Here is a 60,948-nt window from a genome sequence, read left to right on the forward strand (position 1 = left end):
GTGCTCAGGCCCCAGCTACCCCCTCCCACCTCCCCCCAGAGCTCAGACGGCTCTCCTGCGGCTTTTCTTCTGAGGACTTCAAACTGCTTCCAGGGTTTGGGGTATTCCCTCGGACCCAGACTCTGTCTCCATTGCCCATGACCCTGGGAAACCCTCTAGAGGGAAAGGACCAGAGAGTGGTGGCTCCTCGGCAACTCATCGAGGGCCTTCTGAGGATGCTGTGTCTCAAATCCATCGCTGACTACATGATGGACTCTTGGGCCACGTACAGGGACAGCTGACTTTTCAGAACCCTTGCAGCTTGCTCTGCCTTTGAGAAGCAGCAGTCTTGGCCCTCTTGTTGGAAGAGTAAAGACCAGCAGAAATCTTCCTTGTGAAACTCTCCAGGGAGCTGAGGGAAGGCACCTCTGGTGGTCCCCCTCTGCCCCCAGCCTTGGGATCCCCAAGTCTCCCTCTCTCCTCATCTTTGCTGCTCCAACCTCTTGAGAGATGAATGGAGAGGAACAGACCCTGGTGGCCTAGTGGTTAGGATTCCAGGCTTTCACTGCCGTGGCCCAGGTTCAATCCCTGGTCAGGGAACTGAGATCCTGCAAGCCGCGCGGTGTGGCCGCAAGTGGGAATTCGGGCCCCATCTCTCCTGGAGGCTGAGGTCTGGCGGGATGGCCTACACTGGTGGAGTGCAGGCTAGTGTGGCCAAGGGCCCAGTGCATGGTCAGACAAACAACACGCGCTGTCCAGAACCTCTTATCCAGAAGCACCATTTATCCAGGCCCCGTGGAACCGAGTGCCCCCAAGTACCCGCCCCAGTCCTCAGGGGAGCACAGGCACTGCAGGGGCCCGTGGCCTGAGACCCTGTACGCTCCCCAGCCCAGCCCACTATGGGGCCACAGACCCATGCTTGTCCAGCTACCAGCACATCAAGGTGGGGCCCTGGGAGTCAGCTGGCCTCAGACCCTCCTCTATTCCTCACCCCAGGGGCTCCACCAGTCTGGGCTAGCTCAGCACCATGTTAAATAGCTTCCTTGCAATGCCCCTTAAATAAACTCATCCCAGAGCAACCCACCCACCTTACACCCTGGATACATTATTCCACTAGCTTATGCCTTCTAGAGAGTGGAAGGGCTCTCTCCTCCTGCCCTCTGCTCCAGGAAATACCATCTCCCTAAAAAACCAAGGGAAAAAGTCTTCCTCTCAGTTCTGGGGCAGAGATGAGGACAGACCTGGCTTGGAGTGGAAAAGCCAGGAATCCCCATCTGTCCCTCCCTTTCCTTTCTTCTCCTTGCCTTCTTAGCAGGCTGGGTCAGGTGTGACTTACCCAAGGTCACAGACCCAGGACCCAGAGTCCTGACCATCTAGGAAGTGGCCCTGGTTTTGACAGCCCACTCTAGCTCCAGGGCAGGGGACTGACTCCAAGCCTGCCTCTGCCCTTGGCCCCTTGCAGTTCTCCTGGCTCAGAGTGAGCTGGGGAGGTTACAGCTCTTGACTCCACTTGGTCCTGGACCCCTGGCGCTTCCTCTCAGCACCCTCCACCCCTGGTGTCCCCAGGGCTCTCTGGCTCTGGGGATACTCAGACAGCACCAGGGCATGGGAGCAATGGGGCCAGGGCCTGAGCAAGCCTGTCCCTGGCCCCATCAGCATCTGGGCCCAGGCCAGACCTCACACCCAGTACTGGCCGTTCTTGAGGGCAGGGTTGGATGTCCGGCAGAACTGCAGCAGCTCTGGGTCAGGCTGCCCCTCCGGCGGGGCCCCCTGGCCAGGCACCGCTGTGAGGGGGATGGCCTGGCCTGGCTCCATCTTGCGGAAGGTCTCCGCGTCGCCGGCCAGGCCATTTCGGGGCTTGGCAGTCAGCACCTGGACGTTGTGCTTGCCCGTCTTGTTGCGTTTGCGGAGGTAGAAGAGCAGAGGCACCATGAGTGCCAGAAGCAGGAGGACCAGGCACACGGGGACGATGATGCTGAACATGTTGGCCTCGAGAAAGCCCAGGAAGTGCCCCCTGGCCACGGTGGGCACGGGGCTGGAGGCCACCAGGCCTGGCTCACCAGTGGGGGTGCTGCTCCCTGGCTCCCATGCTTCTGTCCGAGCAGGCAGACTGAGCAGGGCCACTCTGTAGGGCCGGGCGGCATTGTAAGGCTCCGTGGCAAAGTCCAGTGAGGCCACAGCAGGAGGGACACCCCTTGCCCACAGCTCCAGAGTGAGACTGTCGCCTGCAGGTCCAGGAGAGCTACCCTCCGGCCTGCCCACCTCCAGCCCCAGCCTCCCATCCTCAAGGTCCTGCTGGGTGAACTGCTCCACAAGCTGGCCGCCCCTGGGCTCTGTCCTGGCCCGGGGCACGCGGACCACGCGGCCATGCCGGGGTCCCGCAAGGAGCCGGAAACGCGGCACACTGCCTGTGCGGTTGGCCAGCTCGCCCGCATCTAAGACAGTGGGGTCCAGGCGTAGGGTGGCACCCTGGGGCCACGGCCCACCTGTCCACACACGCAGCAGAGCCCTCACGGTGACATTCACCGTGGCGGATGCGTTGGCACCCCTGGCCAGTGCCAGGATGCTGAACTGGTCGTGAGAGGAGGAGAAGCTGGTGAAAGCAAAGACCACTTCGCCCTGGTCTACCTGGAACTGGCTGAAGGCTGTGGCAGGCTGCCCGCCCACCAGGAGATGCCCATACCGGGGCCCCTGGGTGAGGCGGTAGGCTGCGTCTGCCTCCTCCCGATCGGAAACCACCTGGAGCTGCTGCCGGCTCAGGGAGGAGCGCCCTAAAGCTTGGGGCACCTCTAGGGGTGCCCGCAGCTGCACCTCAATGGCCGAGGGCAAGACGTCCACGGCCAGGGACATGGGCAGGGGCGGGCTGGCCCCATCAGACACACTCAGCTGGAAGATGCCCACCACGCTGCTCCCATTGGCCACAAAGGCCAGCCGCCCTGCATCCACGTCGGCCTGGGTGAAGCAGGTCACAGGCCCCGGGCTGGCCCCTGCCAGGCTCAGGAAGCCATTGTGTGGGGCCCGCTGCACCCTGTACTCGATCTCTCCCGGAGCCGAGTCTGGGTCCACCACGCTCAGCTGGGCCCGGGAGACGGGGCTGCGGGAGCCCCGGGTGAGCCGGAGCGGGACGGAGGTCTGCGGCTGAGGCGGCCGCTCGTTCACATCCCGCACTGTGATGGCGAAAGCCTCTGAGGTCTGGGGTCCCAGCACGGAGGCCCCCGCGGGCCCCTGGAGGTGGGCACGGAATCGGAAGCCATCCTGCTGGGTGCCCCCGCCGCCGTGGGTGTACACCAGCTGCCCTGCGGCCAGCTCAGACTGCAGGAAGTGGGGCCGCCCGGTGTGGAGGGGCTCCTGGGACAGCAACAGCTGGCCCCACTGGGGGAACTGTGTGATCTGGAAGAGCACATCGTGCTCTGAGCGCCGGGGGGCCGGAACGCTGGCCAGGAAGTTGGAGGCATCGAGGGTGGCTGTGGTGATTTCGGCCCGCTGGCCTTCCGAGACCCAGAGACCTGGGGGTGGGACACAGGCTATGAAGGTCCCGTACACTGAGGGGAGAGCCATGGACCCTCAGACCAGCGTCCCCAAGGCCAGGTTTGTCCCTTCCCCCTCAGACCAGGTACCCCAGGTTGGGGCTCAGGGTCCCAGGAGGACCAGGATCGTGTCCCTCCTTCTGACCTCAATGCCTCCCCACCTGCCCACCCTCCCTGTAATTTACCAGGTCCTGGGAGTTGACATGAGCTGCTGACCTTGGCCTTGTGTCCCCTCCTATCTGGGCCTCTCCCAGTGTCCGCCCCCTGCCCCCCCAACGTTGCCATCCCACCGTGCTGTTCACCTTTGTTCTTCCAGAGGCGGCTGGGGCGCTGGGGACAGGTAGCTTCAAAAGACACAGTCACAGCAAGGGTGGCGGCCATGTCGGGGGCAGGCGGTGAGGACAGCCGGAGCTCCAGGGTGTCATGGGCCTCCCAGAAGGGCTCAGGGGGCATCTCGTGCTCATATAGAACATTCCCAGCATATACCTGCGGGGAGAGCCCATTACTGGGACGAGAGGCAGGTCCAGCCCATGGTGCCCAGGAGCATTGGGCACTTGGGTCTCCCTGACAGCCTCTCTGGAGGAGCCCAGCCTCCCTGGAGGATCTCTCCACTGTGCCTCGCTCTAAGTCTGTAGCCCATGCTCTCCCTCACCAACTCAGTGGGTCACCAGAAAACAGTCACGTGACAGTGAAGAGCCAGGCTCTAGAGTCAGATGCCTGTGTCAAATCCCAGCTCTGCCACCTTGGGCAAGTCACCTCAAACCTCTGAGCCCCCGGGAAAAGCAATGCTCTATCCATGCTTCTCTTGACAGCAGGTCTTTCCCCTTTTGCATGAAATCCCTTACCCTCTTCCTTACTGAAGACACTGCTTCTACCATCTCCTGTCTTTCTCCCATGGTATCAATTTCCCCCCAAATGGATTATTCCCATAGTTATGCAACTATGCTATCTGCCCACCTTAAAGAAGAAACTTCTCTTGACTTCACTTTTTACACCAACATTTGTTCCACCTCCCACATTTTTGCTCTTCTTTGCAGCAAAAATCCAAAAAGAATAGTCTATACTCTACCCCATGCTGTCTCAAGTGCACTCCACCCAGGCTTCTACTCCTGTTGTCACCAAGGGCACGATGGCCTCTGTGTTGCTGGACCCAGCGGCTGGTTCTCAGAGGCACTGGCCACAATTGAGCATTCCTTCCCCCAGCCCACCCGATGGCTTACAGGAAGTTCTGCTCCCTTGGTTTTCCTCCAGCCTCACTAGTCACTTCTTCACAGATGCTCTGACTGGTCCCTCCCCTTCTCCGCAATGTCTGTGGCTTGGCCTTGAGACTCTATCTACAGGCACTGCCCATGTGCTCTTGGTGGGTCTCATGTCCTCAAATGCCAGCCATGAGATGACCCCCTTATTTGTATCTCCAGCCCGGGCTGTGCTCTCCTGAACTCCAGGCTCGTAGCCACCTGCTTCCTGGGCAGCTCCTCGAGGATGTCTGAGGGACATCTCAAACTCACCATGTCCCAGACAATCCCTGACCCGCCCCGCCTCTCCCAGCCTTCCCACTCCAGAGGCCACAGCTCTGTTCTTCCAGTGGCTCAGGCCCCACACCCTGGAGTCACCCCTGATTCCTCTCCTCCTCTCACACACCATCATCTCTGGCCTGGATTACCACAAGAGCTTCTTAAATGTGTCCTGGCTTTGGCCCCTGCTCCACCCCCCTCTACAGTTTGTCCTTAATGCAAAAGTCAGAGTGAGTCTTTAAAAACGTTAAGTCAGGGCTTCCCTGGTGGCGCAGTGGTTGAGAGTCTGCCTGCCAGTGCAGGGGACGTGGGTTCGTGCCCCGGTCCGGGAGGATCCCACGTGCCGCAGAGCGGCTGGGCCCGTGGGCCATGGCCGCTGAGCCTGTGCTTCTGGAGCCTGTGCTCCGCAACGGGAGAGGCCACCAACAGTGTGAGGCCCGCATACCGGGGAAAAAAACAAAACAAAACAAAACAAAACAAAAAAATGTTAAGTCAGGTTCTGTCTCTCTTGCTCAGACAGTGCAATGGCTCACCACCATTTGGCTTCAAAGACCCCATGTGACCCTGTTACCCATGACCTCACCTCCTCCAACTCCTCCCATGGCAACTCCACTCCAGCCACACCCACTGTTCTCAAGGCCCGTCTGCCTGCGTGTTAAACACCAAGGAATAGTCTCCACTTGCATCAAGAAATTCGTTCCCTCCCCTTTCTAATCCCAATGTGTCCTCTTGGCTTATCTTCTGTTTTCCCCTTTTAGGAGACACAGGGAACTATTTTCCTTCTCTCAGAAAAACAAGACTTATGCAATAGTGAGATGGAAGCTGACTGGGGTCACAGTGTGCAGGAGATTCTAGGAGCAGTGGGGTTGTGGTGAAGTGGGGAGCTCTGCATGGTCGAGGAGGGGAGCAGAGCCCAGTCAAAGGGGTAGCTGCTCTTCAGCTGATGGGCCGGAAGAGGGAACACAGGCCTTTTAAGAAACGGAAATCAGGGTTTTGGGTTTTTTTGGTGTGTGTGAGATCCCCCAATTTTAAAATATTAAATGCATGTGTGGGCCAAATAAAACACATCTGTGGGCCAGCTGTGGCCTGCAAGGACTGCCAGCTGTAACCTCTGGCTCAGGCTGACGGGTGGGCAGCAAGGAAATGGAGACCCTCAGGAGTGGGGGTGAGAGCCTGGATGCCTGGGTACAGGAGCTACTTGTAGGTGGGAGGTGTCTGGCTGGGGATGAGGTAAGTCACAGGCAAGGTGGGGAGGGGTCCCTGACCTCTGGGAATCAGTAGTGTCCTTTGGTCAAAGAATGTTGGACTAGCAGTCCGAAGGCATAGCCCCGGTTTTGCTTCGGCTCTAAATAGAGTCACCTGACCTTCGTGAGCCTGTTTCCTTATCTGTAAAATGGAGACACCTGGTCCCTGCCCTACCCACATCAGAGTACTGTGGCACAGTTGCACTGTCAGATACCACCCAGGCCTGCCCTGCCCACTTCTCCAAGGGGGGAGGGTGTGTCTGCCACGAAGCCTCCTCCCAGCTTCCCTGGGTGGCGCTGCCAGCCTGGCCCCCTGGTGGCCATTCAATTCAGTCCTTCAGATTGCCGGGGTGTGAGGGAAGCACTGCAGGGTGGGGGAGGGGCCTGAAGGGCTCATCCTGTTCCCTCCCCCTTCCTGGGCATCCGATGACAAAGCCTCCCAGGGATTCAGGGTGCACAGCCGCTGCAGCCTGCTCCATATTTCATTGTGGGGAGGGGCAGGACGGGAGCCATGGCAGAAGCTGGGAGAACAGAGAACCCAGGCCTGGGGGATGTTGATGTCAGCGACCTGAGAAATCTTCCCACCCTCGTTAAAGTTACTTCCTTCCCCATGCCTGAAAGACTACCACTGCCCCACTCAGCCTTCAGGGAGAACCAAGGCTGCCCTGGAATGCTTGGTACCTCCTGCACTTAGAAGGGGCCTTAATTTAAGTGATGGCTACTGGCCCCACTGGCAGTTAGCACAGAGAGCTCTGTGATCCCAGCAGAGGCAGCCTAGCGGTCTGCCTCTTCCCATGGCTGAGAGTTCCAGTTTTCACTGGTGGCCTCTGCTGTGCTCTGGGATAGCTGTGTCCTGAAGCTGCCATGATGGATGGATGGCAGCTTCACTCCCAACTTGACTTACTCAGCTGCTTCTGTCCACTCGTCTGCTTTCAGGACCCACTCTGCTTCTTGCTGGCTCTTGACCTGAGCCCCAGGCTCACACCTCTGCCCACAAACCCAACAGCTGCCTTTATCTCAAACTCTATTCCCTCCAGACCAAACACTGCCCCTCACCAGCCACTGGGTTGTCTAGGGTCCCCTATGCAGTGTGCCTTTTCCAGACCCCTAGGGTCCAACTGCAGTTCCTTCTGGAAGCCAAGCCCCAGAACCTGATCACTGCCCTGGGACCCTATAGCCCTGACTTCCCGCATCCTTCTTCCTCCCACTGGAACACTAAGCCCCATCTGCCCTACCAGCCTGGTAGCTCCTGGAGGGCGGGGCATGCAGAACCTGGACCATGGCAGGCCCAGGGAGTGGCTGCCAGCAAGGCTGGAGCTGGTACCCGTGTCTACATGTGTGTCCAGGGGAAGAGTGGGCCACTCGAGGCTGGATGGAGTCTAAGCGGTGGCTGTAGAGAGTGGTCCTTACCTCTGCCTGAGTGAAATTCCGCAGGGCCTCCCCAGTGCTGCCCTGCTGCGTGTGGAATAGCCGGCCAAGCCGAGGCCCCCGTACCACACTGTAGAACAGGTGGTGGGGGTCGATGCCTGTGCTGGAACTGGCTCGCAGGCTCTGGCTGCTGAGTGGCTGGATGGACCCTGCGAGAGGCACAAGGGGACTGTCAGCCTCTGACCAGGAGGCCGGGCAAGGCCTGTGACTGCTGGGGAGGCAGCCTGCCCCTGGCATGGCACACCCACCTGGGCAGATGGTCAGCGTCTGGCTGCCCTCCAGTGAGAGGAGCAGCTGCTTCTGGGCCGTCACCCGGAAGAAGTGTCCAGTGGAAGTATGCTCGCCATCAGATAGAACGAAGCGGAAGCCTCCGTCCGGGGCTCCTAGGACAAGCGTGGAGTTGGGTCTCACTGGCCCATGCCGGCGCCCATCCTCGGGGCACCCCCACCTCTCGGCACCCACCTCTGTGTGAGAACAGCACGAGCCCGCCGTCGAGCTGGGCCTGGGTGAAGCTGTGGACCTTGGTGCCCGGCGCTGTCCGCAGCACCACCTGTCCATTGCTGGGCTCCTCAAGGGTGTAGACCAGGTCCTCGGGGCCCGAGTCTCTGTCTGTGCCCCTAAGGGCCTCTGGAGGGATGGGCACAGTGGCCCCCTCCCACATCTGGGGATACAAGAGTGTGAAGGTTCTGCCCCCACCAAGCTTACCCACTTCTTTCCTCCCTGGCCCTGGGGCCACCATCAGGGCTCCAACCACACTCCCATCTGGGCTCCCCTGCACAAAGGGCCCTCCACCCCATTCATCTTCCCCTGTTGGCCCAGGGCTCCCACGCCCAGGCCCCCTGCTCTAGTCCTGCTTGTTCATCAAGGCCAGCTCACGAACCCCAAGAAGACCCCGGCTCTCACCCCCTCCCCAGAGATCCCCAACGCTGACCCAAAGTGCTGCTTAATATGGCTCACTGGCAGGGCAGGGGTCTCCCTTCAGACCCTCCGTGGTGAATCTGGGCAGGGGCTGGCACACGATGGGAATCGTGATTTTTGTCTGCCCAGGATACTTAGAAATGGGCTCCCTTTCCTGGTGAGGGATGGGGTGGGAGGCTTGGTGAGCTGGAGAGGCCAGTGTCTTGCAGCACTGAAGCAGCACTGGGATGGGGGCCCAGGTGTTTCCAGTGCAATCACGAGCCCCCAGGCAGGTGGGTGAAGGCTTCCTGGGGGCAGGCAGCTCCTCCCCATGCTCAGAGTGAAGGGGAGCCCCTCTTCAGCCTCCCACCTGCGAGCAGGGCAGGATCCTGTTCCTGTTCCAAGGGTCCTGTTACAGGTCCTGCTGGGTCAGCAACTTATGAGCAGTACTGGGGAGGGGCTCCCATACCTGGAAAACTGAGCCCCCTGGGATTCCCTCCCCCAGCCCAAGGCTGACCTCAGCCAGAGCTCTGGAAAGAAGGCGGCAAGGCATAGATGCCGGGCTTTAGCACAGGGCTCCTGGCACAAACACGGTGGACAGCACCACCTGGTGGCTGAAGTGCTACACAGCACCATCCGACTGTGGTCCCAGGGCAGCCCTTAGCCTGAAACCTAACCTCTGCTGGCCTCCCCACCACGAGGCTGCTCCCCACAGGCACATCCTACACCACCAAAGATTCCCAGAGCCCCATGTCACAGACAGCCTAAGTCAGCCCTCTTTTGAAACCTTCCAGGGCTGCTGCTGACCCAGAGTCCATACTCTAGAAGTCAGCATTCAAGGCCCTGCCCATATGCTACGCTGCTGTGTGGCCCTGGTCAAGCCACACCCTTCCTGTTCCACCAGTAACTTCTACTGTGACCCTGCAGAAGTTTTGTCACCTTTCTGGGCCTCAACTTCCACCTCTGCTGGATGGGGGCACCATTACTCTGCAGTAGTGTAAGAGGCAGGGGATTTTGGCAAGCCAAGCGGTGGCCTTCACCTGCTGGTGGTGGGAGTGGAGAGGAGCTGGAGTCCACTCTTAAGGGTCTGAAAGAGCTTTTCGTCAGGAGTCCTGGTCCTGAGCCATGGAAAAAGCTTCCTGCTGAGGGTGAGTCCAGGGAACAGCAGGACCAAGCATGTCCATTCACAAGGCCATCTATTGCACTTATAAGTGTCCAGTAATAAAGCCCCACACCTGTGTTCTATTTTCAGTGCAGTCGCTCTTCTCTTTTCCCAATAACCCAGTGAGGCATGTGGCAGGATCCCCATTTTACAGAGGAGGAAACTGAGGCTCACAGAGGGGGAGATATGTGCTGGTCTCTCTCTGGGAGGGGAGGTGGGAGGTGGTCCTAGAATGCTCTCACCTTCAGGCCTGTGTTTGTGGTGAGGACGGGGGGTTGGTCGTTGACAGGCAGGACCGTGATGCTGAAGGTCACGGGATGGCTCTGGCGGTCCATCTCTGAGGCATTAGCCACTAGGACGAAACTGTCCGCCAGCGTCTCGCTCCCATCATGCACATAGAGAATCAGCTGCTGTTCCACCTGCAGGCAGGCCCAGGGCTAGAGGTCATGCCCCAGCAGGCCTGAGACCCATGGTGGGTCTCAGGCCCAGCACGTTTCATGCCCTGCCTTTGGGTGCAGGAGGAGATTGACTCCTCCAGAGCTTCAGTTTCTGCAGGTGGCAATGGGGACAATCATTTCTCCCAGAGCTAAGGAATGAAGGAGTGGAGGAAATGGGGACATTCACCTCTCTCTGCCAGTGAGGGAGGATGAGATGAGGTGCTCTGTAAATGTGGGCTCCCGTCTCCTATCTGTGCATACCCCCAGACCCTGCCCCCAGATCTGGGCTGCACCCTGGGCCTCCCTGACCATACCTCTCTCCAGGAGAAGGTGCTGAGGGTCCTGTCTTGACGTCCTTCCTTTCTCTGCAGGACCCCATGCTGGGGTGGCTCCAGCACCTGCAGGTCAAGGCCCGGCAGCGTGGGGAAGTAGGGCCCAGTGATGCGGAGCAGTGGAGGGGCCAGCGTGCGGGTGCCGCCCTCGGGGACGCTGAAGTTCAGCGCCTCCAGTGGGATGGCAGCGGGCAGCACCTCCAGCTCCACGTGGATGCCCTGGAGGGGAGCACCCAGGCCTGAGGATACATCCAGGGAGAAGACATCGCTCCAGGCCTCAGGGTGGGAGTGCAGGTACAGGACCCTGCCCGCGTCCACTGCCTCCTGGGAGAAGCTGTGCACAGCGTCCAGGCTGGGCAGCTCGGCTGCCGTGGCGCTGTGGGACAACATCACCAGGTGGCCAGAGCTTGGCGGGGTCTTCACTGAGAACACAATGTCTGCCGGTGGCACTGCCTCCTGGGCTGCCTGGTTATGAGAGGGGTCACAGAAGGAGGTTGTTGAAGCCTCTGAGGTACACACTCCCTCAGCGATGTACACAATCACACATCCTCAGATTCAGTGACACGGACATACAGTCTCACCACACACAAATGTGTGGACAGAGACATGTATATGTCATACACACACACACACACACACACACACACACACACACACACACACACACACACACACACACACACACACACACACACACACACTGACTGCCCCTGCCATGCTACTGCCACAAGAGGGCGCTCCATCCTTCTCTGCGACACAGACTCCTAGAGTACAGGCCCCAGGCAGCTTGCAGACCCTAGTCCAGTCCAGGGTCTGGAGGGAAGGTGCTTCCTCATCTGATGGTCCAGCCATAAAAGGCTATACACCACCGCCAAACTCACATTCCTGTTCTGTCCCTCTGCCTGGAATACTGTCCCCCTGTTCTCTGTTGTTAAATCCCAGACTCTTCAAAGCCTGGCTCAAATGCTGCCTTCTCCTGGCAGAAGACTTCCCAACACCAGACATGTTTAGTCACAGTCTGCCCTAAAGTCCAGACAGCCAGAACCACAAGAGGCTCCGAAGTTGGCAGTGTAAGAGAATAAGGCCCAGAGAGGGCAAGCAACTGGTGTGAGGTTGCACAGCAAGGCAATGGGTCTGCTGGATGGCCTGCTGTTGCTCTGTGAGGTTCCTGGGTGGTCAGCAGCCCTCTCCAGACCCTGAGGCCTGGTCTGAGGTCTGGGAAAAGAACTGAGGACATGGGGAACTTCCCTGGTGGTCTAGTGGTTAAGAATCCACCTTCCAATGCAGAGGATGTGGGTTTGATTCCTGGTTGGGGAAGTAAGATCCCACATGCCTCGGGGCAGCTAAGCCCGCGAGCCGCAGCAAAGGTCCTGCGTGCCTCAGCTAAGACCTGATGCAGCCAAAAAAAAAAAAAAAAAAATTAAAAAAAAAAAAAAAATGAACTGAGGACATGGGAGCTGGGCGGTGGGGGCAACCAAGTCTGTCTTCAAGACCTATAGTCCTCAAAGTTTGTACCTGTTAAAACCCTCCAGAGAGCCTACTCTTGTTCAAATACAGATTCTCAGGCTCCACATCAGAGTCTGTGGTCTGGGTGGGGCCCAGGAATTTGAATGGTTGGCCACAGCATGTACATCTGTGCACATGACATGTGGAGGAACACACAACACGCATAGGCAGCCGTATGTACAATAAACTCCCCAGAAACCCTCAGGCATACAACATGCACAGGTACAGATACATACCTAAGGCACATACACACACTGGCCCAGAAGCCACCACAGGCACATCCCAAACCATCCAAGCACGCATGGCATGAAGGCTGGAGGGAAGGATCCCTTTTACCTGGCCCATACCCCTGTTCACGCCCTCAGCCCTTTACCTCCAGCTGGTCTCTTCTGATCTCAGCCGCCTCCCCCTGGAAGACATAGATCTTCTTGTTCTGGACGAGGTGCAGTGGGGCCAGTGGCCCCTCTAGGGCAATGGTCACTTGTAGGGTAGCATCTGTGTGCACAGGCCCTGCCTCCACAGAGAAAGCCAGGGTATCACGGGGGCTGAGGCTGCCGTTGTGGCTGTAGAGAATGGCCCCATCCAGCAGGTCCTGCTGGGAGAAGGTTGTGACTGGCTGGCCGCCCCGGAGCAGCCGTCCCCAGCGTGGGCCGGCTGTGACATGGTAGTGGACCTCATCCTCACTGCGGATATCTAGGTTGGTGTCCAGGTGGAGCACAGCTGTGTCGATGGTGCCCTGGCCTCCTTGAGGGACCACAAGGCTGGAGCCATTGGCCACACGGAGGTAGGGCTCCGAGGCCTGCACTTCGAGCAGCGCTGTGGCCTGGTGCTGCCCATCGGACACCTGCAGCTGGATCCAGCCGCGGTCGGCCCCCGAGTGCACGAACAGGACCCGCCTCTTCCTGAGGTCCTCCTGGGTGAAGCGGTAGATGGGCCGGGTGGGCTCATCTACAGTCACAATGCTGCCAAAGAGGAGGTCCTTGCGGGTCAGCACCAGCTGAGCATCAGCAAAGCCGGAGTCAGCATCGCTGAAGGCCATGTCGTCGGTGGTCAGCAGGCGCTGCCCACCGCGGGCCACGTGGAAGATGTGGCTGATGGTCTGCACAGGGGCGTGGTCATTCACAGGCTGGATGGCCACCCGGAAGACACCCCGTACCTCCTCCCAGGCCACATCACCACTGCCCTCGCTCTGGCGGGTAGCCACAAAGGGAATGTCATCTTCCGTGGTCTCAGAGTCGTCATGCTGGTAGACCAGCCGGCGGTGCAGCAGGTCCTCATTGGTGAAGGATGTCACCACGGTGACACTGTCCTGTGCCCCCTGCCACACCAACCTGCCGTGGCGGGGCCGCTCCATGACCTCATAGAGGTAGCTGGCACTGTTGAGACTCTTGACAAAGAGGTGATCAGCAGAGAGGACGCCCTCGCCGCCCTCAGGCACCGAGAGGAGGACGTTGGTGAGGACAGGGGCGTCCGGATCACCACCGATGTGGATGGGGAAGGTGTAGAGTGGGGAGAAGTGTGGTGGGGCTGTGACCCGGAAACGGAAGGAGTCCTCGACTGCCTCTGAGGCACGTGCTGTGGCCCCATAAGTCAACCGGCCAGCCTGCAGGTCGTGCTGGGTGAAGCTCTGGCCGTCCGACAGCCGCGTGCCCCGTAGCTGAAGATTACCCTTCCTGGGGGCCTCAACCACCTCATAGTGGAAGGTGGTGGGGTTTGGGCCTGCCTCCTCCAGGGTGGCTTCCAGGTGGGCTGTGGTGATGGCCTCCTGCTGGGCGTTCTGCGGGTGCAGAGGCTCCAGCCGCAGCAGCCACACCGTGGCTCTCTGGACTGTCACTGGGAAGGACAGATTGCTCAGGGTCTCCTGGCCCACCTGCACCTCCAGGGCCACGTTCTCCATGGTGTCCTCGGCGTGGTGCTGTGGGTCGGTGCTCAGGTACCTCACGCGGCCCTGCTCCACGTCCCGCTGGTGGAAGGCCCGTGTGGCCCTCCACTCGGTGCCCTCCGCCCCGCCCGCTCCCTGCTTCTGCAGCTCCCCAAACTGTAGGGCCCCGGTGAGTCGGAACAGCACACTCACATCCTGCCCCACAGCATTTGTCTCAACCGACAGGTTGGAGGGCAAGACAGGTACAGTGGAGCCCTGGGCCAGGCGCAGCCCCGTGTTGTGGCGGACCTGAATGGCCGGCCGGACGGCCACCACCTTCAGTGTGACCGGGGGGCTGGCTTGCAGCCCGTCGCTGACCCGGAACGTCAGGTCCGGGGCGGGCCCGCCACGGTGGACATACACTAGGCTGCCCGCATCCAGTTCCTGGCAGGAGAACTCAGTCACTGGCTCCCCAGGCTGGTCTTGGCGCTCCACGGGGAGGCCGGCGGGGACACCAAGGAGCTGGAAGGTGAGGCCCTCGCAGGCGGAGTCTGGGTCATCGGCCTGGAAGACCTCCGGCCCCAGCAGCTTCTGAGTGTGTTCCAGGATCACCATGAGGCTGCCTTGCGGGAAGATGACGCGGGGTGGGTCGTTGATGGGGTTTATCTGAATGGGCAGGATATAAGTTTGGCCCCTCCGAAGGCAGGAGGGCACGGGCCCCCGGGCTGTCACCGACACCTCGAGCACCAGCTGGTCGGAGGTGTCCTCGGAGCCATCGTGGACGAAGCGGGCCTTGCGGTTCACCACGTCCAGGAGGGTGAACATTTTCCGTGCCCGGGCACCCGGGATGTCCAGCTCTAGCTCGCCGTGGCGGGCCCCGCGGCTCACGCTGAACAGCACCTGGGATTTGCGCAGCTCGGCCTTGCTCAGATCCAGCGTGGGCTGCACGTGCCGCCACTCCAGCCAGGCTGTGCCGCCCTCCACCACCACCAGCGGGCGGACAGTCAGCAGCTGGGTGAAATTGGCAAAGATCGGAGGCAGCCCCGGTTCAGGGGTGCAGGGCTCAGGCAGCTCCATGGCCGGCCAAGCCTCGGGTGCCAGGGTGGAGAAAGCTTCGTACGGGCCATAGGCGTCCTCCTCGTACTCGTCTTCCTCCAGCCTGCAGCCGGCCGCCATGCTGCGAGTCAGCAAGGCCTCCCGGAGCCCCCATCTCTGACCATTGATGCTGAGATCCTCCAGGCAGCCCAGCAGGGAGACGTTGACAGCCAGGCCCAGGCGGTGTTCCTGGAGATGGCGAGAGCCCTCTGCATCCAGTCCCCCAAGGAGGAGACTGCCTCGTGGCTCTAGGTAGCTAAGGACCCCACGGTTGGAAGTACGTGTGGGGTACTGGTCCACGGAGATTTCCAGCCTGTGAGCGTCCATGTGGACACTGACCTCGTGGGGCTGCCCATCGGCCACAGGCACACTGTTGTGGAGCAATATGGTGCCCTGGCCCTTCTCCACCACAGCCCGCAGGTGGCCCTCAAATATGTCCACGTAGATGAAGTCCCCATGCCGGCCCCCTGCCTGGAAGGCCAGCGGCGCCTGCCAGCTCCGTGTGGTGAGTGTAAACTCCAGGGTGCCTTCATCCCGAGTGCCCCAGGCAGGGAAGGCAGCCAGTGAGTGGGGCCCAGAGAAGCCCATGGCCACGTCATCACCGGCAGAGAACTCCTCAGCACAGCCCTCAGGCACGTCTGGGGTCAGTGGCCGAAGGAGGCTGCGGCCATTGAGGGTGGCTGTGTGGAGGCAACCCCGCAGGGGTCGGCTGGCTCTGCTCAGGTAGGGCAGGCCAAGGCTCCCGGTGCCCCCCAGGAAGAGCCCATAGGGGACCTCCAGGGGGGCCTGTTGGACTTGGGCGGAGGCATTCAGGAGCCCATCGACTGACAACGAGGCCCAGCTGTCTGACACGGTCAGCCCCACAGTGTGGGGAACGGAGTCGCTCAGCAGTGTCTCTTCCAGGGTCTGCATCCTCACCTCCTCCTGGCCCAGGATAAATCTGACCTGAGGAGAGATGGGGGAATGGGGGATGGGGGAGGTACACTGAATCCATCACTTCTGCAGTAAAAGCATAACCGGTCCCCCACACTTGGGGTCCCCAGAGCAGAGGGCCTAGGACAAAAGCTTCTCACGCCACTCCTCTCCCTTTCCTGCCATCTCTTTACGCATCCCCCAAACACTCACCAAAGTGATCTCCGTGCCAGGCCTGGATGGGCTCAGGGGACCCCGATGTGAATCCGATGTGGTCCCTGCCCACACAGACCTGTCATACAGCAAGATGCTTTCCTAGAGATTCAGCCTAAATTCTTTTATGTCTCCCCTCTTTCCTTGGGTGAGAGGTGCTAGAAAAATCACCTCGGAATACAGAAGATTCTTCCCCTGGCATAATGGGCACCTGAGAATCCCCTGATGAGTCCCCCTAAGTAGAGCAAAACACCGTGGGGTCACTGAGGCTGCCAGGCTCACTGTTCAGAAATGGGGAGCCCAATCAGATGCTCTGTGTTTTGACCTGTCCAAGGGGAGGTCCTTGGGAAGAGAAGAGAGACATGGTTCTGTCCCTAGGACATTGACACCAGAGCTGGCTCTGGTGTGGTGTTCCCACAACCAGATGGTAAAATGGGTGGTGGCAGAGTATGGAAACTGACAGAGCAGAGCACTAAGAACGTATGGCCTTGGGAGTCCACGTATGGCACACCTTTCTAGGGGTGTGGCATCAATATACCTGGCAGGGAGGAAGAGCATCAGTGCTAGGTTGTACCAGGCCATGTTCAACAGTGACACCTTGTGGCAGTGAGAAGCAATGGCAGCATCAGATGGACTGAAAGCAGCTGAGGGATTGAGAGGACCAGAGGCCTCTCTCCCCTGGGGTGTGGAAGCAGATGGCTCCCCCAAATTTGGACTAAGACCTCATGTTCTCAAACTCTTCATGGTTAGGGGGAAGCCTCAAGAGAGAGCCAGAAGACTCTTTGCTAATAAAGTTTGTGGTGACTTGAAGGATGAAACGGAAAACTGAGAAAGCTGTGGCAGTATTGGTTGTTCCATCATCGACAGACAGTGGTGAATCAGGGTGATTGGTGCAATGCCAGAGGAGTGCATGGGGGTGCTGGAACCCAGGAGAGGGGACCCAGTCCAGGTGAGGAAGGGATGCCCATGCTGAGACTTCAAGGAGAGGCTGGAGTTAGGCAGGTGCAGGGAATGAGTGAGGCTTGCACCAGGCAGAGGAAGTGTAGCGAGCAAAAGCCCGGCAGCAAGAGACCACAAGACGGCAGGGAACTGAAAGCAGCCAGGGTGGTCAGGACACAAAGGACCGGCTAGGGCTCGTGGTGAGAAGTGTGGCTAGAGAGCAGGAGGCCAGAGCTGGTTCGTGAGGAAGTCACACCTTCTGGGATGCTTCTGTCCATCTCACAGTGGGGAACGTGAGACCTCAAGGCGAAAGTGACTCCCACAAGGTCACACAGCCGGTTGGGGGCCACTCAAAGCTAGAGAAGGAGTCCAGCAGGGAGATGTCACTGACCTGCAGGCGTCCAGAGTGGAGCTGTAGGAGGAGGTAGTCAGCTGGGCCTGCCGCCAGGAGAAGCAGAGCTTCGGGCTGGGACGTAGAAAACTCCAGCTGTAGGTCTATGTCAGTCAGAGCCATGGCCATAGGCACCTCCAGGTGGTTCTCTCCGAAGAAGGAGGCTATGTGATAGAGAGAGCTGTGGTGAAGCTTAGCCCCTTGCCTGGAGGACAGGTGCCTCAGGGTGGAAGTGGGGGCTGCAGGGAGGGTGTGGTATATGCTGATGCTCCCTCACGGTTCTCCTATGTGGTGCTCTCCCGCGGCCTCAGCTGGTCCCAGCACCTGCTTGGTCCTGGCACCAGAAGGCACGGCCTCACCTTGTGTCCAGCCCAGACCCTGGCTCTGAAGGAGGCCAGACCCAGCATTTCAAGCATCTCAGGTCTCTTCCTCAGAGGTTTCTGGGGCCCGAGGCCTCTGGCAGCTCTGGCTCTCTTCCCCTGGGCCCCAGAGGAATCTCCATCCTGTGTCTGGCTCAAAGGGAAATGGTCACAACCCCCAGGAATGAAGCTCTAGGAGAACCACCTCTACCAAAACTGATCCCTGCTCAAATTCCTTCTCCTAAGTGCCCATATGGTGTAGCCCCTGGGTTGGCTGGGACCACAGCTGGGCTCTGGTGGTGGTAAGTCAGGCAACCCACCCATCCCTGCATCTCTCTTGGGCCATGCTCCCAGCTGTCTTTGGGGGTCTGGGGGTGTGCAGCTTGTTGGCCTGAGTCCATCGAAGAGCAAAGGCTCTGAGGCTAGATGGAGACCACGTGCAGTGCCGGACCCAAAATGGGCCAAACTTCCTCCATCACCCTGTATTGCTTCCTGCTGCTTAGCTGTTAAAGGCCCCTGGTGAGCGGTCAGATCCGGCCCCTTTATTTCCACCATGGCCAGGAAGCCAGGGAAGACAAGAGCTGAGTTCTTCAAGCTTCGGTCTGAGGCTGAAGACAAGGCCTGGGAGGGGATGACGGCCTGATGGGCAGGCCAGAGGGCCTCCCAAGACAGGAGGTCATATTTGGGGTTTCCCAGGGTCAGTGGTCCCTGTGTAGGGACACCTCCTCTTTTTAAGTTGTCACCCCCTCCAGGCAGTTTCCCCAAATTAGCCTCTCTTGGCCTCTAACCTGCTGCCACAATTTCTGGTCCATTCCTTTCGTGGAGATTAGTGCCAAATATAATGTTGACTCTCCCCACTTGACATCCAGGGCTGGGGAGACAGGAATGGGTTACGAAGATGATTCACCCCCCTTGGGCTTCTCTTAAATCCGGTGAGAGTGAGTAAAGGCTGATGGCCTTGATAAGGATGATCTGGCACCAGCCATATACATACTGGTCCCCGGGCAGCCTGAGCCAGCTGACATGCACCTGAAGAAGTAGCATCAGCCACTGGAGGAGTCCCAGACTTGTATGTCCTAAGGGTAGCCAACACAGCCTGGAGGGATGGAGGGATGTCCAAGAAAGATAATGCTCTTCCCCCCCCGGGTTGAGCTGAAATCCCTTCTACTTATCCCCTCTTGCCAGCACTTGCTGGCAACACCAGAGCCTTGTTTGGGAAGCTAAAGGAATCAAAGGAGAACTGCAAAACCATCCAGGCGGACACAGCCCAGCGGGCCCGGGGCACCTCGGTGCCCATGAGGGACAGACCAGGGAACTGGCAGCTGGCAGGCACCTACAGGGGTGCCTTATCTGCAAGATCATCGATTCTTAAGAACAAAACGCAGCACACTAAACTGAGGGCAGCCACAGCCAAAGAGTGGGGGCAGGTGGCTCCATAGGATGGAGCCACCACTGTGGCAAGCAAGAACTCAGAACAGCTGGCAAGAGCTGATTGTTACATTTTCAGGAATTTTGCAAGCCAGGTGATGTTGCCCAGTGAGAATATTTATACCACAGAAAGAGCCAAACACTACAAATCAGGGCTCCCTGTCTCCAGGAGAGCCTTTTGCTAAACATTTACCTGCTTACCACGCAGGAGTTGGGGCCCACTGTATCCCCTGTATGGGAGTGAGCACAAGCCCTCACCCACACCCCCTTTTGCTAAAGGTGGATGTCAACCCGCCAGGGCACAGTCAAGCTGCGGAGCAGGCAGGAACTTAAGTAGCTGGCTGTCTCTAACCACTGAACCACCTGCCTCCAGCACCCTCCCAGCAGGGGAGAGTAGCAGCCTGTTAGGCCTGGTTCTCCAGGCCAGAGTGGGAGGGTGACAGGAAGCAGAGGTTCTCTCCAGAGAGCTGGGGTCTGAATGGGCCCATTGAGGGGCTGAGCCCTGCTGTTTCCTGCGGGGCCAGGCGGGAAAGGGCTCACACAAGCTGCCTTGTGCTGCTGGGAGCACACAGGCCAGGCAGCCCCCTTGCCCCAGTGGAGGGCTCTGAGGCCTTGCTGGCCAGGATTTTGGAAACTCTGACAGTGCCACTCCCCCCACCTCCTGGTCTCCTGCTGCCTCTCTTACTGTCTCTGATGGGCTGCAGTTGTAAGAACCCAGAGTCCCTGTTCTGGGCTGGGGGCGGGGGACAGTTGGAGAGGGGCTTCGAATGGAGAGGGGATGCAGGATAAAGAAGTCATGAGCTTGGAGTCAATCCCAGAGGGCTTCCTGGGGGAGGTGAGGGTTGTGTAGAGGAGCAGAGAGGGAGGGAAATGGGCAGTCTCAGAGGGAAGCAAGGCCAAGAGACTGGCAGGGATATACAGGTTCTGGAAATGTTGAAGACAGAGGAGTAGAGAGAAAAGAAGCATGGGCTACACCAGGCTCAGCAGCCTGAGAGGGGTGCCAGGGCAGTGGAGGGAGGAGAGGAGGCATCATTACTGCCTGGAGAACCGTCCCTGACTCTCTTGGGCCAAGAAGACCCACGATTCATCAAAACACCAGTTCAGGCTTGCAGCAGCTATGTGGGCTGCCCTCTGGGTCAGAAGAAGGGGCCCAACTCAGGCCTCAGTGTCACCATTCTGTAAAATGGGCACTCCTTCCCACTCTTTCCTCCTCCTGTCTGTGGGGATTAGTCCTGGAGGTCCCTTTCAGGTCTGGGTCTGCTCTCAAATGTGAGTGTGCAGAGGGTTAATGGTGTGGGCTGCTTGGGTGGCTCCAGGCCTTTGGCGGGGGGGAGCAGGATGCCCCAAAGGGTCTGGGGGACAAGTAGGAGGGGCAGGACGAGTGCCACAGGTATGGGTTTCTCTGCCTGGAAGAGGATACACAGGTGAATGTCCAGGGGGGTGTAGATGTGTACTTGCATGTGTGTGCAAGTGTGTGGGTGGCTGCTGGGAGTGTATTTTGGGTTTGCGTAAGGCTGTGTGTTTGTGTATGTGTATGTGTGTGGGCTGGGAGCCGCCAGGACAGAGCAGTGATTGTGCCCAGGCCTTTCCTGCCCCTCGGTGCCCGCCCGCCATGACTTTGGCTGTGCCTGGCTCCATGAAAGGGACAGTGTGTTCCTGGAGGGTTGCTACCCCTCCCGCCCAGCACCCATCCACCCGAGAGGTTTGCTGAAGGTGGAGAATCCCACAGCTTCCCACCCTTCCTGCCCACGAACAGGGCGCTGCTGTCTGGACCCAGGGTGGGTGCTCCATCCCTCTTCCTGAGAGGAGGGCTGGGGGCACAGAAGGAGTCTGTGTCCGTCCCCACTGTGGCCCTTTCTTACACAGGGGGATGAAGCCTAGGCCAAGGTCCCCCAACAAGCCACCCTCTGGCACAGAATGGGTTATGCTGGCATCTCCTGGCTCTCCCTGGACCACACCTAGGATGTTTGTGAATGGGGACCTGGTCCCTGTCCCTGGGGGACCCCAAACATGAGGCTTCCTTCCATCATGGCGCTCAACCCTCTGCCTATCAGCAGGATTTTGGCCTCTCAGGCTCCCCATTCCCTCCCAGGCTGGCCAGGGGCAGGGTCTCAAGCATGAGTGCCTTTCCAGTCTTGGGGTTGCTGCAGACCCTGCTCCTTCTGGGTCCTCAGAACCCCTGGGGCTGGCCAGTCTTTCTCTCTCCCCATCTCTGTCCCACATCTCTCTTGTCTCTGCCTCTGCTTTTCCTCTCCTTTCCCTCTCTTGGTCTTTGGCCCCCCTCTTCCCTCTGTCCCATCCCGGCTGTAACTGGAAGTACCACCCTTGCCCCAGAACAGTCCAGAGAGCCATACTTGCCTCCCCAGCCCTGGGACCCTCACTCCTTGGTGATGGGTTCCACAACATCAGAGTTCTCTGTGGCCCTTGCCTGCAGTAGGGTACTTGGCTTCCACTTACCAGACAGACAAACTGAGGATCCAGGGGAGAAGCAATCTGACAGAGAGAAGCAGAAAGCCTGCAGCTCCTGGCCTTGCCACCTGTTGGAGCCCTGCCTGCCTGGGCACCCCACCCACCCCAGGCAGTCAATCTCTGTGTGCTCCCTCCCACCACATTCCTGGTTGCCTGGGAGCAGCCAGGCGGCCCCAGAGCTGGCCTGCGTCATGGGCAGCAGCAGCATTCCTGGGTGTCTGCTGCTGCCTGACTTTATAAGGGAGAAAGTTTGGGAGCCCAGAGCTGCCCGCAGGATGGCCGGTAGAAAGTGCCCGGCCCGACAGTCAAGGGTGGGTGGGGGAGACCTGGACACGAGGATGTAGGGAAGGTACATCCAGTGGTACCGAGGTGGAGCAGGAGGTGAGAGACGGATGGGGAGAGACTTGGGAACCATTATTCATTCATTCATCCATTCACGCACAAATATAATAATGTAGTGACGGGGATGGAAGAGGAGAACTAACCTGGGAGATACAGAAAGCCTGAGAAAGACAGTAAAAGTGAGAATGAGAAATAAAGACCCCCTCCTCCACAAAGACTGAACTCAGGGATCCAGAGGGAGGTCTGAGGAAGGAGATGGGGGAGGAAAAACCAAGAGAGACAGAAAAGGCAGGATGTTGGCAGTGAGCCTGCTGCTGTGTACAGGATGGAGGAGAGTGAGGAGGGGGCACCCCACCAGCCAGCTGCGGAGGGAGGGGGCAAAGCTGGGCTTTTCCACCGTAGCCTCTTGGGGTTTGGCACCAGGGGTGACAGATCCTGGTTCCAGATCCCGGCCCTGAGTAGGCAGCGGTGAGGCTGGGAGAGCCCCCCCTGAGGGAGTCTGACGGGGGGGCTGTGGGGTGGGATGTTCCGGGAGGGCCAAGGCAGGGATGAAGGGCTCTCTGTTTCCCCTCGTGTGTGTGTGTGTGTGTGTGTGTGTGTGTGTGTGTGTGTGTGTGTGTGTGTGTGTGTGTGTGTGTGTGTGTGTGTGTGTGTGTGTGTGTGTGTGGCCCACCTGCGGGCTGAATGCCGGCCCTGTGTGAGAGCAGGGATGGGCCTGGGGCTCTGTCCCCGTCACCCAGGCCCTCTGGACCTCAGGCCTGATCCCCTCTTCTCATTCCTCCAAGGGACTTGCTTTTTCTTTACCAGCACTCTGCCACCAAGCCAGGGGACCTCTGAGGAGGGTGGGGTGGAAAGTTCCCTCTGATTTACAACCAGAGCTTCAGCTCCCAGGACAGCCGGTGAGGCTGATGCTCCCTACACAGCTCCCGCCCATTTCAGGGTTGGGAAAGCAAATATTCTGAGATGAGAGCTCAGCCCCACAGAACACTGCAGACTCCTGAATGGCCACAGTGGGCTGCATGTGGGCCTGAGTGTGAATGAGTGCAGGGCAGCACCCCGCGTCACAGCGGGTCGAGGTGAGCATGGGCAGGTGAGGATCCGGTGTGGTGGGCCCAGTCTGGCTCTGGGTACTGGACCATGACTCCCTGGCCACGCCTGCCTCCCTGGGCTCTGGGGCAAGGGAGAAGCGGTCACTGCATCTATTCAGGTGTCTGCCCCTCGCTCAGCATGTTCCATAGCCCCCCAAGGCTCAACCCTCCCAAACTGAGCTATGACCTTCTACCAAGCCTGTTACCACTGAAGGTAATGGGGGAAAGTTACGGGGATGACTTCAGGTCAGACCAAAGGGGCAACATAACCTGCCCTTGGTGGTGACACAGGGGTCATACAGCCAAGGCTAGATGGCTCACTACCTGCCAGGGCTGGCTGCCTGAGAGAGGCTCACACACCTGCAGACCCACTGTGCTCACGACGCTGGCTCTCCTACCCACTGATTCCAGACCAGGGAGTAACCCGGAGGCCTACCAACCACCGGCTCCTCTCCTGCCCTGTGAGCCACAGCCATAGGAACAACGGTAGGTTAGTTCAAAATCACATGGGACTTAAAGAAGCAGTCTTCCTCTTGGGAGACAAAAGCTGTCTCAGTAGAGAGCAGGAACGTCAGGCCCTGTCTGACCACCTCCCCGTCTCAACACTACGAAGACCTCGCTGGGGTCAAGATGGCCCCATCCCTTCTCGCTCCAAGAACTCTTGAGCCCTGAGACTCACTCTTGGGGTACTTGACCTCTTTGGTTGCCTTTCTGGTTCCTTGCAAGGCCAAGGAGGCCAGGGAAGGACAACAGTTTCCTTAGCTATTAGCTGAGCCCTGACTCTGGTCACTGGTCTCAGCTACTGGCCCTCTAACCAAGCATCCGGAGGCCACCCATGCTGAGTGGCATACACTGGGGAACATTTCCAATTCAGGGATCCCCTCTGGAAGGTGAGTACCCCTGGAGAGGAAGCAGGGAACGGGTGGGGTGGGAGATGCTGAGCTTGGTCCACAGACATCGACAGGGGCAGGGTTGGTGCCCTGGGATCCCAGCCACATGTTCCAACCCTGGGGCCACGTGGGACACACAGGAAGTGGGAGGGAAAATGAGAGGTTTTGCTGGAAGAAGCAGCCCAGAGTCCACCCAGGCTGGAGGGCAGGGGCGTGGAGGAAGCAGGGCCCTCAATGGAGTCTTTGTGGAGGCCCTGCTATTCCCCAGGGTGGGGCTGTTGTGGCATGGAGCAATTCCGAGCGGCTTTTCCTTGCCTTATAATTTTCCTCCTTATAGGGCAGCTGAGTGGATTTCTATGCCCTTTTCCGCATCCCGTTCCTTCCAGCTTTCTTGGCCCCAGAAGCAAGGGGGGATCCTCATCTCAGTAGGCCCAGGCTGAGGTAGGGGTCCTGGCAGGGAAGAAGCAGAGTGAAAGACCCTCGCCTGGCATGGGTCTGCAGTCCCCCACTGCAACAGGGGCCTTGGGAAGCTGCTCCCATTTTACTGGTGAGGAAACTGAGGGTCAAAGATGGCAGTCATCTGTGTTAGGGCCTAAAGATGAGCAGCTGCAAGCTGGGATTCGAGCCCCTGTGCGTGTGGCTCCAGAGCTGAGTGCTGTGGGTTCAGGGAGGGGTGTGTGCACACAGAAGCAGGGAGGGTGGGTGGGGGGTTGGTTGCTGCCTGTGAATCGGAAGTGGAGCATCTGTGGCTGGCCCCAGCGGGAGGAGGGTGTGAGAGCTGGCCTCCTGCCTGGGAAGACACACTTTTTTCCCTTCCTTTCCGGTCCTCAGTCCTCAGTCCTCAGGGGCTCCCTCTCTCAGGGTCGGGGGTGGAGGTGGGAGGGAGTGAGGAAGGGAGGGGAAAGCATCTGCTTTCGATGGGTGGTTTGGCAGCTGGCCTTTCCCAGTGTGGCTGGATAGGGTCTGGTCTGGGGCTGGCCAGATCAGGGAGGGACCTTCTTCAAGGCTGGCTGCAGATGGCACATTCCAGAAACCACTAACAGTGCTACCCATGCCCACGGGGATCTTTGAGGTGAGAGATGAGGGTGGAGAGGCAGGGGGTGTGGGCTCTGCCCAGGGTGAGAAGCCTGCTCTCTGATGGGCCAGCCCCTCTCTTGGGCAGAAGCCAGAGGTGGGACGCCTGTTGCTCATCTCCAAGTCTCCCCATCACTCTGGGATGAGAAACCGCTAAGGGCAGGGCTGCTGGGGAGATGTCTCAGGGCTTCCCCCAGCCTGGCAGGCTGGCCTTGGAGACAGTGAGTGTGCGAGCTGGGATGGGGGATAGTGGAAGCAATGACTGTGGGTTTGGACAGAAGCCTGGACGAATTTGGCACAGATTGTGCTCAACAGGCTGTGTGCCTTGGAGAAGCCACAGCCATCTGTGCCTCAGTTCCCCCATCTGAAATATAGGAAAGAGGGGTGGGATGACCCCACAGACAGAAGTCCCACATCCAGGAGACTGGGGGAAGTAGAGGCTTGGGTCAGGGATCATCCCCCCAACACACACACACACACACACACACACACACACACACACACACACACACACACCTGGCCCCTGGCCAGCCCAGCCCAGCAGGAAAGGGCTGGTGGGGAGGTGTGATCACTACAGTGGGTTCAGCACAGCCACCTCTGGGCTGAGGGGCCACGGGCCTGGCTAGACTGGAGGCTCTTGAGGACAGGAACCAGGGCCTGTAACTCGGGGCCAGTGCATCTGCCATCCAGGAGGCCCGTACACATGTACCAACAGATGAAACATGAGCACCTAAGGGAATACAAGGATCAAATGGTGGTGACATTTGCCCCATAGGAGGGATTTTCTAACAGCATTGCTGTCTGACAGCAGCCAGGCAGAGAAGCAAGCTCCTGGCACTGGTGCTGTGCCAGCAGAAGTGTGTGGCCTAGGAAACCACAGTGTCCTTGCTGGTGGCCTCTGTGCTAACCAGGTTCTGCCAGAGATCCCCAGACTGAGACCCCCCCGGCCCCTGCTCCACTGCTGGGCAGGCCTGACTCCTCTTGGAATAGTTCCTTGCCTAGTACCCTCATCTGACAACTCCGCAGACCCCTTCAGTCCGTCAGCACCCACTGAGCTGTGCCCCACCTCTGCCACCCTCTCTCCAGCCCACCTCTTCTCCCCTGATCTCAGGCACTGCCTCTTTGCTATCGTACCCATATCTCTGTCTCAAGCACCAAGTCTCCAGGGCTCTGGGCCTGCCTGCCAATGCCCTCTAGACGTCTACACCGGGAACATCTATAGGAACCCCCAAACCCAAGCCCACCCGCTCAAGCCAGACTCAGTATCATGTCTCCTCCAACCGGCTCACCACCCAGTGAAGGCCCCACACGCACTCACCTCTGGGCAGAAATCTGAAAGTTGCTCTAACCCCCTCCCTCTTCCTGACCATGAATGAATGTTCCCTCCATTCAGCTCCATTACTTGTCCTTCAAGTCTGTCTCTCCCTCTTGCTTCTCTGTGCCGTCCCACAAGACACATGGTCACCATCCCTTGCTGCCTCCCTTTGCTAACTGCAGCCACAGTTAACCTAAACTGAGGTGCTCCATCCTCCTTCCTTGCCTGGATGCCTTCGATGGCTCCCCAGTGCCCCACCATCAAGCCCCAGCCCTCTGGTGTGGCACTGAAGGTGCTGGGTGACCTTGCCCCTGCCCTGCCAGGCTTTCCTGTTCACTCCTTTGAACACCCCACGTGCCAGCCTCACCAGACCTTGGGCTGTTTTCTATCCACACCTAACAGGTCCCCATTCTGGCCTTCGCTCAGGCTGGGCCTTTCGCCCAGCAAGCTCTTCTCTCCTTTTTGCCTGTGAAATGCCCTCATGCCCCTTCAGGGAAGCAGTCCTCCCCCATCCTTCCCCATAGCTCCTTCTCCGCATCTGGGGTGCAAAGAGACTCAACCGTGGCTTGGGGAGTTGTGTGACTGTCACCTCTCTCTGTTAACACTGTGAGCCTCAAAGGGACAAGACTGGTGACGGGAGCTGGCAAGATAGGAGGGAGGGGCCCAACGGGGCAGGAGGGGTGCCACATTCCCTGGCTGACCCAGCAGGGAGGGGCTGCACCTGGGAGCTTGCCCCAGCTCTGCGCCTCACTGTTCTTACCTCCAGGCTTCTTTCAGTCCTCCTCTGCCCTCCAGGGCCTGCAGTGGGGGTGGGGGGTGGGGAGGTAGGGGGTGGGGTGAGGCTGGACACCATGGCTGGGGCGGAGTGGGGCACTGTCCTAGCCAGGGAGCGCTTTTCTGGGCCTGTGGTGACAGTCTGGTGCTTGTTTTTAAAGAAAATAGAATCAGAACACCTATTTATAGCTGGAGGCCATAGCCACAGACAGGAGATGGATGGGGTTTGAGGCTGCGCAGGCTCCCGCTCAGGCAGGGGCTGAGGGTGGAGCCATTCCCAGGCCCCCTGCCCCCCTTTCTCAGCCCCCAAGGAAGTGCCTGTGGGATCCTGACATTCCCTGGGACAGGATGTAGCCTGCGCTTTGGGGCAGGGGAAGGAGGGGACTTGGGTGAGGAGGATGGAAATTTTCTCTCAGAATCGGTCCCTGGGGCCCAGAGTCCTTTGTGGGAATGGGTGGAGGTGAGGGTGTGTTACATGTCTGCAAGGCATAGGAGGCAGAGAAGGACCTCTGGGGGTGCGGGTACCGCCCGCCAGCGGACTGGGTAAAGGAGAGAACAGGGCAGCCAGAGAGAGACGCAGGGATGGGGAGAGAGAGATGGAGAGACAGCCTTGGGGAGGACACAGAGACAGGCAGGGGTCCGGGGAGAGAGATCTGCAGCCCAGCGGATGCCCTGAATAGAGAGGAGATAGATGAAGCAAGGGGAGATCTGAAGTGGGGTTTCCGTCCCACAGAAAGTCTTCACAGTGCTCTGGGCAGACTGGTCAGTCTGAGTTGGATCCAGGTGAGAAAGGGCAAGAATTAGGCATCTCTGTGGCCTGTACCCAAGAAGGCCAGGCCTTGCCTACTCCTCCTACCCCCAGGACCTGGAGACCCTCTGTTCCCAGCAATCTAATGCTGGGAGGCCCAGGTCCATTTGGAGGCAAAGCAAAGCTGTGGGGGCAGAGCCGATGCACACGGGCTTCATCGCCAAGATCGTGGAAAGACTGTCCTGGACAGAGCGGGCAGGGCAGTTCCAGGACTGCTGGGGACAGGTCTGGGCTCTGACTTGCTAGGAGGTGAATTCCCCGGGCCTGGAGGAGTTACAGGCTGAGGCTATGGCCTGGGCTCACACCTGCTGCCAGCCTCTATTCAGACCCCTCCATTCCCTTGGTTGTGCCGTTAGGGGCTGTGGGGTGGCTACAGCCTGGGGCACGTGTCATGGAGCTACAGCCACAACCGGTGACTCAGACAGTTAAAAAAAGGAGCAGCTTTGAGCAGTGACTCAACTGGCTCTGGAGGGGCTGGGTGGGTCTGGCTGGTACAAGATGGGGTGACTGGGTTTATTTTTGGTAGGGTGGGGCCGGGGCTGGGGGTGGGGGTGGAAGAGGGGAACTGGGGGTGGAGAGGAGCCGCTGCTCTCATCCTAGGAGAGCCCCAGGGCTCCGTGCCAACTTAGGAAAACAGTTTCTTGATGCCAGAGAGCTCTGGCAGGCTGGGCCGCCTCTCAGCCCTGTTCTGAGCCTAGCCTGCCTTGCTGTGTGGACCCAGATAAGCAGCCAGCTCTCTCTGGATAGAAGCAGAGATCTTTGTCCTTCTTCCAAGAGGCTTGAGTCAGAATTTTAGAGCTGACCTTGGAGAACGAAGATCCTACCCAGAGGCCCAGAGACGGACAGAGGTCTGCCCAAGGCCACACAGCAGGGCCAGATATCCCTAGGGCTGCCATTACACATTTGGCTCAGGTCCCTACAATATCTCTTCTATCCCAGGGCTGTCAACAGTTGGAGGGATGGGCTCCCACTTGAGTACCTGCCCCTGGAGAGGCTCAGCTGGGCTCCAGATGAGTGTCCAGAAACACATGGGCACCAGTTGTCCAGAGATGGAGACTCAGCCGGGGGCAGGAGCCTGGATTCTATTAGCACACATCTGGGGAGCTGACCAGTCTTTGCCCAATAGTCTATTCAGAAGGTTACCTCTCTGGGGGTGAAAGCAGAGGATGCCCCCACACTGGGATCTTGACTTGGGGGCCCAGGCTTTTTATCCAGAGTGTCCTTCCAGTTGGCACTCTCCGAGGCTGCTCACCCCACTCTGTAGCCATTTCCCGAGACTCACTTCTCCTCACCTCCACCAACTCTGATCTTACGCATGGACTCAGGCATCACCAACACCCCTGATGGGTCCAAGCAGCCCAGGATAGAGAGAATCCCTCAGTCCTTCGTTCTAGTTCCTGCTCCTCATGATGCAGCCACTACTGCTTAATGAGTGGTGGTAAAAGCCCCATGGGAGCTTCATGGGAGCCGTCTCACATCACTGGGCCCTGGCCTCCAGCCCCTACCTCCAGAGGGGCCCCTGAAGGGTGGGCAGAGAGCAGAGAAAAGACAGGCTTCTAGGCTCCCCATCCTATAAAAGGTCCCGAGGCCTGCTCCTTCTCTTGATCCCCACCCATCTGCTCTTGGGACAGGGTCTGAGTTTCATTTGGTCATTTGTTCAACAGATTGATTGTGCTACGTTCTGGCATAACCATCTCCATCCAAGGGACCGTTAGGCTTTGGGGTGGGGCTGCAAGGGGCTGTTCTGCTTCTCCTCACACAGGAGAGGTGTGTGGACCTCAGCCCAGTGAGTCAGTCAGATGCAGGACCCACCCCCACCCCCCTTTCTGAAGGGTCCTGGGCTGGCAGGCAGAGGCTGGCTTGACAGGTCCCCTGGGAGCCTGCCTCCCCCTTTCCGTGTCACTTCGTCCCACACAGACCCTCTCCAATCCTCTGCTTTGGAAACTTTCTCAAAGATTCCTAAGCAGGAACCACCCCCCACCTGTCCCCCACCACCATTGCTGGGCCTGCCCCACTCCAGAAGAAGATGGGAATAACAGAATAACAGCAACCTCAGGACCAGGCACCTACTGAGTATTTACTCCAGGCAAAGGGCTTTAATCCCCAACACACATAGGAGGTAGGAATTATTTATCCCATTTCAGAGAGGAGATAACTGAGGCTCAGAAAGGCCAGGTCACCGGTATCAAGTTGTAGGGCTGGAATTAAATTCTAAGCTCTCTAACACCATGTTCTTTTCCACCATGAGCCTGGCCTCCTGTCTCCCCCAGACCTGTAGAGGTTCCAGGATCTGAGGACTCAGAGGAGGGAGAGGTGGGGCCTGAGTCAGGACTGAGGGGCGGGAGGGAAGCTTACTCTTAGCTGCTCCAAGACGCCCAAAAAGGGTGATTCGTTCCTGCCCTCACCACGGTGAGAAGTGTGTGTGTGTGTGTGTGTGTCTGGGCCAGAGGCCTGCCTGGCTGGCCTCCAGCTGTCGGAGAGCTAGACTTGCCCCAGTCACTGTGCACAAGGGAAGGGGCAGGGAGGGCTGGTGTCGTGGGAATCAGCATCCTGGGCCCATTGATATTTATAGCTGTCCCTCCTGAAATGTGTGTGTGGGGCTGCTCTTAGGTGGGAACGGAAGTTGGTCGCCTCTCCTCCACCCCCTCTCCATCTTCCCAGAGAGAAGGATGGCCCAGGCTAGAGGCCCTGGCGTGGTGGTGGAGCTGGAAGCTGTGTGTCCTCAGCTGGGGGCTTCCCCCAGGCTTCTGGCTCTGTGGGTGGACACTCTCTTTGCTAGGCCCTGAGCCAGGCTTCTGAGAACACTATGTGTGTGTGTGTGTGTGTGTGTGTGTGTGTTTGCAAGCATGTGTCTGCACACACATGTACGTACACCTACTGGGTGTCATGCTGAAGGAGGTCACAGAACAGGGGCAGAGGCCAGATGAAGGTAGGGGGAGAAAGGCCTGTAATCTCACAGAGATGGAAGGCAGGGCCCCAGAAGGGGGGCATACCAGGCTATAGGCCTGAATAATCAATGGTTGGAAAAGCCTCCCAGGGGTGGTGATGCTGGAGCTGGACCTTGAAGGATGGAGAGAAAAAAAGAAGAGCAGTTGAAAGCAACAGCTTGGGCAAAGGTGGAAGGGTGCCAGGGATTATGGATTATTATCTGATGGTCTAGTTCATCAGCCAGCCTGTGGGACACAGCATCACCTTGAATGTGGAGGCTGATCTACTTGGGGGAGAGAGGGCCCAGCCACAGCCATGGTGTCTTTGGGCCTGCAGTCAGGTGGCACCATGAGGCTGCTGTCTACCTGGATACTCAGGAGTGTCCCATTTGGTTCCGAGAGGGACAGGAATGGGATGCTGGGGTAGGAGAGGCCGGTCCCCAGGCCTGGCTGGGAGGAAGCTGGGACTACATTCTGCTCCCTGCCTTCAGGCCCCCAGACTTTGCTCTACCTGGGGAAGGACATCTTCCAGGAGCCATTGATATCAATTTTGATCTGAATTCTTTGAAAGCCAGGAAGTCCTTTCTTGTATGTGACCTGACTCTCCCCTGCTCTCAGTATGTTTTAACTCAAAGCAATTAATTGGTTTTCAAGCCTTTTTTTTAAGCCACAGAACACTTTATCAAAACTGTATCTCACATAAAACACCGATCTGTAAACAAATGTTCATGAGACTGCTATGCATGAATCAGGGTGGTGCAAGCATCCCGTATTCCCAGATATGGGAATGTAAAGCCCCAGAGCACCTTGGACACAGTCTGAAAACCCCTGGTTGGCTCAGTGATCTCTATGCCCCTTGTGGGCCCAGTCCTGGTTGCAGCAAGACAGTGGAGACCTCAGAGAAAAGTAGATGGGAGGTCTGCCCTCGGGGAGCTGCTGGTCCTGTGGGAGAGGCCACACCCAAACCAGGGTACAAGGATAAACAGCAGAGAGGTCTACTCCCTACCCTAAGGATTTGCTGTGTGACTCTGAGAAAATAGCTGCCCTTCTCTGGGCCCTGGTTTCCCTATGAACCATGGGGGGCTGGCCTGGGCTGGGGAGTCTCTGCAGTGAGGTCTGGGAGGGGAGGCTGCCTTACTGACCCACCATGACACTTAAACCGCACGAGAGACACACACTGAAACGGTTTAGCATGAGCAGTGGTGGGAGGCCTGGCTAATGCACGTCAGAGCTGGCAGGGCTGGCTCTTCTGCAGGCGGGGAGCGGCAAGGGCATGGGCAGGACCTGAGTGGGAGGAAGGAATGGTCAACAGGAGAGGCACTGTCCAGAACATGAGTGAGCCAGGCCACCAAGCCACCTTGACGGCAGCCCCAGAGCCACTACCCTACATTTGAGACAGATGGGGCTTCATTTGCCACCCCAGCTGTCGGTGGAGGAGTGGTGGGCTTCCTTGAAGAAGATCTGCTTATGCTGTGAGGAAGTGGGGAGGGTTTGGAAAGGTAGGGGGCACTTGCTGAAGGGGTCTGCAGAGATGGAAACAGAGATCTGGGGTCCTCAGGGACCTGTCTCTCTCCTGAAGACCTGTCTCCCTCCTCTGCTGGGGGCCTGAGTCCACTGGTCGGTGGCTGCCCACCTGGCCTGATCTGGGAAAGGCGGCTGTTGTTGGGGTGAGTGAGAACACCATGGCCTGTGTACCCAGAGAGGGACCTGAGGCCAGTCCTTCTTGTTCTCAGAGCCTCAGTTTCCTCATCTGTAAAATGGGGAATGTTTCTTGACTTATAGGGCTGCTGTGTGAAGCTGTAGGACAACATGGTTAGTGCCCCCCACGGGGTATCTCTGGAGGTAGGAGCTCTTTTATAAGAGAACTCCATCCTCTCCCCTATTTGGAGTCACAGACCCTCCCGAGAAGCAGAGAGCCAGGAGCCCCTACCCCAGGGAGAATCCAAGTACAAAATTGTTCATACAAATTCGGTTCATTCAAAAATTACTCATACGCACTCAGTAATAATGGTAATACAATACTTTTGAAACACACCCTAAGCCTGCACCTGGAGGAGGAGTCTTAACTCTGGAAGGCTCTACAGAACTGGACCCATGCTGGGTCAGGGGCATGTTGGAGGCCAAAAGGGAGCTGGATGGGGCCAGGAGTCTGCGGCAAGGCAGTAAAGGAGCGGAGGGACCTGGAAGGGAGCAGGCTCAAGTCCCAGAACCCAAAGGCCCCCTTGTTTATTTGCTCTTGGCACTGAATAGGAGCCCCAGCGCAGCTCAGTACTCCCTGCCCCCATCTTGTCCTCACCTCCTTCCCTGAAGGCCCCACCCAGCCCAGGTCTGTGAGCACCGCTAGTCGTGTGCACGGTTGCGCGGGCTCACATCTGTGTGCGCCAGTGAGTGTGTAGTCAGGGCTATTTCCAACTCCCCCTCCCCTGCCCGCCCCCTCCTGGGCAGCACGCCCAGTTCCTCACACCCCACTCCCCTCCGGCCCTTCATCAGCCGCCTGGCCCACCTGGCGCAGCCCCCTCCTCGGGCCCCCCAGGCAGGCAGCACTGAAAGGCTCTTGTTGTCCTGACTGGGCAGGCGGGTGAATGTTGGGAGCGGGGGCTCAGTTATACTTGGTCTGGAACAGCTTTTTCAGAGTCCGGGGGCACCGGGCCTAGGGCCCTGGCCCCTGCCCTGCTCTAGAGGGCTGGGGCAGTGTATGTACACACACAGACACACACAAGGCTGAGAGGCTGTCTCCAGCACCACTCGTTCCCCCAGACCATCCTCAGAGGCAACAGAACCTACCCTGGTTCAATTCCTTGCACCTGAGGCTCCCCTGTCCCCACCCCAGCCATGCTCTCTAAGACACCCCCATAAGTTCAGAGCCCTCACCCAGATTACATAGGAACCCTCTCTGCCAGCTACTCCCACCTGAGTCCCATGTGAGCCCCTCGCCTTCTGCCTTTCAAAGTCAGCTATGCCAGGCAGGGAAGAGGTATGGGAGCCACTGACACTGCATGCTCTGTGCTCACTCTGACCTCCCAGATTTGCTTGTGCTGTACCCCCTGGCTGGAAGCACATCAGCTCAAACCCAATCTCCCCAATGCCTGTGGCTCTGCTGGACCTCCCACAGGGCTTAGAAGGGGCTGGACATCACACTTATCATCCACACTGGCACAGGGGCCAAGTCTAGCTGCCCACGCAGGCGGGGAGCTCCCACAAAGTGGGACTAGGGGCGCTTGTTGGGCAGCTGGGCTTCTCTGTGGGTTACAGCACTTTGCTTCCTCCCTGGGTCCTCAGTTTCCCTGTCTGTGCAATTGGAAGGTTGGCCCAGATGGTCTCCAAAGGTGCTTGATTCTCAGGTCCCATGACCTGGATGCCCTGGAATGTTGATGAGTGCAGCGAAAGCATCCCAGTGTGCCTCACTCTGGTACCTGAGACCTGGGGGGCCTTTGGGGCTAGGGGTGTCCAAGAGGGGTGGGAGTGATACCTTCCTCGGTAGGGGCTGTCTCTATTGCAGAGACCAGGACGGGGGAAAGAGGGGACATGGCCTGGGGACAGAGGTGGGCTCTTGGAGGGGAGCTCTGCCCGTGAGGGGGACAGGATACTAGCTCGCCCACCCCCTCACTGCTTCCAAATCCCTCCTAAGGGCTGGGGTCAGCTTGATGTTATAAAACCCCACTGGCACCATGTCGCTCTCCTCTCTAAAGGCTTCGCTGGCTCCCCACTGCCAATAGGGTATAGGCTGTGGACTGCATTTTTTCATCTCAGGTTTCTGTGCCCCAGCCCAGTGGCTCTTCTGGCTTGTGCTCAAAATATATATACCTTCCAGCCAGGCTGCTGGAACTCCTTATCTCAACCTCCCTCTACTCATACCCCCTCAGAGCCTTTGCTCATTGAGCCCTCGCCTGGAGTTCTGACCCCCTTCCCATCCTCCAAGGCTTGGCTCAAGGATCACCCTCTGCCCCGCCCCAGCTTGCCTCTGAATTTCTCTTCACTATTCTCCTCATCCGGATCTTTGCAGACACGATAGGAATTGCTGTTTGAGTTTTAATTTGCTTTTCTGCCTCCTGAATGAGTCCAAGTCCAGCCTATGCATTTCTGTGCACTCCTGGCTGCCCAGCACAATGTCTGCACACTGTTGATGCTGAGAAGGTATTTGAGAATGGCTCTCAGTTGAAGCCCAAGGAGGTGGGTACCGGAGTCCCTCCCTTGGCTGAAGGCTGGGCAAGCAGACCTCTCTAGTCAGCTCAGATGCCCCCTTCCTATCTCTCTAGAAGCCCAGCCCACAACCCAGGCCCTGAGACCTTGAAGGATGGGGTCCCTGGGGACAGGAACAGGGGGCCTGGGGATCCAGCTCTGACTCACCCCACTGGGGGGGCCTCCCCTGACTCATTTCCCTTTTGGGTGCCTCGTGATTACTGTCCATTCTAACTGGCTTCCCCATCTAATGGGGAGAGGGGTGTGGCCTAGGTCCCTGGAAGGGAGACTCAGGCCCTTCATCTGCTCAAACTTGTTCTTGGGAATGGTCCTGAAAGATGTAGGCTGAAGCACTGATTCATACATACATGGGTAGTAATGACTGATGGGCCCTGAGGCCACAGTTCTTATGGCATAACTAGACTGTTCCTTAACTAAGGGAAGAATGCCATAATGGTGGGATTTCTGGCATTGCCATAGTGACGGATACATCCCAGCACCTCTCAGACGGCAGTCTCTGCTGGAGTCAAGCACCAATGCCTGGGACAGGGAGGTGTGGCAGGGGGGTGCCCAGAGCTGTCTGAGGGGCACAGGATGTCTGAGGAGCACCAGCCCTGCCTCTAGGAGGCTGAAGAGTGGGTGGTCCTGTCTGTCACTAACTAGGCCTTCTCAGTGAGGAGAGAGGAGAGAGAAGACAGGAGGGGGAGGAGGAGGCCAGGAGGAAGGTGGTGGTGAAGAGGCCAGACAGAAAATGCACCCGGGGACAAGGGGAACAGCAGAAGAGCTGGGGCGCAGCTGGAGGAGACCCCAGAAGGCTGGGGTGCTTGTGGGGCCCCACACGGCGGGGGGCAGGGTGGCTTCCTTCCCATTTCACGCCTTGCAGCACTCCCCCTTCCTTGCCTGGGTGTCTGAGGTGGGGGACTCTCTTCTCACCGTCACTACGTGTCCTTTGGGCACCAATTCAGTCATAGAAAGCCTGCTGGGCACAGGGAGCCCAGGCGGCACTGGGGTGTCTCCACTGGGTCTAGTGAACAATCCTGCACAGAGCCACACCCTAGGGAAGTGACCCTGGGGCCAACCTCAGATAACCAGAGCCCACATGACCCCCTAGATCGAGAGTCATGGCTGGGGGTCCTGCATCCCCTGGGGGTGGAGTGGTACTGCCAGAAACCCCAGCCTGAGGTGGCAGAAGTGCAGTCCCCTCGTTTCCTAGCCTGGGGGTCACTTCTGGGTCCTCCTGTCCCCTTCCTCTAACTAAGAAACCCTCCACAGCTCTTGCCAGTCTAGGTCGGCGTCTCAGGCCCCTCACTCACCTGTGGATGCTGGTCCCACCAACATAGCGAAGGTCAGAGCCAGGATGAGGGCGGGGGCTGAGAGCAGCAGCCGCGGGCCCGAGCGCATCGCGGCGGGCTGGGCAGCGGGACTGGTGAGGAGCGGACTTCGGAGCCTGGAGCGTGGACGCCAGAGTCTCGAGTTGAGAGAACTGGCGCGGGCTGGGGCTCCGGGCGTCCCGCCGCCTACTTAACACGGGGGCGGGGCAGGCGCCGACCGGCGCTGTCCTGTCTGCCCCCCACCCCTAGTCTTCTTAAAGGGCCCGTGCTGGGCTGCTCCTCCCCGTCAGGGCTCAGGGGACCCTTACAGCTCGATCAGTCCCAGGCTCCACCTTAGAGATTTGGGACAAAATCCCAGAGGAGCCCAGACCCCCTGGGCTCTGGCGCAAGGGCTCCCGGAGAGCTCCGCTGGGAGATGTGAGCTGAGCTAGTCCCCTCACTTCTCTGCCCTCTGCTGTCTCCAGGGTTGTGGCAGGGGCGTCCTCACGCCAGGCCTAGGAGGAAGGACAGATGCCCTCTACCCCACAGACTGCTTTTGGGCTGCTTTGCCTCTGAAATCTCTGCAGGACGCCATTTGGACAGAGAAGCACCAGCCTGAGGTTCTACACCGCTCTGTGCCCACTGGCATTGCAACCTTGACAGGGCCTCAGTTTCCCAGTCTGTGAAGGAGAGATGTTCTAGAGTCTCCCACAAGGCAGGAGGGATTCTCAACTCCCTGGTATCATTTAGTTGCCTCTAACTAATCCTGCAAGGTGGGTGACAACACTCCTGCCCACACTTTATGGATGGGGAAGCTGGCTCAGAGCTGGAAGTGGTTCTTGCAAGGTCCCCAGATGGAGAGTAGGTCCCTGGCCACATGGGACCAGAACCCCAGGCTGCCTGACTCCTGAATCTGGCTGTTTCAACTTCCTGGGCTGCCTCCTGGAAATCTGACCCTGGATTTAGCATCTACCTAACAGCTTCAGGCTGGGGTCCTGCTCCTCTTGGTTCCCTCCCAGGCAACAATATCAGCCTTGTCCCAAGCAGGAGAAAGGGCAATATCGCAGAGCATCCAGCACCTAGAGGCTCTGCCTGCGTTCTGGCTAGCCCCAGCATCAGCGGTGCCTGGCTTCGGTTTCTCTGTCCAGTGAATGGGTGGAAGAGTACCCCTGGAGTGTTTCCCCCTCCTTTCCTCCATCAGAATCTCTGTCACACCTTTCCTCCATCAGAATCTCTGTCACACCTGCCTGCTTCAGCCCATCCCCAACCCCATCCCACCACTTGCTGTCTCCCCAGCCTCTCCCCTTGCCTGATGACACAGTCCTACCATGGGTACAGCCCTTCAGAGTTTGCAACAAAATTGTGCCCCGTTTTGCAAATGAAGAAACTGAGGCTGAGGAAGATTAAGGGACTTGAGCAAGTCTACACAGCTGCAAAGAGGTGGAGCCAGGTCTTTGACCCCAAGCCCAGTGCTCTTACTACCACAGCACAGTGGTAACCGGGGATCTGGGTTCAAATCCCAGCTCTCCTGCTTAGCTATCCAACCTTGAGCAAGTCACTTCACTTCTCTGTAGTTCAGTTTCCTCATCTGTAAAATTGGCTTTGTGAGGATTAAATGCTTTTAAAAAAAATAAATTTATTTATTTATTTTTGGCCGCATTGGGTCTTCGTTGCTGTGCGTGGGCTTTCTCTAGTTGCGGCTAGCGGGGGCTACTCTTTCGTTGTGGTGCACAGGCTTCTCACCGCGGTGGCTTTTCTTTGTTGCATGGGCTCTAGGCGTGAGGGCTTCTGTAGTTGTGGCACATGGGCTCAGTAGTTGTGGATTGCAGGCTGTAGAGTGCAGGCTCAGTAGTTGTGGCGCACAGGCTTAGTTGCTCCGTGGCATGTGGGATCTTCCTGGACCAGGGCTCGAACCCATGTCTCCTGCATTGGCAGGCGGATTCTTAACCACTGCGCCAACAGTGAAGTCCCAGGATTAAATCCCTTAATGTACCTCAAGTGCCTAGCCCGAGGTATACAGCAGGTGCTCAACATATGCTTGTCTTTTTTCCTCCTTGCCCTGTAGTCCTGCTGCACATCCTCCATGTGTCTCAAAGTTTGCATTTAGCTTCCAGAGGCAGCTGCACACAGTAGGTACTCAATAAATGCATGCTGGGGTTGAGTAAGAAGCCAGTTGCTGCTGTTCTGTGGGGATTTTGGGAAACGCAACAACTCCCATCCAGTTCACCCTAGGAAGCCTGGGTCGGGGCAGTGCTCAGCCGGCCTCCGTGGCAATAAAGCCATTGATTCCACACTTGTCCCTTGTTTTTTCTTCTCCCCAAGTCAGCAAGGCACCTGGTCCTTGTTAAGGGCTAATTACTGGTGAAGTGTGGGCCCAGAGTTGCGGAGGCTGTTGAGAAGACAACATTTGGAGGAAAAGAGATTTTTTTTCAGGAATGAAAAAAGAAAGGAGAAGACTTTTGCTTCTCTATGAATCAAACATGTGGGTGGAGCTTTCTACCCACCCCATCTGCCCATCTTTCTTCCTCCCCATCTTCTCCCATGTCCTCCCCTGATCCCCACCCACACAGATTTACCCACCGCTACCAGGAGTCATTGGTCTGTCTGTGGAGCCTCCAGACGGAATTCCCGCCCACAGCTGAGATTCAAGTCAGGATTAGCTTGCAGCCTCCCCCTGCCTGGTTGCTAGCTGGGGAGAGAAACACAGGCCTGGAAAAATAATGGCAACCAGCACGGCAGTAATAGCCCACACTGGCTTCTCTGCTGGGGCTTCTCAGTTTACAAAACATTCACCTGGTCTTTTGACAACCCTGGGGAGTGTGTGTGTTGGGGGACAGTGTTCCCTTTTCACTGATGAGAAAACTGAGGCTCTGGTGGAAAAGGGATGCTGGGGCACCGGTGCACATAGGCCTGGCCTTTGTTCAGCCTATAGCCTAGAACTTGACCCCCGACTGGTGCTGAGCAGCCTCATGCCAGGAAAACTGGCAGAAAGTTGAGGCCTCCTGTTGCCTTGGAACTGATCCCTGACTTCCTCTTACTGTCTCAGGGCAAAGGCTGTTAGACCAGGAGGTGCCTGCTCCTCAACTGTCCTCTCCCCAGCCTGCTTGGCATGCTCCCCCTGAAGCCCCCACCATATCCCCATCCTGAATAGAGCCCACTAGGGCCTCCCTAGCATCCTCAGGCCTTCTTCCTCTGCCTTCTGACTTTCTCTGGCTTGGGTTGGCCGGGTGTCCCTGGTGACCACCCCTGACTGCCCTTGCCTCTGTGGCCATATCTCACCTTCCTCCAGGAAGCCCTCACAGCCTTCCTTCTCACCACTGACCTTCCTTTCCATAGACTCCCTCGAGTAGTGATCTCTGTATTCTCCCAGAGCACACGTAGTTGAGTCAATGCCTCCTGGCCCCCTGGACAGACTTCTTCCCAGCAAATCACCAGACAGGGTACCTGGGATAGGGGAGAGGAAGACTCAGAACACACTTGAAGAAGGATGCCCACGCCCCAGGGATGAAGAAGGATTCAAATTTTTCTGAAGCTACAGTGACCTGTTGTGTGTGCTGCCTCAGTTTCCCCAAGTGATCGGCCTCTGGGAGAACAGACAACAGAGAGCATCACCCGCTTCTCTGCTGGCAGAGTTCAGCCAGGCGTGCTGGCCAGGCCCTTCTGGTCATTCTTATCCTCATGGCTCTTGGACAAAGAACGCCTGCTCTGGCAGCGGCCGTGGCTCAGTCCTGCCCTTGGCCAGGGCCTGGCATCTGAATGCCTCTGTGTTTTGCACCCTGACTGCCTGGGCCCCACCCAGGGAGCTTGTGGCCAAAGCCAGCTTGCTGGTAAATGGCCGGTGCTTGTGTCCTAGATGGGACAGTGCCTCAGCTCGCGCTGTCTAGGTCCTAGCCTTAGGGAAGTGGCCTTCTGCCATGAAGCACATAGAACTCAGGCCACTACTGTGCAAGGGGACAAGGGCCCCGATTCCGTGGCCCTGTAGTCACATGGCCAGGAGCCCCATGGTGGTGGCCCAGGCCAGTGCCTATGCTAACAGTGGTCTTGCTCCCAGTCCTGGCTTGTGGCATCCATGGGGCTCCTCTAAGTGCAGGCAGCCAGGATCAGGAGGGGTGGGGGCAGCTATTCCCAAAAGTTACACAATTCAGGACCTGAAATGTTATGTTGCTGCCCTTGGGAGCCGGCTGTGGGCTGTGGACGGGTGGCCAGTGGCAGGGCTTTCCCTGGCCAGGGGAAAGCTGTCTTGGGGAGACGGGGGCTGGGGGTGGTAGAGGACCCTCTCAGAGCCTCTGTTCCCGGGAGCAGGAAGTCGTCTTCCACACCACGTCCACAAAGGCTTGTGGCTTCAGTGGCTATGGCCAGCTGGCCGCAGCTGACTCCTCCTGGGGTTGTGCTATTTCTAAATATTGTTTCATGCTGTTACCCCTGCTCTGCTCCACCAGTGGATATTCAGCTGGCTGCAGAGAGAGCCTCTGGGAGGGGGAATGAATAGTCCTCGTTTGGATGGAACATTTGTGAACATACTTGCTCAGGGTCTAGCGTGGGACAGGTACTTTGGGGGCTGGGGTGGGGCTCCCAAAAGAAGGGTTAGAAATACCTGCTCAGAACTGGGAATGAGGCTTCAGTGGGTGTTAGGAGACATGGGTCTGAGCTGGCGACTGGGCAGGGCAGTGAAAAGAATGTGGGGTTGGGAGCCAGAAGTCTGGTTCTGCCAAGCCTTTTCTGTGTGGCCTCAGGCAAGTTTCTTCACCTCTAGGCACCTTTTCCCTCATTTGTAGACAGTAGAACCGACATGGTGCTTGGACGATGCCTTCCAACAGAGGGCCTGGGGCTTTATAAACTATGAAGGGCAGAGCCTGGTGGTTATGATGAGGGCACCTGTTGATGCCAGGGTTGTGTTCTCTGCACATCTTCCAGGAATCCTTTGAAGGGGAGGCAAGATTGACAACCAAGAGGCAGCTGGAGCAAGCTGGCAGGGCTGTCTTCAGCCACTTCACCCAAGAACATACAGCTTGAATTTCAGCTCCTATTGGCCCCATTGGCTAGGTGTCCTTGTATAGTGAAAAACATGTGGTAGCCAGCCTCCAAGATGGCCCTCAATGGTCCTCACATTTGGGCATTCACAACCTTGTGGAGTCACTACCCACACATTGAATAGGGCTGACTCAAATGGCCAATAGGGCATTGCAGAAATGATGGAGTATGATTTCCAAGGTCAGGTCACAAGAGACATGGCAGCCTCTGCCTTGTTCTCTTCTGATTGCTTGCTCTGGGGGAAGCCAGCCACCATGGCCTGAGGATAGTTAAGTAGCCTGAGGAAGGCCCCTGTGGAGAGGAACTGAGGCCTTTTGTCAATGGTCAGCACCAGCCCACCATTCACATGAGTGAGCCATCTAGGAAGTGGATATGCCACTCCCAGTCACACTTTCAGATGACTGCAGCTCCTACTGACATCTTGACTGCTTCTTCTGGAGAGACCTGGAGCCAGATCCATCCAACTAAGCCACTTCTAAACTCCTGGCCCCTAAACTCTTGAAACTGTGTGTGATAATAAATGTGTATTGCTATTTTAAGCTCTTAGGCTTTGAGGATAATTTGTTACACAGCAAGAGATAACTGAAACAGACCTCCACAAATGTAAATTGCAGTCCAGTCAGCCAGACTGGGTCTGTGTCTGGGTTCAGAAAGTAAGACTCTGTTCCCATGAGGAGGAATGAAGTTTTCTTGATCAATCAATAGATCAACTCATTTACTCATTCCACAAACCTTTCTTAAGCACTTACCATATGTCAGGGCACTATGCTGGGGGCTGGAGACACAAGGGTAAGTGACAGAGCCCTGCCTTTGGGAGCTCACAGGCTCCCCAAATGACTTGGTGATTGTTGGATGTGGGGAGTAAGGACAAGGGAGGGGTCCAGGATAAGCCCAGATTTCTGGCTTGGATACTTGGGTAGGTGGTGACATCATTCATTGAGATAAATGGGGGACAGGGAGAATATCATGAGAAAAGCTCTGGGCTTATTGACTTTTAGATGTTTGTGAGAATCTCAGGTGACACTGTGCAGGCTGTCGGATATGGGAGTCTAAACTCCTAAGAAGATCTGAGCCAGAGACATATATATTCGGGAATTGTTGGGGTACAGATAATGGGATTGAAGCAACAAGAGGGGATGAGACTTCCTAGTGAGAGGAGGGTGGTGAAATGGGAGAGGAAGGCCCAGGACTGAACTTTTTTTTAAAAAAAATTAATAATTATTTATTATTTATGGTTATAGGAAACAAATTTTAAACAAATTTGCATACATGTTTTGTTGCTGTGATATATGAGAGAGTGATCAATAAAAGACTGCAGGACTGAACTTTGAGACACCAAAATTTTTTTTTCTTAAAGAAATTTTATTTTAACATAATTTCAGACTTAGGGAAAAGTAGCAAGGCCATTACAAATATTTTTCACATACTCTTCACCTAGATTTCCCAAATGGTAATGTTTTATCACCTTTAAATTCTTTTCTACATATATACATATTTTTTGCCTGTAAGAATTTTTTGAGAGTAAGTTGCAGATATAATGCTCCTTTATCCTTAAATACTTAAATATGTATTCCCTGAGAACAAGGACCTTCTCTTTCAGAACCCAGATCAGGAAACTAACATTGGTACAATACTTTTAACTAGTTACAAGCTTTTTTCTGGCTTTGCCAATTTCCCCAGTAATATCCTTGATAGCAAAAGAAACTCCTGGCTCCTACATTGCATTTGAATAGAAACTACATTGAGTTTCTATTAATCTGAAAAAGCGGGCTTCCCTGGTGGCGCAGTGGTTGAGAATCCGCCTGCCGATGCAGGAGACACGGGTTCGTGCCCTGGTCCGGGAAGATCCCACATGCCACGGAGCGGGTGGGCCCATGAGCCATGGCCGCTGAGCCTGCGCGTCCGGAGCCTGTGCTTTGCAACGGGAGAGGCCACAACAGTGAGAGGCCCGCATATCACACACACAAAAAAAGACATTGCCATTTTTGGCAAGTACAGACCTATTTTATTTTGGAACATGAATCTTGATTTGAGTTTATCTGGTTTCTTTGCAATTAGATTCAGGTTATGTACCCTCGGTGGGAATACCCCAGAAGTGATCCTGTGTCCTTCTCAGTGCATCCTCTCAGGAGGTACACAGCATCTATCTGTCCCATTGTTGATGATTTTTTTTCTTTTTATTCTCTCTTTATTTTAAACCAGTGTGGCTCTCTTTAGTTTAATGTACAAAGAACTCTTTAAAAAAAAATCAATCAGGGCTTCCCTGGTGGCGCGGTGGTTGAGAATCCGCCTGCCGATGCAGGGGACACGGGTTCATGTCTTGGTCCAGGAAGATCCCACATGCTGTGGAGCGGCTGGTCCCGTGAGCCATGGCTGCTGAGCCTGCGCGTCCAGAGCCTGTGCTCTGCAACGGGAGAGGCCACAACAGTGAGAGGCCCGTGTACCACAAATAAATAAATAAATAAAATTAATTAATTTTTGCCTGTGTTGGGTCTTTGTTGCTGTGTGTGGGCTTTTTCTAGTTGCATCAAGTGGAGGCTACTCTTCATTGTGGTGCACGGGCTTCTCATTGTGGTGGTTTCTCTTGTTGTGGAACATGGGTTCTAGGCACGTGAGCTTCAGTAGTTGTGGCATGTGGGCTCAGTAGTTGTGGCTCGCAGGCTCTAGAGTGCAGGCTCAGTAGTTGTGGCACACGGGCTTAGTTGCTCCACGGCATGTGGCGTCTTCGTGGACCAGGGCTTGAACCTGTGTCCCCTGCATTGGCAGGCAGATTCTTAACCAGTGTGCCATCAGGGATGTCCCAATAATGTTAACTTACATCCCTTGGTTGAGGTGGTGCCTGCCAAGATTCTCCCTGTAAAGTTACTGTTTTTTCCTTTGCAATTAATGAGCATATGCCAACACTGAATGGTCAGGCTGAGGAAGAAGAGCCAGGAAGAAAGCTTGTGAAGGGGGCTTCCCTGGTGGCGCAGTGGTTGAGAATCCGCCTGCCGATGCAGGAGACACGGGTTCGTGCCCTGGTCCGGGAAGATCCCACATGCCGCGGAGCAACTGAGCCCGTGAGCCATGGCCGCTGGGCCTGCGCGTCCGGAGCCTGTGTTCCGCAACGGGAGAGGCCACAACAGTGAGAGGCCCGCATACCGCAAAAAAAAAAAAAAAAAAAAAAAAAAAGCTTGTGAAGGGACAATGGGAACATGGGAGGAAGACCAGAACATCTTGGAACCAGGAAGAGGTCCTGCAAGAAGGAGGCAGTGGCCGGTCATTGTGGCCCAGGGCTGCTGAGAGGCTGGTCCAGTGAGGGTGAGAGGTGGCTATTGGCTGCAGCCTCCACATGCAGGTCACAGTTTAGGTGGAGCGATGGGCTTGAAGCCAGCCTGCAGGGAGTCAGAATGTGAAAGGGAGGTGAGAATGAGACTGTAGGAAAGATGCCTCTTTGGGGAAGTTTGCCCGCGGACTGGGGAGAGGTGTGCATGGCCAGGAAGATGGTTTTTATTTTTTAAATTTAAAAAACATTTTAATTTTTTTTGATAGCAGTAATTTAAAAAAATTTTAAATTAAAGTATAGTTGATTTACAAAGTTGTACCAATCTCTGCTGTACAGCAAAGTGACTCAGTTATACATATATAGACATTCTTTTTTTAAATATTCTTTTCCACTATGATTTATCACAGGGTATTGAATATAGTCCCCTGTGTTAGATGGTTCTTAATAGATGGAAGGGATGCAGAGTATGTAGAACATGATAGGAAGGAGCCAGATGAGGCTCCTTTAAAGAAAGGAGAAGGTGGCAATGGACAGCGAAATGTTCTTGAGACACAGAGGAGATGGGAGGAGGTCTTGGTGAGTCCTCCTAAGCCCCAGGAGGGAAATGAGAGCAGGTGACAGCAGATGGAAACTGCTGGTTCTGACAGTGCAGTACAGAGGGTTTGAATCCAAGCCCAGTCTGATGTCCTCTGTTCTCTCTGTGAGCAGGAGGTAGAGCAGGGGCTGGAGGGAGGGCCAGGCACACAGAGGGGAATAAGCCATGTTTGAATGATCTCTGGGGAGAGGGAGAGAGTAAGCTGACCAGCACGGAGAAGGGCAACTGGGCGGCATGAACAAAAGTCCAGGGTCTGGGGGCTATGGGTCTACCCCCCAGCAGCTTTTAGCTGCCTGGTACAGGAGGGCAAGGTGGACACGGTGACTCAGGGCTGGGATTTACTAGCAAAGAAGTGGGACAAGGAGGATGGGGAGGAGGGGCAGGGTCACCGATGGGATCTCAGTGATAGCTGGCAATCTGTACAGGGCCAGAAATGGAAGGACAAGGAATGGTGCTCCTGGGAGGAGGGTGAGAAGCCCAGGATGTGCTGGGGAGGGTGGCTGAGAGGGAGTGGAGCAGAGGCTTTGGAGATGAGGAGGTCTGGGACCTGGGAGGCCAAGGGATGGTGGGTGGTCCCTGGGGAGGCCTAAGTCACTGGGGTAATAGCAGGAGTTGGGGGGTGGGGAAGAAAACCATTAGCCAGGGCCGCCAGGTCAACACGTCAAGACAGATGGCACCCCTGAGAGATGAAGCAGGGTACCCTGGATGCTGGAGTCTTGGGGAGATGTGCTCTTGTCAGGGAGTGGACACTGCCTGGGTGGATACCAAGGAAACCAGGGACTTGCTCCACCTTGGGCTCTGAGGGACAGAGTAGCAGCTTTGAAGCTAGGCAAAGGCTGTCTCCAGGGGTGAGTTAAGTCTCTGTTAAAGTTGGAGGGAAGGAAGCCTTTGGAGCAGAAGTGGGATGGCTTGTGACATTCCGGGGGTGGGGGGAGAGTGGCTCGGTTTCCCTAAGAGAGCCAGGCACAAGGATGGCAGACAGGAACAGTGTTCGTGTGGGTGTCAGGAAGGCTCCCTGGGTCTGAAATACTTGTAGATCAACACCTTCCCCCCAGCCCAGGAAGGTGAAGAGCCCAGCCCCACATCTGGCTCCTATTAGCATGAGGGGACCATCAGGGCTTGGGCCCAGCAGGCCTGCAGCTTCCTCCAGGAAAAGCTGACAATGCTGGGGGTGAGGAAGAGGCACTGCCTGTGGCCCGAGTCCAGCTGAGGTTGGGCCAATCTCAGCCTTGCCCAGCCCTCCCTCTCCAGAAATCACAGGCTTGGCTGCCCCACGGATTATGAGAGAGACACAGGAAAGATCTGCTGCTGCTGGTGGCAGGGGGAGCCCTGCCTTCTGTTCCAAGCCTTTCAGCCCCACCAGGGGTTTCTGGAGCACCCAGCACACCTGGCTTATCTGCTCCAAGTCCTCATTGTGCCTGTTGGTCGGAATGAGTTCAGGGCATGGTTTGGTTTCCATTAGATCAGAGGCTATGATCTAAAGAGAGCTCTGGGGTTTGTGTTCTGGTTCTGTCTCTGCTACTAATGTAATGGGAAACTTTGGGCAAGTCTTTGCCCCTTTCTGGTCTTCAGCTTCCTTATCTGTGTACCGGGGCTGTGACAGACGCTCTCTCTAAAGCTAGCAGTCATCTGTTCCCTGAGATGGAAACCCCTCTAGATCAAACCCTTAGTGTGAGCTATGAACTGCTAGGTGCAAGCAGGCCCCAGGGCCCCTTAGCCTCTGGGTTTTTTCGGGGTGAAGGAGTGTCTAGCAATTCCTCAGCCCTGGGGCTCATCCATCAATCATATAGTAGCTGGGTATATTCCCTATCCCTCAAAGTTTTATCTCACACTTCCGCCACCATAGGGGGTGCTCTTGACCACAGGCACAGGAAGTAGCTTCTTGAGGCCTCAGCACCACCCTCCCTCCTCCTTTATTTGCTCCCCATTGCCTGCCTGAAATGCCAGCAGCAGGCAAGTATTCCTTTAGACGTGGATCCCTAAAGACACTGTGGGATAGGAGTGTGGGAAGCTATCAGACAGTCACACCTTAGTGTGAAATAATTGGCTTGATACTTTCCCAAGAAAAAACAGACTGTGATAGAAGGGAGGGTATGTCCAGAACCTGGGAGATAGATGGGAGGGACAGGGAATAGAGGACCCCCCCAGGGGGATGTGCAGGTGGCAAGAACCTGTCACCCATGACCCATCCACTCTTTCAGAAACCTCAGGGCACCCACCAGGAGTGAAGAGCTGGATCTGTCACTCCACTTCTCCATTTTTCTTTCCTGCCGCAAGGTTCTGGAGACCCTCAGGCTACTTAGGCAGGTTGGGAGCAGGGACAGGGGGCCGAGTTCTCAGGGTTCCACAGCTGAGCTGCCAGCGTAGAATTTCTATGCTACAGTTCCGGCACCACGGCAACTGGAGGAAATAAACAGTCTAAGTTCTGCAGTGAAGTCATCCCCAGCTCCAGTCTGCCGAGCCCTGCAGCTGGCTGTACCCCAGACGGCCTCAGCTGCAAGAGGACTGTCTTGCTTCCCAGCCTCCACACAGCCTCTGGCATCAGGGAGAGAGAGTGGAAAGAGGGGCTTGGGTAGGGGCCCTTGGAACAGGCCCCACCCAGGCCCAGCTCCTTGCTCTCTGCTTAGGGTCTCTCAGCAGCTGCTACTGCCCTCTGCTTGGACCCAGACATGAAACTGCCCAAGGGGGTCAGGAACCCTGTGTTCTATGGGCAGCAGCCAGACAAGAAGGTGCAGGTGCCCTCAGGGCAGGAGGTAAAGCAGACCCCTGCTGTCCTGGCAACAATTAAAGGTGAGACCTGGGCTTGGGCTCATTCGTCTCTGCAGAGCTGCTGAAGGTGTCCTAGCCTTCCAGTCTTGCCTCGTGCGAAGCCCTTTCAGACTCTCCTCAAAGCCACAGAAGATCAGCACTTCCAAGCTAAACTTTGCAGGCGGTATTAGCTGCTGGGAATTTTTTCTGGGGGGGGTGAGGGGGGAGGAGAGTGGGGAGGAAGGGGTTTGAAGTGAGGCCAGTTTTGGAAAAAGGCTAGGGATTCTGTGGCATCTTTAGCCCAGCTCTAGCTTTCCTCACTTCCCTTGAATCTTACTGTCAACTGAAAGCAGACAAACTAATTCTTACTACATTGTTAATGACTGATTGTTACTCTATGTGGGAGGTGGTTTAGTATGTGATTAAACGTTTAGGCTCTGTTGGCTGGTGTCTCAGAATTTTCACAATAACAGCTTGTATGACTTTGGGTAAATTGATATTTCTAAGCCTCAATTTTCTCATCTGTAAAATGGGAAAAACAGGGTATCTGTCTTACAGAATTGTCGAGACGCTTAACTGAAATGACCCACAGAAATGCTTAGCATAGTACTCGGCACAGAATAAGGTCTCAGTTACTTGTAACTATTACTTTTCTGATTATGCATTGCCTGTCCAAGAGAAATCACATTTTATCTGGGAACACTGCCTTTCCCAAAGGAAGCACCTCGATAGTGGTCTTTGTCTCAGGGTGACATCAGTGGGAGCAAAGACCCCAGAGTTCTTAAGGCACACTGTATTTGGGGCTTCCCCTGCCTCTGATCTGGCGGGCCCAGGCTGAGGGTCACCCTGTCGGTGTTCACAGGACCGGGGCCTGCTAAATACCTCCGGCCATCCTGCACGGGCTACACAGGCCATGATGTCTCCATGTTCCGGGAGCCAGCCTACACCCTGCACACCCCACACTCGGAGAAGCGTGAGTGCTCACCACACCCATCATCCCTGTGGGCGTAGGATTATTATTGTTGGATGTTTGGGGCTGCGGTGAGAGGAGAGGAGTCATTATCTGTAGCCAGAGGCCTGGGAACCCAGGCCTGTCCTGAGTGGGACAGCCAAGTGACCTGCTGGGTCCAGAAGGAAGCCAGCAGGGGTGCGAGGTGACCGATCCCTCTGAAGGCAGCTCTGGGCATTTCCCAAATGGACCTCCTGAGGGAGCTTCGAAGGGACCTGTTGCATCCAGCTGGCAGGGTCTCCCTGCTGTGTGGTCTTTGGCTGGGGCCCTTCCGCTCTGGCTGCCATGGGTTCACTTGCCATAGCAGCTGGGCAGGAATAGCTGGTGAGTGAAGGGAAAGTGGTGATGGGGGGTGGCCTCAAAGCTTCCCAGGTGGCTTAGAACCCCCCTGGAAGGTGGGGAGCAGAGAGCCATCAAAGAGCTGGGGATGACAGCCAAGGCCAGTGAGAGGAGAAGGTGGGCAGGGGCGTGTATCTGGGGGTCTGAGATCTCGGCCCCTCCCAGAGGTGACACATCTCCTCAGCAGGGGAACTCCCTTTCCAGGGCTGGGTCCCTTCTTCATACTAACAGTAGCCACTATGCCTATTATTATCCCCTTGGCACCAATCCCTGGCGGGTTGGGGGCTGACCAAACTGCTGCACAGCTGTTATTTTATCTGTTCCTCTGAACAAGTTCATGTGTTAAAAGCCCCATTTTACGTATGAGGAAATCAAGGCTCCCGAAACACTCAAGAGCCCGAGGAACTGGAAAGGAGCCTTTGATCCTTTTTGGGGGAGGGGGATCTTGCCTGGAGGCAGGCCAGACTCACCCTGGGGTGGCCTCTGGGGCTGACTGGGCCTTTCCTTGGCTGCCTTGCAGGGATCATGGACATATGCAACCCTGGGCCTTGCTATTTCTTGGATCCTAAAATAACTCGGTTTGGAATGTCCAGCTGCCCTCAGGTTCCCATGGCGGAGCGCATCTCTAACCTGCGTAAGATGGGCCGGGAGAGGGAGGTCAGGGTTGGGAGGTTGGGGGATGGGGGTCCATGCTTGGGACAGGAGCAGGGGCAAAGGGGTGATGACTCCCTTCGCCAGGTGTGTCTGCAGATTCTGGCCTCTCCCTGCAATGTCATATCAAGACACTGATGTCGCAGTGTCTGTGTCACAGTACTTAATGTCTTGAGGCCAATGTTATGCATGTATGTTGCAGGGTGATGTTATGATAAAAATATCACAGGGCTCATGTTGTGGCAGCAATATTGTCATGCTAATGAGTTCACAGACTGTAGTGATTTCAGGATGTTTTCTTGGTGTTGTCACAGGGACAATGACAGCCCAAGGGTGATGTTCTGATGACACTTGGGGTTTTTATATTATGAAAACAGTGTCACAATCCTGATATCAGGATGGCCGAAGTCCCTCCCCACCTCCATCCCATAGTCCCACGCAGGGGTGGTGATATTCCTGCCCGATGCTAAGGTGGTTATAGAGAAGTCATACCAGGCTGACCAAGACCTCAGCTCCCTCCCTAGAACCATTAGTTGGACACCAAGAGATGTGGCCTGGCTCCTGCCCTGAGACCCCTCCCCTTCATTCATCCACTTTCAGGCCTGAGCCCCACCCTGGCCTCCTGCCATTACCACCTGGAGAAGACCCACCTGCCTGGGGAGCGCAGGGCTCCCAAGTACACCTTTGGCTACCGGCGCCCATACAGAGTCATGGACTCCAACCCGGCCCCCAACCAGTACCAGCTGCCACTCCTGCTGGGGCCCAACCTGCCCACCAACAGAGCTGCTCCTTGCTACAGCCTGAGCCCCTTGGACAAGAACTGGTTCTACAAGGAGGATGTGGCAGGAGGCCCGGGACCTGCCACGCATGCCCGGCCTGAGCCATCTGTCTACCAGAACCGCAGCCCCATGTACAGCATGGCCAGACGCTTTGCCTACCCGGTGGACCACACACCTCAGCCCGGGCCTGGCTCGCATGACGTCCAGCAGGTCACGGTGCACAAGTCCCGCACGCCCGCTTTCACCATGGGCATCAAGCACTCGCCCCACCTGTGCCCACTGTTTGTCGACATTCACGACTGAGGCCCCTCCTGGTGCACTCACCCCCACCCCCCGTCCCCAGAAGTTATTTTTCTATACCAAATCGAGCAACTTACCAAGGTTTCAAGCAGCAGAGCTGATGCCTGCTGTGTCCAGCACATAGAAGGCATTAGATAAATATTTTCATTTATTCCTTCGTTTTGCAAACACTCACAGTGGCTTTCTTTGGGCCCTGATGAGGGGCTGGGGATACTGGCGGTGTAGTAGGAGTCCCTGTCTGGGAGACGTTCTGTTGTGGCTCACCAGGTGTCCTCCAAGGAGCCCTGGGCAGAGACTCCGGGGAGCTGAGTTCTAGGCCTACCTCTGCCACTAATGTGCTGTGTGAACTTGTGCAGTTCCCTCACCTCTCTGGGCCTCTGTGAGAGGGGACAGTGGACCTGGAGGATGTCCAAGTTCCCTCCAGCTCCCGAACTGTTTGATTCTGATCCTTGAGAGTGGTCAGCCCCCAAGAGAGGAGCAGGGAGAGTGGAGCAGGAGGGAGGAGCCATTCTGGCTTGGGCTGGGGGGACAGGGCAGTTTTCCTGAGGGAAGAACCCAAGAGTACAAGCAGAGACAGTGTGTAGGAGGGAGGGTATTCTTGGTGGAGGTAAAGATGAGAGGGAAGGCATGCAGGTGGGACCAAAGTGTGCAGGGGCAGGAAACCGGGGGAGGCTCAGAGGGCGGGAGCCTGGGCTGTAGGAGGCTGGCCCATAATGGGACCAGACGGTGGGCAGCTTGGAGGGGACTCAGGATTTGTCCTCAGTGTGATGGGGTTACATAAGACGTGGTCTTTTCAGAATTCCTTGGGCAGTGAGAGAAAGTTGGACAAGATGGGCAGATCCTGGAAGCTAGGGATCAGCCTAGGGAATAGGCAAAGCGCAGGGCGGCTGCTGGGAGGAGGGTCTGCATGTCACATGCTGTCTTTGGAGATTTGCCTGTGTGTCCCCAGCCTCAACGGCCTAGCCAGCCGTCAGGGGCCACGTGGAGGAGGAGAGGAGGAGCCGTGAATCAGCCAGGAGGGGGCAGTATTGCCTCACTCATGACTCCAGGCTGTGCCCGCAACCTCTACGTCTTCTGGCTTCACTGCTTTTGGACAGACTGGTGCCAGCTCTCCTGCCGGTGTCTGGGGAGGCTGGGGTCTCAGGGTCTGGTAGTCGTCTTTCCTTAATTCTTGGTATCCAGATCCCCTGTTCCGACTTGTCCCCAGCCCTAGAACCAGCCCCTCTCCTAGCTCCCCTGGTCACAGGAGATGTGGGGAGGACTTCCACACCTGCTCTGCAGCCTGCGGAAGTGGGGAAGGGCGGGCAGGAACTGTGGAGGGAGAAGGGCTTAGGGAAGGAGGAGAGGAGGCTGAATGTCCTCCAGGTCTGATGGCTCAGGCAGAGGCATGTCCTTCTGCAGCCACTGTCCCCAAAGCAGAGGGAGGCAAGAGGAAAGGGCCACTAGGAACCAGCGTCAGGTGGCTCATCCTTGTGAATTTCAGCAATATTCAGGTTTTAATTGAAAATGAAAATGGTATTGAAGAACTAATTTCGGATAGAAAGGAGCAGAGAATATCTTTGGAATATCAAAAAGAAACAAACAACTGAATATTTAAAAAAGGGGTTTGGGGCTTCCCTGGTGGCCCAGTGGTTGAGAGTCCACCCTGCCGATGCCGGGGACACGGGTTCGTGCCCCGGTCTGGGAAGATCCCACATGTCGTGGAGCGGCTGGGCCCGTGGGCCATGGCCATTGAGCCTGCGCGTCTGGAGCCTGTGCTCCGCAACGGGAGAGGCCACAACAGTGAGAGGCCCGCGTACCGCAAAAAATAAATAAATAAAAAATAGAAAATAAAAAAAATTTAAAAAGTAAAAAAGGGACTTGTAGAAAACCCCACTGGGGTCATACCTGACTCTGGGCCTGAAATTTCCTCCCCCTCCTGCCCCAGCCCCCATGCCTGGGATATTGTATCTGTCCTGTCCTCCCCACTCGTCCACAGGGCTGGTCTGGGCAGGCTCGAGAGACAGCAAGTGAGCTTGGGGACCCATCTGTCTTGCAGCAGATTGGAAAGATGTCATTTTGCCGACAATGCCATTTATCACGGTGGCTGCAAAAATTAGTGATGCTTGGGCTGAAAGTGTTGGGTAGGGGTGGGGGTTGGCAGGTGGCAGTAGCTGATGCTCTCTTGTGTCACCAGGTCAGGGAAGCTACAGGCCAACCCTCTGAGTAGGGGTTTTCTGATTTAGTGTTCAGCCCATCCCAAGGCCCTCCATTAAAATAGAAGAAAACTGAGGCCCAGAGGCAGGGAAACAGCTTTGGCCCTATGACAAATTAATGTCCTGTCTCTAAATAAAAGTCCAGGCTCAGTCTGTGATCAGGGTCAGGGCTCAATGTGTGACAGGGTCAGGGCTCAATGTGTGACAGGGTCATGGCTCAGAGTGTGACCAGGTTTGGCAGTGTGATTAGAGTGAGGGCTCAGTCTGGGGTGAGACCCTTGACTTACATTAGGACTAAATCCTAGTTTTTGCCTCCATGGCTCAGTCTGTGACAGACTTTCAGCCTGGCCCCAGCTGCCACCAGTTATGGGCAGGGGCTGGGTATTAGCCGTAGAGCTAGAACTAACACTTGGTTTGAGGTCCCAAGGGAAGGAGAGGAGGCTGGAGGCTTCTGTATGAACCTTTGGGGGATGAAGATGTTTGGAAGAGAGATGGCCCTGCCAAGAAAGGGATGTGGCCTCCAGAGAAGATAAATGGGGCCTCCCTTGTGCCTCAGCCCACGAAGTGACAGGGTCATTTAGCTTGAGACAGACCTTTGGATGAAGCAGTCCCCATCTCTTGGCCTTGCCTCTCCTGTGGCGGTGACCATGTAGATGACTTGGAGAAGGTCAGTGGGCATGGCCTCTCAGACCTGGCCGGGTGATGACCCTGCCCCTTCTGAACAACTCGGGGGACACGCTTGAGGTGGCAGGAAGCCCTGGTCTGATTCTTGTAGGACTTCAGCCTGTGCCCTCAGGTACTTAGGTCCCAGAGCCTGGCACATGATCACACAGGCAGAATCATTCATTCGTTCAACAAACATTTGCTAAGCTCCTGCCCTATGCCAGGCTCTGGTTGTGCCTCCGAGTCCCAGCTGCGCCCTCCAGGATTCAGAGCGTGGCTCGGTGGCAGGATGAGAAGCAGCGCTCTCCAAGTGGGGGCAGACATAGGAGGGGGGGTGAGGGTCAGTGCATGGCAGGGCACGTACCGCCCTCCTTTCCCAAGGCCAGAGGGAGGCCTGGCCTCCGTGGGTCACCCCTGCCAGGGCTTGGTGGTAAAACTGAAGTCGTACAACCCTTCTGGACACTGGCCAGGGTGGCGGATAGGTTGCCGTCATTCTGTTGTTGCTGGAGGGACTCTGAGGGCCTGTTGTCACTGTGGCTCCCAGGGCTGGGGGGATGGTGGCCCTGGGCCAGTGACACAAGAGGGGCCCTGCCTGCGGGGACACACTGCCACACCACACACAGGCTCACAGGTAGGGGTTGTGCACAAACACATGTCCTTTACCCACACATGCATGGGGACAGGACACAGACACTTCTGACAGTACTGCTCACATGTGCACGCGCACGCTCAGACCACGCATCCTACTCCAAACACACACCCTGACACCAAGCCCACTCAAACACGGGCCTGAAATTACATTCCCAGGGAAAGGTATCGACACAGACACATGCCTACTACACACACATTTACTACCTACCACACACACCCGTCTCTACAGGCGCCTCCTTATCTCACATATGTAACTCGTGTCCCCCCAGGCTCCCTTGCACAGCCCACTGCCCTGGAGATTCAGAGTAGATGAACCGTGAGAACTCTCCCCTCCTCCCCACCGTGCAGAGGGAGGGGCATGGGCTGAGGGAAGGGAGCTCGGCAGGGGCTCTGTGCTCAGGATGGAGCTGGGGCATGATTCACTGTCCCAGGAGCAGAGGAACTGCTGGCTGGCTCTCAACCCTCCAGGCTGACGTTCCACCTCTGGATGGGGCGTGTGTGGTTGTGAGCCCTCGCTGACCAAGCCAGACCCCTTCTCCCTGCCCCCAGCACTCAGAGACCCCACTGCAGGGGCTGCCCAGGCACAAGAGGACTAGAATAGGAGCTCCTGTCACCCGGCTCTCCCGGGATTCCCGGTGGGTTCAGAAGCTGCCTTGTCAGGCTCACTGTAGGGGAAGAGTCTGCCACCGACCTGTTCCTTCTGGCTTCTCCTCTCTCCTCTCGGAGTCCACGCCCTCCCATCTGACTCTTCTCCCCTCTTAGTCTTTCTGCCTCCCTCTGGCTCTCCTCTCTCTCTCCCTCTTGTTCCCTATGTCCCTCTGCCTAGTTTATCCTGTACAATAAAGATCGACATTTTTCAATTACCCCCCAAATAACAGAATGGCTCTTGGAGGCCTGGACAAGAGGAGGATTGTGTGTGTGCGTGTGCGTGTGGCCCATGGGTGGGGCTGGGGGCACCCATGGCCCCACTGTCCTTTGTTTGCTTTTTCTCTTCTGGAACCTTCCTTTTTTCCTGGGAGAGTGGAAGTGCGTTCCCTTCAGGGGAGGAGAGGAGACAAAAGAGAGAAATAAAAAACTGTCATGGTTTTCTTGTAAACAGTGTATGGTGCAGAGCAGGGGCTCAGCAGGAGACATGGACTGAGGGAGAGGCAGGGACAGGGAAAGGTGGGGCTGAGAGACACGGGGAGAAAAGGTGAGCAGGTAGGCAGGAGCCACTACCTCAGGGCCTGGGTGGGTGTGGGCTGCCAAGGGGAGGGGGAAAGGGAAGGGGTTGATCCGGGAAGGTGGAAGGGACTGGAAGAGGCTAGACCCTTATACTGAGTGCCAGACAGGGCCAGGAGGGAGAGGGCCTCCAGGCAGCTATTATTCTCTGAACATCCACCCCATGCTAGCTCTGGGGACACCAAGGTAAGATAGACCCGTGTCTGCTCTCGTGGAGTGTAAAATATACCGAAACAAAGCAGTGGCTTCATGCGTTCAGCACTTGCCATGTGCCAGATGCCTGCATAAGCCAAGGATCAGAGAGGGTGGGAGACCTGCCTAGTGATGCACAGCTAGGGGTAGGGGCACCAGGATTCCAGCCCAAGTCCACCTGACTCCAGTCCTCCCTTCACACAGCCTCTGCTAGGGGGCTGGGTGTTGGGGACTGGGAAAAAGGGTTTGAGATTTGGCTCTGCCATGTCTGATGTGTGACCTTGAACAAGGCCTCCCCTCTTCTGGTGTCAGTTTCCCCTTCTGAAAAGTAGAGAATTCTGGCTGCTCTGCAGGGTTGTGGGGAGAAGCAAATGTCTGGATGTGGGGGATCACTCAGCTCTGGTTCCCTGGAGAGCCAGCTGATGGTGTGGGGGAGCAAAGAACATCTGGTGTTGGGCGAGGGACTGGCCAGCAGCAGCTGCAGGGAGCTGGCTTCTAGATGCACTCTCTTCTTCCACCTAGTGGTAAAATTTAGGTATTGCATGGGATGGTTCTAGATGCGCTTGCACAAAGGTCAGAGCTGGAAGATGCCTCTAGGGTGTGTGGTCCGGTAGGTCCTCTCTGGCCCTGTTTGCAGATGCCTAGAGAAGGGAGGGACTTGATCCCTGATCACTCAGGGAAGCAGCTTGGGTTGGGGCTGGGCTTGGCTTCCAGGGCAGGGTGCTTCCCCTCAGCCCTGTGGTGTTCAGGAAGTCCCCAAGTGGCCTCAGAGCAAGAGAGGTAGAGCTCTGCATCCTCTGCTTGAAGTCACCTCTTCCATGGACCCTTCCAAGATTTCCTCCAGCAGAAAATGGCCTCAGTCCTGCCCTGCAGTCCCACATACATCCTCTCCTTTTCCTCCTGCTCCACCTGCCCTAAACTACCCTATCCCATCCCCTAACAAATCAGGCAGAGGGGCCCTTTGAGACATCAGGAATGAAGGAGGACAATCTCCACCACCTAGTGAGCACTGCCAGGGTCCCAGCTCTGTCCTGGGACTTCACCTGTATTATATCACTTGAACCTCATAATGACCCCAGGAGGTCAGGATTATTCTTGAGCCCCATTTTTCAGGTGAGGAAACAGGCACAGAGAAGTGGTGACTTTCAGATACAAAGTGACAGAGGAGAAATTCAAACCCAGGTCCATCAGTTCTCTGGAGAGGAGCCCTTATCTGGCGATGAAAACTATCCGCATGACTGTGTGACAATCAGCCGTGACCAGACATGGACATGACTAGTCCAGGGTCTTGTGGGTTCAGGTCTCAGCCACACCACTGTTCTGCTGTGTGACTTTGGGCAAGGCCCATCCCTCTCTGGACTTCTGGTTCCTCATCTGTGAAGTACGTGTGTGTGTGTGTGTGTGTGTGTGTGTGTGTGTGTGTGTGTGTGTGTGTGTGTTCTGGATTCCCTCAGTGATTCATTCTGGAATTTGGCGCTCTAGACTTGGGCCCTGGGATGGATCTGTTCTGAAAGGCACTGGGAAGGGATGAGCAAGTGGCAGGTCTGGGAGGGTGAAGCTCTGGCCCAGGAGTTGGGATCCTTGGGTGCACCTTCTGTTTGGGTGTCAGCGTGTGGGCCTGGGGGGATTGTGGGAAGGCATGGGCTGTAAGGCAAGGAGAAACGACCAGATCGAGGACAGGTATGGGGTGAGGGGCTGGCCCTTGGGCCTGGGAAAATTTTCCTCTGCTGCCTGACACAGAGGGGAGTTTTTCTTGGCAGGAAACATCCTCATCAATCAGCAGCAAGGGGGTGGGGTGGGGGGGTGGGGGGCGGGGGTGTGCTGACAGGAGGCTACTCCCTGCAGACCAGGCTTGAGGCAGACTCATAAATCCCACTGAAGGCTGGGCTGTAAATTCCTGGGATTCTCACCCGGCCTCTTGGAGGACAGAGGTATTGGAGCTGTGGGACAGGCTGCTGCTCCTCCCTGGGCAGCACAGGTGGAATAGCTCCTTCACCAGCCTGGGGGGCTCAGACAGCCTCCCCTCCAGCCTCTGTGGGAGATGCGGCTGCCGACTCTGCATGACACATCAGGCCCGGGCTGAGCCCTCTCTGTCCAGACCCCGGCTACCTCTGCCTTCAGTCTCAGCCATTCCTGTGCCCCGGCCTGATCTGGTCTGAATCACACCAAGGGGTCACATGTGTGGACACTTTCTGTGTCCTCTGAGTTCCATGGGGGCCTGTGCCAGGAGGGACCACCCCACTTACTGCATAGCAGCTTCTCCTGCCACTCCTCATGATGGTCTGTCTTGGTGATGATAAGGATGAGGTGGGAACCAGGGCCCAGTCTGTGTATTTCTCATTCTCTGGGGTCTGGGGTCCTAAATCCACTGCCTCTCAGAGAGGGAAGGGCCTCCGAGATGCTCTGGCCCAGGGCCATAGTCATTTGTCAACTTCCACCAGGACTTTGTCATACTCAGATGCTAGCCTTTCCTCTCATTTACTTAACGTTTTTCTTTAAACTGGCTCACTTTTAAAATTTAAATGTGTTAAGCCTTGTCTTAAGCAATGTTTGTGAAGTCAGGGGTCTGATGTGCTAGTTAAATACACACAAACACACACACACATACATGAGAATATATACATGAAAATAAATACATAGTTAAAATAGCAGATACCCATCTCTATGTACTATCTAAAATAGTCTTATATCTCACCAACGATGCATGCACCATTCTTTGAGAACAGTGGCTCTAGTCTTCTTCCCCTATTTTACAGACAAGAAAACCAAGAGCCAGAGAGGTATGGGCACTTGCCCAAGGTCACACAGCACTGGGATTATCAGCCAGACCAGCTGACTCTCGCCTAGTGCTTATTTTACAGGAGCATGCTCATTGTTTGTGATGGGACTGGTCAGGGTGCATAGGCTTTCCTTTCTCCAGAAGCACATTTGGATTTCCAGAAGCCTTTTGGAGACCAGGTCCTAACACAGAGGAGTACACTGAAAGGTGGGCTTCCTGGCAGCAAGAAGGCAGGCAGGCGGGCATTCTGGGTCCCCTGGTAGGACCAGGCACTGGCCCTCCTCTCTGTCTGCCCTTCTTCTTGGTGCCCAGGGCTCCTGCAGTGTCTCACGACTGGTGGGGAGGTGGGGAAAGGGATCCCAGGGTGGGGAGAGATCAGGGCTCCGGCAGCAGCTCTTCCCGGGGGAGCTGCTTACTGAGGTGATAATGAGTGGCACCAGCTCCCAGGCTGGCAAAGAAGGTGGCCTCATTAGTGAGCACCTTCCCCTCCACCACCTCCCCCTTCCTAACTTTGGGCTTCTGCCACCCGTACTGCCACTGCTGCCACCATCATCACCCTGGAGATGTGGCACGGTGGCTGTTGCTGGGGACAGGGCTGCCGGCTCCCGGGGAGCCAGGAAGGAGATGTGAGTGCAAGGCAGCCAGGGTGTATGGGTGTGTGTACACTGCACACACACGGCCCATGTGCCCCCCACACATGCTCATGCACCAGTGCACGCATACTGTTAGATGTGCACACATAGGTTTATACACACACACACACACACACACACACACACACACACACAGAACAGAGAAACATATATGTTTACATCCAGACAGATTTGCATGGTAATGAGGTCTACCCAGACTCACAGTACAGCACAGAGAGACTCAGTAGAGACCTGTCCACACACTGAGTGAACCTGAATGTGAAGACATACGATGCACACGTGTGCATGCCCTCTCAGGGCGTAGACACACGGCCACACCAAGAGACTCGTATGTGGATTCACACCGACATCCTGACATGTGTTTCCAGATTCAGGAGCGCATATGGAGTTGTACACAGTCTTGTACATGTTGATGAGCCAGCAGACGGGACATGCAGAAACATGCAATAGCACACCGCCCCTGTGTGCACCTTTGTGTGCAGGGACAGCTACGTGCACACATACATGTTACAGAGTGCACAAGTGGTATGTTTTTCTTGGAATCTAACAAGGTCTGAAGTTCTGGGACTGGTTAATTCTCTGGGGGAAGTGAGCAGACAGGAGCTGAGGACACATTTAATTAATTCTTATCATTCCTGACAGAGGGAGAGAGGGATGGATGGAGAGAGAGAGAGAGTGCTCGCAAAGGGAGCAGCTGGAGGGGTGCAGGTGAAGGGGGGTGGGAGCAGGTGTGAGAGGCCCTCGGGGCCCAGGGCATTAACCCTTTCAGCTCAGGGCAGGCCCGGGACCCCATTACTCAGCCCCAATCACCAAACCAGATGGGTCCTTTAAAGTTAAGTGGTTGGGCTGATGTAGAAATCTTGCAGATCCTGGGATGGGAAACTCAGCCCATCTTTCACTTGCTTCCAGTGAGTGGAAATCTGTCCCCCTGAACCTTTCACCTCAGCCCCACTCTGCTCTGTGGGTCTCTCAGCTCAGGGGTCGTGGAGGCTCCCCTTTCACAGGGCCAGTGTGGGGGAGACATGATTGCCCAAGGAGGCCCCTCCTGGACATCAGTACATCTGTCTCTCCCCTGCCCTGATCTCAGACCCAAGATGAAGCTGGGGAGATAGGGTGGACAAAGACAGGGGCTCTGAGGAAGAGAAAGGGTGCGTGTGTGGGGCGTGGGTGGGAGGAAGATGGAGACACAGGGACCAGAGATGAAAGAGATGGGAACACTAAGGAGAGACAGAGACAGATGTGAGAGACACTGAGACTGAGCTGGTGAGAGCCAGCCAGGTGCAGAGACACAGAGAGGAATCTAGAGAGAGAATCAGAGCCAGAGGAGACAGACCTCAAGTAAAGGAGGCAAAGAAGGATTGGGAGAGCGGGAGAGACAGCCCAGCTCCGCCACTTTCCTTGGTGACGAGGGAGCCACTCCACCTGGGGACCTGGGGGTGTAACCCTGACCTAGAGGAGATGCTGTGTGACCTTGCCC

The 60,948-nt window shown here is 56.6% G+C and overlaps 2 protein-coding genes across 3 annotated transcripts; one reads left to right on the forward strand and one right to left on the reverse strand.

Moving 5' to 3' along the window:
• Positions 1-742: 742 nt before the first annotated feature.
• Positions 743-36,591, reverse strand: CSPG4 (chondroitin sulfate proteoglycan 4). Of its 2 annotated transcripts, none has more exons than XM_059058873.2 (10): positions 36,404-36,591; positions 17,438-17,601; positions 12,400-15,927; positions 10,503-10,985; positions 9,994-10,170; positions 8,155-8,353; positions 7,941-8,075; positions 7,675-7,841; positions 3,809-3,992; positions 743-3,485 (listed from the first exon to the last, which is right to left on the reverse strand). In XM_059058873.2, the coding sequence occupies exons 1-10, from the start codon at positions 36,489-36,491 to the stop codon at positions 1,657-1,659; spliced, it is 6,954 nt and encodes a 2,317-aa protein (XP_058914856.1). In that variant the 5' UTR covers positions 36,492-36,591; the 3' UTR covers positions 743-1,656. The 2 variants fall into 2 exon arrangements, with proteins under 2 accessions (XP_058914856.1, XP_066885481.1); XM_067029380.1 differs by lacking the exon at positions 36,404-36,591 and adding an exon at positions 27,163-27,201.
• An 11,369-nt stretch (positions 36,592-47,960) lies between these two features.
• CIMAP1C (ciliary microtubule associated protein 1C) lies at positions 47,961-52,919 on the forward strand. The gene is made up of 4 exons (XM_059058899.2): positions 47,961-48,081; positions 48,902-49,012; positions 49,908-50,021; positions 50,639-52,919. Exons 1-4 carry the CDS (start codon positions 47,961-47,963, stop codon positions 51,118-51,120), a joined length of 828 nt encoding a protein of 275 aa, XP_058914882.1. The 3' UTR covers positions 51,121-52,919.
• The last annotated feature ends 8,029 nt before the right edge of the window (positions 52,920-60,948 follow it).

The sequence above is a fragment of the Kogia breviceps genome, chromosome 3, assembly GCF_026419965.1.
Source record: "Kogia breviceps isolate mKogBre1 chromosome 3, mKogBre1 haplotype 1, whole genome shotgun sequence".
Taxonomy (NCBI): Eukaryota; Metazoa; Chordata; class Mammalia; order Artiodactyla; family Physeteridae; genus Kogia; species Kogia breviceps.

Bases quoted from the DNA above. Each gene is read 5' to 3' on its own strand.
- CIMAP1C (XM_059058899.2), top strand. From the start codon at position 47,961: ATGAAACTGCCCAAGGGGGTCAGGAACCCTGTGTTCTATGGGCAGCAG. The intron at 48,082-48,901 runs GTGAGACCTGGG...CGGTGTTCACAG, and splicing joins TGTCCTGGCAACAATTAAAG to GACCGGGGCCTGCTAAATAC. The intron at 50,022-50,638 runs GTAAGATGGGCC...ATCCACTTTCAG, and splicing joins GGAGCGCATCTCTAACCTGC to GCCTGAGCCCCACCCTGGCC.
- CSPG4 (XM_059058873.2), bottom strand. From the start codon at position 36,491: ATGCGCTCGGGCCCGCGGCTGCTGCTCTCAGCCCCCGCCCTCATCCTG. The intron at 17,602-36,403 runs GTGAGTGAGGGG...TCTATCACATAG, and splicing joins GGTGGGACCAGCATCCACAG to CCTCCTTCTTCGGAGAGAAC. The intron at 3,486-3,808 runs GTGAACAGCACG...TCCCACCCCCAG, and splicing joins CCGCCTCTGGAAGAACAAAG to GTCTCTGGGTCTCGGAAGGC.